The sequence below is a fragment of the Gossypium hirsutum genome, chromosome A13 (assembly GCF_007990345.1).
Source record: "Gossypium hirsutum isolate 1008001.06 chromosome A13, Gossypium_hirsutum_v2.1, whole genome shotgun sequence".
Taxonomy (NCBI): Eukaryota; Viridiplantae; Streptophyta; class Magnoliopsida; order Malvales; family Malvaceae; genus Gossypium; species Gossypium hirsutum.
In genome coordinates, this window is record NC_053436.1 from 108981848 (window position 1) to 109052076 (window position 70229).

At 32.3% G+C, this 70229-nt stretch overlaps 8 protein-coding genes across 12 annotated transcripts; 5 read left to right on the forward strand and 3 right to left on the reverse strand.

The window, feature by feature from the left end:
- Positions 1–249: 249 nt before the first annotated feature.
- On the forward strand, positions 250–5069 carry LOC107938613 (PH and SEC7 domain-containing protein). 2 transcript variants are annotated; one of them, XM_016871842.2, is made up of 4 exons: positions 250–1396; positions 2975–3124; positions 3757–3942; positions 4738–5069. In XM_016871842.2, exons 1-4 carry the CDS (start codon positions 344–346, stop codon positions 4816–4818), a joined length of 1470 nt encoding a protein of 489 aa, XP_016727331.1. In that variant the 5' UTR covers positions 250–343; the 3' UTR covers positions 4819–5069. The 2 variants fall into 2 exon arrangements, with proteins under 2 accessions (XP_016727331.1, XP_016727333.1); XM_016871844.2 differs by lacking the exon at positions 4738–5069 and adding an exon at positions 4116–4712.
- Positions 5070–5319: 250 nt separating this feature from the next.
- LOC107938604 (U-box domain-containing protein 35) lies at positions 5320–11216 on the reverse strand. Its single transcript, XM_016871825.2, has 7 exons — positions 10687–11216; positions 8884–8972; positions 7780–7901; positions 7514–7675; positions 7081–7375; positions 6231–6332; positions 5320–5790 (listed from the first exon to the last, which is right to left on the reverse strand). Exons 1-7 carry the CDS (start codon positions 10862–10864, stop codon positions 5458–5460), a joined length of 1281 nt encoding a protein of 426 aa, XP_016727314.1. The 5' UTR covers positions 10865–11216; the 3' UTR covers positions 5320–5457.
- Positions 11217–12516: 1300 nt separating this feature from the next.
- LOC107938607 (cycloartenol synthase) lies at positions 12517–25780 on the reverse strand. Its single transcript, XM_041085732.1, has 16 exons — positions 25535–25780; positions 25260–25451; positions 23538–23627; positions 23258–23452; positions 21035–21289; positions 20501–20689; positions 20280–20393; positions 17260–17382; positions 17022–17144; positions 16340–16441; positions 15335–15391; positions 15181–15227; positions 14688–14831; positions 13932–14109; positions 13137–13301; positions 12517–12752 (listed from the first exon to the last, which is right to left on the reverse strand). Exons 1-16 carry the CDS (start codon positions 25733–25735, stop codon positions 12633–12635), a joined length of 2295 nt encoding a protein of 764 aa, XP_040941666.1. The 5' UTR covers positions 25736–25780; the 3' UTR covers positions 12517–12632.
- Positions 25781–26792: 1012 nt separating this feature from the next.
- Positions 26793–32515, reverse strand: LOC107938618 (probable serine/threonine-protein kinase PBL17). Its single transcript, XM_016871848.2, has 6 exons — positions 32103–32515; positions 30464–30792; positions 29424–29559; positions 29095–29231; positions 28431–28554; positions 26793–27561 (listed from the first exon to the last, which is right to left on the reverse strand). The coding sequence occupies exons 1-6, from the start codon at positions 32158–32160 to the stop codon at positions 27023–27025; spliced, it is 1323 nt and encodes a 440-aa protein (XP_016727337.1). The 5' UTR covers positions 32161–32515; the 3' UTR covers positions 26793–27022.
- Positions 32516–40017: 7502 nt separating this feature from the next.
- On the forward strand, positions 40018–42741 carry LOC121212614 (tetraspanin-8). The gene is made up of 2 exons (XM_041085733.1): positions 40018–40589; positions 42322–42741. Exons 1-2 carry the CDS (start codon positions 40311–40313, stop codon positions 42604–42606), a joined length of 564 nt encoding a protein of 187 aa, XP_040941667.1. The 5' UTR covers positions 40018–40310; the 3' UTR covers positions 42607–42741.
- A 2553-nt stretch (positions 42742–45294) lies between these two features.
- LOC121212615 (very-long-chain aldehyde decarbonylase CER3) lies at positions 45295–52580 on the forward strand. The gene is made up of 10 exons (XM_041085734.1): positions 45295–45623; positions 45720–45943; positions 46551–47003; positions 47953–48080; positions 48206–48462; positions 48632–48739; positions 50132–50338; positions 50657–50767; positions 51210–51383; positions 52189–52580. Exons 1-10 carry the CDS (start codon positions 45573–45575, stop codon positions 52357–52359), a joined length of 1884 nt encoding a protein of 627 aa, XP_040941668.1. The 5' UTR covers positions 45295–45572; the 3' UTR covers positions 52360–52580.
- A 1478-nt stretch (positions 52581–54058) lies between these two features.
- Positions 54059–55880, forward strand: LOC121202898 (uncharacterized). 3 transcript variants are annotated; one of them, XM_041085736.1, is made up of 4 exons: positions 54082–54268; positions 54356–54487; positions 55408–55605; positions 55680–55880. In XM_041085736.1, the coding sequence occupies exons 1-4, from the start codon at positions 54124–54126 to the stop codon at positions 55727–55729; spliced, it is 525 nt and encodes a 174-aa protein (XP_040941670.1). In that variant the 5' UTR covers positions 54082–54123; the 3' UTR covers positions 55730–55880. The 3 variants fall into 3 exon arrangements, with proteins under 3 accessions (XP_040941669.1, XP_040941671.1, XP_040941670.1); XM_041085735.1 differs by having other exon boundaries at positions 54059–54268; positions 55408–55880; XM_041085737.1 differs by lacking the exon at positions 54356–54487 and having other exon boundaries at positions 54073–54268; positions 55408–55880.
- Positions 55881–61199: 5319 nt separating this feature from the next.
- LOC107937196 (ethanolamine-phosphate cytidylyltransferase) lies at positions 61200–68147 on the forward strand. 2 transcript variants are annotated; one of them, XM_016870052.2, is made up of 10 exons: positions 61200–61357; positions 61723–62138; positions 62772–63007; positions 63124–63281; positions 64264–64335; positions 65937–66004; positions 66205–66325; positions 66942–67007; positions 67093–67215; positions 67670–68147. In XM_016870052.2, exons 2-10 carry the CDS (start codon positions 61780–61782, stop codon positions 67739–67741), a joined length of 1275 nt encoding a protein of 424 aa, XP_016725541.2. In that variant the 5' UTR covers positions 61200–61357; positions 61723–61779; the 3' UTR covers positions 67742–68147. The 2 variants fall into 2 exon arrangements, with proteins under 2 accessions (XP_016725541.2, XP_040941672.1); XM_041085738.1 differs by lacking the exon at positions 61200–61357 and adding an exon at positions 61420–61471.
- Positions 68148–70229: the final 2082 nt, after the last annotated feature.

The following is a 70229-nucleotide window of genomic DNA, read 5'->3' on the forward strand; positions in this document are numbered from 1 at the left end:
ATTATTATTTGATCTGTTTGATTTGTTTAAGCCCGGTCAAATTTGGGCTATTACAATGATTTATATGTGACATGCCATATATAACTATTTAGTTATTTTGTTAGCCACACCCGTTTATAACAATACAAATGAATGAAAATTCTAATCAAAAGGACTAATTTGCTATTCTAATTAATGTATAAACTAATTTGTTGGGGGCAAAATATAATTTGATTACTAGTAGAGGTGCCTGGATGGTATTTTTAACGCTAAAATTCATATTTTAATTTAGCTCTAACCTAATGTAGCCCATGGTTTCGTTTTAGCAGTAGTGGAAGTTTAATCTTCAGTCGACCGATCCCAAATGAGAGGAACCATTGGCAGGACCTTCTCTAACCCTACCAATCACTACCTTACATCTCTTACCAAACGCACCTCTTTTCTCTTCCAATCCTCCTCCCCTTTCTCCGCTTCCTCCAGCTCCGGTGACGGCCGAGGCCGTGGCCGCGGCCGTGAGGGCGCCTCCCCTTCTGGTGCGTTCGGTGGTTTCACTCCAGCCCTTGGAAAACCTGATTCAGAGGACACGAAGCGTGACTCGGCTGAATCACAAGCTGTTGGATCAGGCCATGGCCGTGGAAGAGGAATACCCTTATCGTCTGAACCAATTATCCCTTCTTTCTCTTCTTTTGTTTCCCAAAATGGGTCTGGTCGAGGCCGAGTCACCAATGAGTCAGTTCGGCCGATACCTCCGCCTCCGCCTCCGCCGCCTCCGAGGGAAGCAAAGCAGCCGATCTTTGTTATGAAGCAGGATGAGATTGAAACTGATTTGTCTGCCAAGCTACCTGCTGAGTCGGTTCAGTCGAGTGAGCGAACTTTTTCACCTAGGACACCCTCAGTCGCGTCATTATCGGGTGCTGGGCGGGGCAAGCCCGTGAAACAACCAGGGCCTGTCTTGCAGACGAAGGAAGAAAATAGGCATATCAGGCTGAAGCAGCAGCAGCAGCAGCAGCAGCAACAACAACAACAACAACAACAGCCTCCTTCGCCCCGGTTGAGTAAGGAAGAAGCAGTAAAGAAAGCAATGGGCATTCTTTCAAGGAAAAGTGAAAGTGATGAAAGGGAGGATATGGGAAGGAGTGGAGGTAGAGGAAGAGGTAGGGGTAGAGGTAGAGGTGCGCAAATGGGTAGGGGAAGAGGAAGAAGGGAGCGAGAAGACACAGGGGAAGAGGAGGAAGCTGATAAAGAGCTTAGAGATGAACTTTACTTAGGGAACAATGCGGATGGGGAGAGGTTGGCCGAAACTATTGGAGCTGACAGTATGAATAAGTTGGTTGAAGGGTTTGAAGAGATTAGCAGTAGAGTTTTGCCTTCTCCTATGGATGATGCTTACTTGGAAGCTTTGCATACCAACTTTATGGTGAGTAGTTCACCTTTTAAAATTTTGTTCCATGATTATTATCATTATTATTTTCAATCATTAGGATTAGATATTAAATTGTTTTCTTTTTTCTATGTATGCTATCAGCTGAAAGAGAATTGGCCTGGTGACACATATATTATAGACTAAATTTTCTTGTAAGTTGTGTAGAATTGGACTCAGGGAATATTTTAAGTATATTTTATTTTAGATAAATTGCAGAGAATTCCTATCTGAAAATAGAGTCACTGTGTAGCAGAATAATATTAAGGGTGGAGAATCTGATTTCCTGTATGGTAAAGGAGGGGGTTGGCTAGTGTGGGCAAATCTTTCCCTAACTCGTTGTTATGGGAAGGGATGGGATTAACAATTTAATATGGGGGTGGGGACTAGGGATGGGAGTGCTTTTCTTGCTTCATAGTCTGCTTTAATGGCATACTTAGTCAAAGCTGGTGATTGCTAGATTAGAATTAGAGTTAGTCCTATGTTCACAGTTATCAACATGTCTAATACCTTGTATAAGGTCTCAATGTTAATTTGGAAGTTCATTTACTCGTGTTTGTGCTTTTATTTTAAATACGAAGGTAACTTTAGTTTGCAACCGAGAGTATGATAAATGATGTAAAGTATAACTTGATTGAAAAACGAGGATTAATTTGTATGTATGATGTTAAGGATTCGAATTCTGTCCCATGAATCTTAATTGTTTTACGATAGAAAATGTATAAATGAAAAACCTGGGTTGGGACAGAGTTCTAACTGCTGTTAATCGTCATTATGTTGTTTGAGGCTTATCTAGAATAAGATAGTAGATGGGCTTTAGGGGTGACAAGTACAGTAATAAGTTTTAATCTGAAAGATATGCCTCAGTAATTTATTTATTTTATAATCTATGAGGCTGGTAATACTCTATAGCTATGTTGGGCTCTAATTGGTTGGTGTGAAATTATATTCACATTGCTGCCCTTGCATTCTGTAATTTGTTCAGAATAATTTAATATATTCTTGTTGATTTTCAATGATTCACTTGTTCTGATGATAATGTACGGCAAATTGTTTGATATTCCTGAAGTTGTTCAAGGAGTGTATTTTTGGTTTGTTCTTGAAAATTCTTGTATTAGATGGCTATTATGAGCTCATTGTCAATTACTTTGATTAATCAAGAAAATTGAAATTTGTGTTTACTTGCATGCTACATAACAGTTTGGGCTGGTAAGTCATCTGATTCTTTTTCTTAGTAATTACTGTTTATAAAGGCGTTTTTGGTATGTAATTAAATGATTACCAGATTGCTCAGTTCATTAGGATTGTTTAGAAGGTATATACTTGGTTGCTATAAGTTTTCCTTGGACTAGAATTTTAGGTAATGCGAAGCATTGCTAACAAATAGGTTTATGTGTTGTAGATACAATTGATAATGCACATTTAAAAGAAGAACAATTGAAACAAGATCAAACTAATTCAACCATATCCTTAATTGAACATTGCAACAAGATTATGCATGGACTGTATTGTCAAACATTGATATTTTTGTGTGAATCTTGATTCAAAGCTTTTATGTACTTATTTGGGTTGCAGATAGAGTTCGAACCTGAATATCTGATGGAAGAGTTTGGGACTAACCCAGATATTGATGAGAAACCACCTATGTCTCTTAGAGATGCACTTGAGAAGGTGAAGCCTTTCCTCATGTCATATGAAGGAATTGAAAATCAAGAGGAGTGGGAGGTATATTCTATTTCTTTGGCCTTGACTCGTTGTTAACAGGATGTATTTCTTCTACATGATTGACATGGAGAACTAGAAATATTTCTTATTTACTGATATAGTAAGTTTTTTAATCAAATTCTTTTTGGAGGACATGCTGCTTTAAGTTAATCCTATAGTTGAAATTGGACTAGTTTATGTCCTTAATTTCTAAGCCAGTAAGTCACCGTAAGGAATTAAGGATGTCATGGTAAAAAAATTTTAGCACACAATTTTTCTTAAAGAAATTGGATGGTTAACCTGTGAAATCGACACAACTTTATCAATTCTGATAAACCTTGTATCTTTTTGTCAGCTGTCAAACATATTGCTTTGTTGTATAACGTGATGTTCTCAAAGAACTAATATCTCTCTGCTTCTGTTGGTTTTCCACATCAAAAGAATCACAGTGGAACTCCATATTGGAAGAAATATTCATTATGCTTAATGGAGAAAAAATCAGCACTTCATTTCTGAATGGAGGCATTCTTTTTGGACCTGTTGCATTTTCTGGACAAGGACAACGATAATTCTTTTTTCTTGATAGTCTCTTGTAGATGACTTCTTCGTGTGAATAGCTGTATACTATCTTTTCCACATTCTTAACATTTCAGGAAGCCATCAAGGAAACAATGGATAAGGTGCCTCTACTGCAAGAGATCATTGATTACTACAGTGGACCTGATAGAGTAACTGCAAAGAAACAGCAAGAGGAGTTAGAAAGAGTTGCAAAAACTATTCCCAAAAGTGCACCTGCTTCTGTGAAGCAGTTTGCAAATCGTGCAGTTCTTACTCTTCAGGTTACCATTTATTCTCAACTAATGTTTACTTCCATGCACAATTGCATTTGTGGAACATGTTCTCCGGTGATGTACAATTGTGAGATAACAGGATTTGAACTTTAGCTTCCTTACATTCTTTTTGGACTTGCGTAATAGATTTGACACATTTGGAAAGAACTTGTCTGCCATAGGTATGAGATCCCTGCACATCAAGAAGGCTAAAGACACTAGCAGGCACGAGCTTTATGGTTGAGTTTTGTTATTAGAAGTAACCCTAAAGGTGCTATTTGCATGAGGCATAAGAAGACAGGAACTATAGTAAAGTGGAAGTTTTAATTTTGTTTTGTTTGTCCTTTTTATTTTTTTGTATAAATTCTCTTTAATAAAGGTAGAAATGAGTCACCTTCCTGGCTTCCCCTGAGCCATGGGTGATGATTTTAGTTAGCTGGATTGAGCATAAGAGAAAGCACAATGTAGATTGAAAATTCCAGAATTTAGTATTTTAGCTGCTAGAACCATGTATGAATGAGTTAGTTGCATAACGCTTTCATGGATTTACTTTGCTGATATCTCTTGTAAAATGGAAGGGTTGGAATCACCTTTCTCATAGATTCTGATGCAGGGATGTTAGATTCTGCGCTATATCCAATATATCAATTTTGATACGTTAATAGTTCTATTTATGTATATTTTGACATGTTGGTATATTTGTATCATGTTTGTTCCTTTTTTTCGGTGTCATGCCATGTTCCATGTTTGATCAATCATGACTGTCCAAAATTTCCGGATCTAACTTGGACTTGTCTAATGCAGAGCAACCCTGGTTGGGGATTTGACAAAAAATGCCAGTTCATGGATAAGCTGGTATGGGAAGTCTCTCAACAATACAAATAAAGGTAGAAGGCTTTGGTTTATTTAGTGAAGATGATACGAAGTAATTATTGCCTCATGCCATTGGAATAAGTTGACTAAATTTTTTTTTTGAGGGAGGAGGGGGTGGGGGATGTATGAACATAATTTTGGTGAAGAGAGATTTTGCTTATATATTTGATCCTGCTGGAAAATGAACTATTGTAATAGATTTATATGCTAGTTAAATTTTAAGCATTGGTCAATAAGCATTACTTTGGGAGCAAATTGCTGAAGTTTTTGTTGTGTTTAACTGGAAATTGCAATATTTGCTACTTGTGTTGTGATGAATTGCTGCTATTTCTGTCCTGATGTTGCTATGCTATATGATTGTTATTGACAGCCAACTTAATTTTAATCAGCCTTACCTGTTCAAGGTTTACGTTAAAATATCCCATAAGTCCCTGTACTCTTAGAGAATTTAAAATTTAATTCCTTTATTTTTTAGATTTCAAAATTCAAGTTTAACTGTTAATGGCATGTAAAATTTGATCAAAGTCGAAGTTACATGTAAACAATTGAATGAAATCAAAGTGTTTGTATCACATTACACATTATATCAAAATTTATGTGTAATTTTGGGACTTAGTCCCTTTTACAGATTATATTTTTTTTGGTACTAAACTATATAGTAAAATAGACATATATAGTAAAATAGAAGTAGAATAGAAAAATGACAACTAAAATATGAAATAAGCTTTGGTATTTGACAACTAAATGGGAATGGCCTAAATCATCTACAACCATCAACTTTCTTCTTTCCTCTGCTTCACAAAGTGCTTTCTGAAGTTCTTCTTCCACCCTCTTTTGCACCTCTAGCTCCACCAGTTCCTGAGTTGACTCATCATCAACATCAACTCTTGTTCTTGTTATTCTTGTTTTTCTTGTTGATGATAATGTTCCTCCTTTTTTTCTTTTCTCCTCTACTCTTCTCTTCCATTCTTTGAGTTGGATCACCTATATTTATACATATGATATACTTTTATGTTATACATTTATGCATGTATATATACCCTAAACTATTAATATTATTTACGGATAAAAGTTTCATTTAGTTTTGAACTTGACAAGTTTTCTTAACTTGATTTTGAACCTTTTTTTGTCCATATTAGTCTTTGAACTTGATAAGTTTTCTCAATTTTAGTCCTTATGATGATGTGAGAATATGAAATTGGGACACATCATCACCTAAACAACATGGCACAATATTAATGTGTCATGTTAGATCAAAGCCGGAAAATATTGTCAAGTTCCAAAATTAATGTGGGTAAAAAAAAATTAAAAAATTAAATTGTAAAAAGTTGCCACATTAAAAACATTAAATGTTACTTTATCTCTATTATTTATTATACATAAAGAGATTCCCTAAACCCTTAACCATTAATATAATATATTACCTGCTGTTTGGCTGCCAATGCTTCTTTGCAAGCTGCATGGTACATATCCATTGTTTGTTTCAGCTCTATCCTTAACCTTCTTGTTTCATCATTGTCTTCCGGCTATATATAAAAAGAAGAAAAACGAACAATGTAAAGCTAGAATTGAACTTAGTTATCAAAATTCTCTTCAAAGAACATAAATAAATGTCTGTATATACGAGCATATATACATGTTGAGGGGCTGACTCCTTCTGAAAAAGATTTTTGAAGTGTCATTCGTCACGCAATCGACCAATCCTCTAATAATCGAAGGTATTGTCCTCTAGAGAATTCGTCTCGTATACTTTGTTGAGAGTTAGTGTGTTGTGAGTAGTTACTCTAAGTGACTGGTTCATAGAGCCAGGAGCAACTTAATTGTATGAGGGCGTACGACCACTCATCAAGGAGACATGAGCATCTCCCCCTTAGTGGGGCTCGAACCTCTAACCTATAGTATATAAGTCACTTGTTGGGAAATGTGGTACTATTGGTATATAGTCCTAGTGGTACTATGGTTGCAAGTAAGGGCCTTAAGCTTCAAGCCTGTGGTTCCACCTCCCCCTCCTCTCCTTCCCACAACGCATAAGTGAGCTCCATAATTATTACACGCCTTATATTGACACTTCTCTCTTAGCTCTTATACTAATCGGGGCTCTCATGGTACACTGGTTTTTGATTAAGTACAAGAGACAATCTGGACACAAAAACAATATCTTTGATTGATGGGGATTTGATCGATTACCTAGCGGACGACACTTCGAAGATATATATGACCCATTGTAAAAAGTTGATAAAGTGTTGAAGGCATTGAAATTAGAGTAGGACTTACTGCAGATTCCGGAGAAGATGGTGATTCATACTCCAACAAAGACGAATACTCAGAGAGAGTGGTGGGAATGGAATGATGCTTCTGGCCAGTCCGAAAAGCAGGCAGGTCCAGGGCGGGTGACGAGGTCACCGGCACCGCAAAAGACCGTCGGAAGGGGTCCATAACAGGGGGTGATCTCAAGGAAGTACCAAGGTTTTGATATAAAGACGAATTCAAGCCATCACTGCCTGCCCCTGAGGATGAGTTCATGTCAAGTGCTGAAACTTCATCATCATAGAATAACCCATCGTTTTCTCTGGACATTTCATATTTTTTAATTACATTTACATCCCAATATTCAAAATAATAAATAAATAACACTTGATGAATTCACGTAACATGTAAAAATTGTTCAATCGATGGGGTTACTAAGCAGTGGATGGTAAAAGCTTACATGATTGAGTCATCCTCACTGTTCAAGCTTTGAGCTCTACCGGGGGCCGGTCGACTAGCAAGTCGTGCCGCAGCAACCTTTCGTTTCGCAATAACATAAACATTGCAAAAATCTGGTGCCAGTTTTAGTATGCTAGATGGGGTATCTGTACCCTTGAATAATCTGTACGTGCATAACACCGAACTCAGACCATAAACATACTTACATCCATGCATGCATGCATGCATTTAGCAGTTGACAGGTAGAAGTAAAGATGCAGGCATTACCTGGAAATTCCAGTCTTTGAGACAGCACCAACAAACAGAGTCTCAATTCCATATTGGTTAACGTATCCAACAAGTGCTTTTGCAACATCTGTGTCCTCTAGCACCACTGTTTCACATTGTATCTGACATACACACATAAAAAAAACACACTAGAATTGATCAAATTTTGTTATGGTCCCTCTACTATGTTCATAATTTAGATCAAGTACTGTATTTTAAATTGGTGCATCTGCTTTTCTTGGTACATTACATATTGGGGGGAAGGGGATGTTATTGGTAGGATTTCAACCCTAAAGCTCATAACTACTTGCATCTTTGAGTAGTTGGCATATTGTGATCTCTATTTGTATAATCTCATTAATTAATTTAAAGCATCATATCAAATTTAGTCCCATATTTACATCTTTTTATAAGTGTGACCCTTATTCTTTTTTTGAGCTACATTTGATCATTTCAAAAAGAGTCAAAAAAAATAGAAATGCTGATTAAAATATTAAATTTTTTAATGTCGTCCTAGTAACCCACATGGCAATCCATGCGACTTTATGTTGACATGATCCTATTTGTCTTATATGACACATCGAAAAATAATTTAAAAATTATAAAAAAATTAAATAAATAAAAATAAAATCAAAATTAAAAAATATATAAAAAGTTCATAAAAAGCAGCATGACATACTCGTGGATTATTATGGGAGATATGTTTAAAAAGTTCAATGTTTGTCAATATTTCCATTAAAAAAAAATTCTACTCTTTTTTAAAGATTGATAGTTAAATTCGACTTTTTTTTAAAGCCAGAGCACCAAATTTAGCTAAGAAAACAAAATTGAAAAAATATAAATGTTGAGGGCTAAATTTAACATTATACTAATAATTAATAATTCCCTTGACTATTTCAATAGACACCATTCCAATACAAAATAGAATTTCTCATGCATTGAATTGAAATACTTAACAAATTAATTACTTGTACTAACTAATGACAAGTAGTGGCATCAAATCATACCAAGTTAAATATAAAGATTAAATCTCAATTTCTAACATAATTGAAGGACCAAAATTAGAATTTGACCTTAATATTTTCCGAGTATTAATTAACTAACCTGTTTACGAGCACATAAGCTTCGAAGAGGAAGGAAAAGGTCCAAGTTCTGATTATCAACTTGTCGTTCTCCTCCGACATTACTTTCGTCTGATTTCAATCCATACAAAACAACCAAACATGTTGCCAACATAATCACCTAAGATTAAATTATTACAAATATATAGTCCGAGTAACTATAAATATTAAACTATTACATCACAAAGAGAATAAAAATTTATACAATCCAAATTACCGACTAGACTAACTTGACTAAAACTCACCCATGACAACCATACATGATGGGACTTGAAAACTTACACATTATTATGAAATACCAGATTGGCCTATTCTGCCATAAATATCCCCATATTTCGTTGAGTGGACTTCGCCAATGAATTTGAGTCCATAATTTCCTAAAGTTAGGTTAAGAATTGAGGGGTTCTAGTTGAATTGGAGAGACCCAAATTCAGACTGGTGTCATTACACATGGTAGGTCTAAAACCTAGGTACTCAAGACCCAAGGCTCTATCTTTGCCATTTGAACTACGGTCTCATTGGCAATTAAACTATTTATATTTAAGTGAGTGAGATTATAATATTCAACCAAAGGGCCAAGACCCCACAGAAAGGGTAGGCAGTAACTTACCTTCCAACGTAGTAAAATTCTCTTTTTAGTTCCCTTAAAATTTATACAATTACATATGAATATAACGATATTTGAACGAGTGAAATTATACCATTGAATCAAGGACCAAGACCTCACTTGTCCCAAGCTACGCCCAAAGGCGGAGGGGGAGACAACGAGGAAAGCAGTAGCTTTGGTCCTCCAATTTGGGAAAATAATCATTTTAATCCTTTTAAAATTTATGCAATTATAAATTAATATAATGATATTTGAATGAGTGAAATTATACTATTCAACTAAGGGTTCAAAGCCCCACTTGCTCCTAACTATGCCCAAAGGCGAAGACAAAGAGCGTAAGTAGTTACTTTGGCCCCAAAGTCGTAAAATTATCCTGTTAATTCCTTTAAAATTGATATAATTATAAATTAATATAATGATAAATTTATAATTTAACCAATAAAAAAAATCTTATTCATCTTTGACCCCTTAAACAACATTATGGTTATCCCATAGATTTAAATATAAAGGCATTGTTAGGCAGGGGCGAAGCTAGGGGCTGGCATAGGCCCCGACCCCCTAAAATATAAAATTACATTTTAGGCCCTTAAAATTTTTTAAAAATTTTAAATTAATAAAGGTAAAATTATACTTTAGCCCCCTTAAAATTATAAAAATTTGATTTAATCATTTACAAATTATAAAGATATAAACTATAAAAAATTAAAATTTCATTCGGTCCTTCTAAAAAATTTTTCTAGCTCCGCCCCTGTTGTTAAGGGCAAGCATGGTCCTTTTATCCAAAATGGTAAACTTTCAGTTTTAATCTATTTATAACTAATTAAAATGTAAATTAATATAATAATAAAATTACACTTTAACTCTTCAAAATTTATATTTTAATTCTAATTCTCCTAAAAAATGTTTTATGGCTTTGCGGGGCCAAGAACGACAACAAGGGAACAGTTGGGAGTTCAGATCTTGTCCCTCCAAAAATGATAAAGTTTCATTTTAATCCCTCTAAAGCTTTGAAATTACAAATATAGTAATAAAATTGCACTCCAACCCCTCTTAAGATGATAAAATTTCAATTTAATCCCTTCAAAATTCCAAAATAATAAATTAATACAATTATAAATTATACTTCAATTTTAACTCCCTTTAAAAAAACATAAAATTTGTAGCTTGAGCATTGATTACCTTGAAGGGGGTTGATCGGTTTTTGAAGAACATGAACAAGCCTCAAAGTTTGACCTCTGGTGAGGAAATTATCAACAGCCCAATGAAGAGCTTGAAGACTATATTTATCCTTATCGACACCAACAGCTACTAATCTATCCTTTCTTTCCGGATTCTCCCCTCGCACATATTGAGACATTTCTTCATTTAATTTCGATCCGATTTGGTTTCTACGTTCCTCTCATCGGCGAGGAGACTATGAGGTCGTAAAAGGGATGGAAGAAACAAAAGAAAGAAAACTGGGGTTGTGATTAAACCCTCCCAAATGAATCAAACCATGGCTAATGATGAAGAAGATGAAATTGGAATTGCAAAAACCCATTCCACGTACGTATATTTTTGGTTATTTCTCCCTCTTGCATAAACGGAGGCAACTAATTTAAGCCCCCTTCAAAATAGCATCAAACTATCTTTTGTTGGATATACCCTCCTTTGATTTCGTACATTTTTATGAATCAAATTAGAACATATCAACTCTAGTTCTATACTCGGACTCAATCATTGTAGAGTAAAATCAAACCAATGTAAAATAATTGGGATGAAGAATTGAAAATAACAGGATAAAACGCGTTAGTAGTAGAGGTATATGTTAAACATCGTAATTATGCATGGTAAAACTTGAACCTTAGTACTCAAGGACTTAGGGTCTCGACAAAACTCAACCATTATTCTATAAAGGAAATATTTAGGTAAAAGTGCCATAGAGGCCCCTGTTTTAGGACTTAAATTGCTTTTTGTTCCCTTACTCAAAAAATGGATAAACTAGTCTCTGTATATTATATTAAAAAGTAAACTAGTCATTTTTATTAAAAATTTCATCTATTTCTATTGTTAAAAACTGGTGACAGAATAACCAGATAGTTACATGTGGTGTATATCGAGTAGTTTTTAATAGTAGAAATGGATGAAATTTTTAATAGAGGGACCAATTTGGCTCTTTAATCTAACATGTAGGGACTAAATTGTTTATTTTTTGAGTAAAGGGGGCAAAATGCATCTGACTCCTAATACAAAAGCCTCCATATTTTACCATAATATTTATTATTATCAGTCAAATTCCATGTATTATGTGTTTTGGTAGGATTTAATCCCTAGAACTTGTTAATTTTGAAATTGAGTAATTTAACCCCTATCAATTAAGGACAATTAATCACAACATTAATATTTTCAGTCAATTTTACACAAATTGATCAGTATAACAATAAATTTAGCTCTCAATGTTTATATGTTTTGTCAATTTTATCTAGATTCTAAAAAAAATTAGCCTTAACATTTACATAAATGTTGCAAGCTAAATTTGTTATCATACCAATAAAAAATATGTACAATTGACATAAAACACTAATGTCATGATTAATTGTTGTTAAATGCTCACTTCAGAATTGACATTTAATTTTTTAAGAAAACAAAAAATATCAAAGACTATTATACCGCATCATCATCCGCTTTAAAACATAAATCACGTCAAATGATTTGATGAACTTAATGGAAAAAAGTCGGTCTCAAGATTAATAATACACATTTTTGAAAGTAATGGGACTAGAAACGGTCGAAGGACTAAATCCTCCAATAACACAGTATTTGATTCTCCCTTTTTTTTATATTAATTTTAATTTTTGGGTTTTTGAACTTTATGCGACATTTTATATCATAAAGTTTCAAAGTCTTTTTAATAAACCTCTCTTTTTAAAAATAAAAATTTGTTAGATTTGAAATAAAAATCATCCGTTCGAATCACTTTTCGATTTTTTTCTCAGCCCTAATATATAAACCTTAGATCAATTCTCTTGGTTTGGAATTTAATCAATATTTTTTAATTTATGAAATCTGCGTGTTAATTTCATCACACGAGTCCATCTTTTTATTTCTTTACATTCTTTGAAAAGTCAAGTACAGGATTTCTTCAGTTACTTGGATTTGGCAAGTAATACACAGTTGAGGTACTCTCCCAGGGCCCATATGGGAAATATATTTCTGTAGGATGAATAACTTATCATGCAATTCTTATTGAACACTCCAATTATCTCCTGTAAAATTATAAACAAACAAACATATGATTAAATTAATCTCTAAAAAGTAAATTGGTCTTTTCGGCTAAAAATTTCATCAATCTATACTATTAAAAACTAGTGTGGCTGACAAAATAACTAGATAGTGACACATGACGTACCATGTGCACCTCATACTAACATATATGAACCAATTTTAAACAGTAAAAATAGATAGAATTTTTAACAGAAAAATTAGTTTACTCTTTGATCTAATGTATATGGACTAGTTTCTCAATTTTTCAATAGAAGGAAAAAATACAATTTAACTCTTAATGTAAGAACCTCCACAATAGCTTAATTTCATAGATTTTAATGCATTATATAAATATAAACATGTTACTTAATATCATAACATTTTACCTGTTGTGGGAAATCTCCATTATCCAACTGAGAATTGAGCAAAACCTTGGCAGCACTGTGCAATGGCGTGGGATCTCTATCAGCTTGTCCACTTTCAATCAAAGCTAACATTGCCCATGCAGTTGTCACTAGATGACACTTGTTTCCTTCTAAATTTGTGTACACCTATTCATCAGCTCAGCCCGATTCAAAACATGAAATTCAAGTTTTACTATCTTTATTTATAAATGAATAATCAAAATCTAAATTCATTTTTCAAATATAACATTTTTGTTCAAACCCTTCCAAAATATAAGCTAAACTTTTAGACTTGAGAAGATGAAAACCCTTGAGCAAAATTATTTATGAATGGTGATTGAACTCTATAAAAGTATTATGAAGACTCAAGTACTAGGAGTCAGATTACACTTTACGTCTTTTACTAAAAAATAAGCAAAATAGTCCCTTAATATTAAATCAAAGAGTGAATTGACCTTTTCTATTAAAATTTTCATCTATTTTTATTATTAAAAATTGGTGTAGTTAATAGAATAACTAGGCAATTACATCTAGCCTGCCACGTGTACCTCATGCTGACATACAAAAACTTGTTTTTAATAATAAAAATGGATGAAAATTTTAGCATAAGGACCATTTTTTTCTTTGATCTAATATATAATGACTAATTTACCCATTTTTTAATAGATGAAACTAAATACAATTTAATTCCTAATACAAAGGCCTCCACGATACTTTCATCTATTAAACTCATATAATATAAAAAATATTAAAAAAATATGATGTGATGTGTCTCACCTTATTTTGACTAGAAAGGTAGCTTTCTCCCCAACCCCCAGAAGGTATTTGCTTGGACAACAAGAAATCGCATGCTTTTCTTATACTCTCACAATTGTGATAGTTCCTTCCACCAGCCACCAATCCCTTTATCCCAAACCATGTTCCATACACAAAGCACACTCCCCATGACCCATACCTTAACATCACAAGTGTTAATTTCGGGCATTTTAAGTACTAGAGCCGTTATATCGCTTCAGGTGCAAGGAATTAAAGAAACATATATATTGGTAAAGTATCATGAATGTCTCGTATTAAGAGTCATATTGCATTTTATTCCTTTTTACTAAAAAATAAGCAAATTAGTCTCTATACATTAGATTAAGGGGTAAATCGGTCATTTCTATTAAAAATTCATCCATTTCTATTATTAAAAATTAGTGTAGCTAACTGAATAACCAGACAGTTATGCGTGATGTGCCACGTGTACTTCATACTAACATATGGAGATTTTTTTTAATATTAGAAATGGATGTAATTTTTAATAGAGGGACCAATTTACTTTTTGATCTAGTATACATGGACTAGTATACTTATTTTTTTAATATGGGAAGCAAAATACAATCTGACTTCTAGTACAATAACTTTTATAGTACTTTTACCTATATATATTGATTCGAGTGAAATATGAATATCTTGTTTGTTCTATATGTTTAATTTTATAGAACAAATCTCTAGATATGATAATGAAATAAGTAATGTGTGAAGAAAAGATACCATGACCCATCAGGTAATTGTATGCTCTCAATGAAATTGATTGCTTTGCTAATACAAGCTTGTATTTCTTTGTTTTTGTAATTTGGATGCAGCTTTTGAAATAATTTGAGGCCTTGAATTGCTGCTGAAGTGCATTCCACATACCTAAAATCATCAAATTTCATTGATTTTAGAGTTAAACCATAATAGCAATCAGAATCATAAATTTGGCCTCTCACGTTAGTCAAATTATATTTTGTTGGACAAAAAACTAATTGAAATAATATAATTTTTTATGAATTACATGCAAACCGTCACGCATGCTACTGTGTCATTACTGTTAAATTTAACAGTTTAGAAAATTTTTCTATCCAAAGAAAAGTAAATTAACCAAATTTTGAATATTTTGAGTCAAAGTGATCGAAATAAAGGATTAAAATCAAGATGACAAACGAGGTAAATGTTATATGCTAAATGGAAACTTGGAAAAAAGAGACATATTTTTGGATCATACTGATAATCAATGATTATATCTCCAAACAATTCAGCTGGATTTAACATCTGCAATATAAATATAGGAGAAAAAAAGTTAAGAAATCTCAAATAAAATAAACCATCCTTCATATACACACATATAAATGGATGAAAAATTATGAATTAAGGCTTACTTCCAACCATGCATAAGATCTGGTGAGCTCATAGGATGCAAAACCACCACTGTTGTTCTGTGAATTAAGAACAAGCAAAAATGGTAAATAAATATGTTTATATGGTTGAATTTTTAATTGAGCTTTAATTTAATTGGTATTGTTGCTGTTGTAGCAATCAAGAGAAAGTGGTATGAGCTTGTTTAAATGCGTATTATCCTTTGATCTAAAGGTTTACAAGTATAGGTAGTAGTAGGAATTGGATGTCAGTAGTATATACAAATATTCGATTTGAATAAGAAAACTTGAGTTAAAACCCAATCCAACTCGATTGATCATAAAAAAGTCGACAACCTAAATCCAAAAATGATATAAACAAAAAATGACTTAAACTTGAAGTAATCTAAACCCAAAATGGCTTGAACCTAGGATGACCCAAAAACTTGACTAAAAAAACTAAACCCAGAATAACTTGAGCCTGAAATTATCTAAATTTGAAACAGTCTGAATTCAAAATTATTTGGACTGAAAATGATCCAACAAATTTAAATTCGATTGCATATTGATCTGAACTAAAACCAACACGACTCACCTATTTGACAAGTATAATTCAAATTTGGGTGTAAATGAGATACTAGTGCTTACAAGCTAATCGAGTTTGACTAAAAAAAACTTGAACTTGATTCGATAATTATTGAGCCGAGTCGAATTCAAGCTTAGTTATACTTTGCTCGAACGGCTCGCGAGTCTTATCGAGCTTTTCATTTTTAATATATTTTTTAAATATGTTTTATATTATTAAATTACGTTTATTAACCTTAAGCTTAATTATCAAGTCGAGCTCGAATTTGAATATATACAAGCTTAGTTGAGCTCAAGTTTGAGTTGAGTATCAAAATTGATAAAGAAATTTAATTAAGTTTGAATTTAAATTATAGCTCAATTTTATTTTAAGTCGAGCTTGAATTTAAAAATAGATAATCAATTGAACTCAAGCTTTCCAATATTTGGGCTTATATCGATTACCTGTAAAGATAAAATGACATTAACAGCCTCATATAATCGATCTGGTGTTATGACCTCTTCACCTACTATGTAGGATGGCATTGTTGATAATAAAAGTGCCGCCTGCACCAAATAAATCACCCAATATCATATAAGTAATATCTACTTAATTCTATCAACAATGGCAGAATTTGACATTAAGTCTTCCATCTGATTAAAATTTTCAAAAAATTTTGAGTTCAAATTAATTTTTTTAAATTAGATTTAAAACTTTTGAAGCAGCCAAAGCCTCTTACATTTTTCCTCTATATATCAATTCGGTTGATTTGGGTTTTAGCTTGATTGTAGTTGTCAATGTTTTTAAAATCAGATGGTGGTTGTATTAGTTAGGTTGTCTATTCATGGATCGATTTGATTAAAACAATCATTAAAAATTCAAATAAAATGTTTAAAAAATTTTAAAAAACCCCGATTTAACTGGTTCAACCAGGTTTTTAGTTGGTCCAACTGGCCCATACCAGTTTCCAATCTAATCTGTTCAAAGCTATTTTCTAGATCGATACTCCGACCAATTCTTGATCCAACCAGTCTGATCGGTCAATCCAATTTGATTCAAATATTATTGATTGTTGCAACAATTTAAAAACCATAAATTCAAATACGCTTAAGCATGTAATATCTTTCTCACCGATAAAATATTTACCTTCAACCCTTCCGCAGTACAATCGGAGACGATCCAACCATTATCCGGGGTTGAAAAAGGCCATCCTCCTTTAGAAATGTGACGATACCATAGATTAAGGCCATTTCCACTGTTTTCTTTTACCTTTTAATTAATCCAACACTAACACAATTACTATAATTATAATTCTCCAATTTAGACAATGTTATAGCGAAAAAAAAAATCGATTTTAGATTTTAATCATGGTGTATATATATACTTGTGTGTTTTTGATGAAGCTGTGAGCTTTCTTAAGCATTGAACCATACTCCTCCACTAGGTTAGTTGCCATGATTGCTTGTACTGAAAAAGCAACGTCCCATAATTGAGATCCATTGTATCCCTGCATCGTACATAAATTTCTTCATCTATACATACATACATGGATATTGTAAGAGTTTATTATTACAAGACAATTGGGTATCAACTCAGTTGAGTAATAACAAATATATTTTACTTTACAAAACAAATTATCTTTACTAAATTGAATTTGATGTCACGAGTCCATTAAATATCATCTCAATTTGGTAATGACAAAATTACAAAGGAAATTATCACTATTAATATCAAACTCATTATTAAATTTGGTGTCGTGTAATAAAAAATATGTTAGAATTGTGTGACCCAAATTCTAAGAGATTGCTTGCAAGTCAAGTTAAACAAAAATATATTTTCTTTCTAGAAGATTTAGTATTTATTAGTATAATATATTTAGCATTTATTAGTATAGTTTATTTGACTTACTAATTTAGCCTATAAATAGGCTCCTTTACAATCTTAGAATTAAGAGACACCCATTAGATTAGAACTCATAACATATTCAGAGAATTTTGTGTTTACGTTTGAGGGTTTTTGTTTTTCGGGTTTTCGGGGTTTAGTTTTTATCTCCATCTTTTGTACTCTTCATTCTTTTGCCATTATAGTAAAATTATCTTTGCCCGTGGTTTTTTATCCTCTTTTGAGGGGTTTTTCCACGTTAAATTTGTGTGTTCATCTTCTCAATTTCTTGTACTATTTTTACTTGTTCGTTGCTTAATCGGGACGATCCTAACAAGTGGTATCAGAGCTAGTTTAACTTTCATAGATCAGCCCGGTCAGGGATGGCAGCAACAAGGTTTGAAATTGAGAAGTTCGATGGTGAGACAAATTTCAATCTGTGGCAAGTTCGGATGATGACAATTCTAGTTCAAAATGGCTTGAAAAAGGTTGTTACAGGGAAAAAGCCTGAGAATCTAAATCAAACAGAATGGGAAGAGCTTGATGAAAAGGCCTTGTCTGCAATCCAGTTGTGCCTCGCGAATACAGTATTGCAGGAGGTATTGATGGAGAAGACCTCATTCGCCTTGTGGAAAAGGTTAGAAACTCTTTATGCGACTAAGTCTCTGGCTAACCGTTTAGTGTTGAAACAACGTCTATTTACGTTTCGCATGAACGAAGGTGAGCTTCTTAAAGATCACATCAGTCAATTCATTACTCTTTTAAATGATTTAAAGAACGTTGAGGTTCATATTGACGATGAAGATCAAGCTATGCTATTATTGTGCTCTTTACCCTCTTCATACAAGTCTTTCAGGGAGACCCTGATTTATGGCAGAGACAAACTCTCGTTCGAAGATGTGAAGGGTCATTTGTTGAGTAGAGACAAACTCGACAATGAGTTTGATTTGAATAGCAAAGCAGATAGACAAGCTTCCGTTTTGGTAGCATCAAAGAAACGAGACAAAAGGTGTCGCTATTGTAAAAAGTTAGGTCACGTCAAAGCAGATTGTTATAAACTGCGAAATAAAAGAGCTGCTGAGAGTAACGAGGAAGATGTAGCTGGTGCTAATTTGGTCGATGAAGGCGGTGATGATTTCTTGTTAGTGTCAACGAGCGATAACTCCAAGCTTACGTCTGAGTGGATCCTAGATTCAGGATGTTCTTTCCACATGTGTCCCAATAGAGAATGGTTCTCCACATACAGTTCAGTTGAAGGTGGAGTTGTGCACATGGGAAACGATTCATCTAGTAAAATAATCGGAATTGGTACTGTTAAAATTAGGATACACGATGGGACGATTAGGACACTCTCAGATGTCAGGTATGTACCTGATTTACGAAAGAATCTCATCTCCTTGAGTATTTTAGACTTGAAAGAATGCAGAATCAACATCGAGTCGAGCGACATTAAAGTATCTCGTGGAGCTCTCATTTTGTTATAAGGTAAAAGAATCGGCAGTCTTTATATTCTGGAAGGTTCTACAGTGACCGGTGAAATCGGACGTCCCTCGTCCGTTACGGAGTCAAAGTCAACTCATTTGAAGCGGAGGCAACTTGGTCATAGGAGGGAAAAAGGTATGACTGTTTCGTTGAAGAGAGGTTCTCTTTTGGATGCAGGTTTTGAAAAGTTAGGGCACTGTATTCGTGAAAATCAGACCCGGGTTAGTTTTGATTTGGCAGTGCACAAGTCGAAGGCTAGAAGTCTTCTAGCTTCTAAGCATAGATTCGACTCAGTTAATTCCCTGCATAGTTCAAGATAGGCCCGTGGCGGGTTTTGGCAAAGATGGCATTGAAAGAATTTGTGTCAAGGTGGAGATTGTTAGAATTGTGTGACCCAAATTCTAAGAGATTGCTTGCAAGTCAAGTTAAACAAAAATATATTTTCTTTCTAGAAGATTTAGTATTTATTAGTATAATATATTTAGCATTTATTAGTATAGTTTATTTGACTTACTAATTTAGCATATAAATAGGCTCCTTTACAATATTAGAATTAAGAGACACCCATTAGATTAGAACTCATAACACATTCAGAGAATTTTGTGTTTACGTTTGAGGGTTCTTTGTTTTTCGGGTTTTCGGGGTTTAGTTTTTATCTCCATCTTTTGTACTCTTCATTCTTTTGCCATTATAGTAAAATTATCTTTGCCCGTGGTTTTTTATCCTCCTTTGAGGGGTTTTTCCACGTTAAATTTGTGTGTTCATCTTCTCAATTTCTTCTACTATTTTTACTTGTTCGTTGCTTAATCGGGACGATCCTAACAAAATAGAAATATAAATGCATCGTAATAGTATTTGAATCTAAGCTTTTATAGTTTTCAACATTTTTATTTTACCATTCAATTAAAATTTTATTAATAAACTATATTAATTTCTTTATAAATATATTTATTAAATTGAATATAATTTTAAACATGAATACTTTAGGAAAAAAATAGTGGGAAAAAGCATAGGGTAATGTAATTGAGTATATGTATAAACCTGCATTTTCATGCCATCTTCAGCAACCCAAAGGTAATCTTTAATTCTTGAAAGGTGACACTTGAATGCCTCTGACTTTGGGTCCTCTACCCAACAACATACCATGTTCAGGATCTGCAATGCACAACACACACACACACAGACATACATATATATATATTTTTTATATATATGACTAATGTACAAGTAATTAAATTAAATTGGAGCAAATAGCTGCTAACCTTGCTGACAGGGCCAATACAAATATAATTAGTACTTTCATCCTCATAGTGGATGTGTTGCATCACAGTGTGAAGAGCCTTTTTCCTTAGCTTAGACAATGGCCATTTCTTTAAAGCAGGCTCTACTACTTTTTCAAGGCATTCCCATAATACATCTTGTATAATGGGATGTGGATAATATAGGTCTTCCTGCCAAAACATTGTTTAATGTTAATAATAGAAACAAAAATAGAACTTATGGTAACACGGTGAAGTCAAAAAATTGTTTTAGGAAACTCAGAGATGAATCATAATTTTTGGAGATCAAAGTGCAATTTTATCATTATACTAATATGTAATCTCATAAAATTTTAAGAGATTAAATGACAAATTTACCATTTGAGGGGCAAGGCTATTGCCTGCCCCCATTTGTCTTTTCCCTTGTATAATGAGATTCGAATTTAAGATCTTAAAGTCCCCAGAATCTCAACCTTATCATTGAGCTAAGACCTTGTGATAGCATTGTAATGAAATGGAAATGAAAAAGTAGGGTACCTTGGCACAAAGATAACGAGCACAATCCCAATCAACGAGATGATAAGGAAGAGGATAGAGTTCACGACGGAGCGACAAAATAAGGGAAGTGATAGGGCCTACGAACTTGGTGGCATATAAATAGGACATCGGCAGATACACCATTCGACTGTGGCACCACATCCGCCCTGGGTGTATGGGGTTCAAACGATAGGGCAGTAGCCATAGTTCTGGTAGTAATGGATTGTTCCCACTCCACTCGTATATTCCCAGCACCTCAATCGGTCAAATTCAACTCACATCATCACCATCAGCTAGCTACCTTATTACATATACAAATATGTGTATATATTTGAAGTGTTATCCTTTAAGTAGCCGATTGGACCCCCAAACAGTGAAAGTATTGTACTCAAAGTGTCTATACTCAATTTTAGTCTCGGGTTTTGTCTCCTTACTCCAAGGAGAGCCCAAACAAGTTCACAGAATTTGGCATGCAGGAGCTACAAATTAGAGGTGTGCATGGGTCGGGCCGGGCCGGGTCCATAAAAAAAATTTTGGCCCGTTTTCAAGGCCCGGGCCCAGCCCGGCCCGAAATATGGGCCTGAAAATTTGTCCAAACCCGGCCCGAGAAAAAAAGGTAGGCCCGAGCCCGGCCCGGTCATATTAAACTTTTTTTTTACTTTTTTTATTAAATAAAAAACTTTAAAATATAATAAATCAAATACATTTAAAACATAAAAATAAATATTAAAACAAAAAATAAATAAATAATGGGACTAAAATAATTATTAAAATAATACATAAATTAAAAATATAATAAAAAGTAGTTATATTAAAATTGAAAAATTGAAACAAATTAAAACTAAATTAAGAATTAAATTATATTAATAACAAAAGTTTTACAATATCAAAATAACATCAAAACAACAAAAAAAGTAAAGTAAAAGTACTAAAGTTATTTAAAATTAAAAATAATTTTTTTTAAAATAATTTAATATTAAAATCGGGCAGGGCCCGGGCCAAAAAAATCTTACTCGAGGCCCGGCCTGTTTTCTAAACGGGCCTCGTTTTTTATCCAAGCCCATTTTTCGGGCCTATATTTTTACCCAAACCCTCCAATTTTTCGGGCGGGCCCGGCCCGGCCCATGCACACCTCTACTACAAATCCACTAAAGAAATTGTTAGCATTTGGCCTTGGTAAGGTTTGAACCCATGTCTTTAAAGTGTCTTAATGGATAAGATAAAACCTAAGGCTAAAACAAAGTATAGACACCTCGGGCACAATACCTCTACTCTTTGAGGGTCCGATCAACAACTCAAAGGACAGTAGTACTTCTCCCAATAAGAGAACCAACCCCCCTCAACAATATGCATAATATTTCTGATTGAGTTTATCTTTCAAGTTAATCAAATACTAACTCAATTGGGAAATAATTAGAAGTCATTCTATTTACTGTTAATATAAGTTTTAGTCCATAAACTTGGCAATTAAGTCCACTTTGGTATCTAAATTTGACAACTAGGTCCTTTTTTATACTTGAACTTGGATTTCATCAAGATTTGATAATGTGGCACTCTAAGATTTTATCACATCATCACCTGAAAATTTTAATAAATATATATATTTAAAATTTTAGGTGATGACATGGCAAAATATAAAAGTGTTGCGTCATCAAAGTTTTACATTTGCCAAGTTCAGTGACCAAAATGAATTTAGCTGTCAAGATCAAGTACCAAAGTGGACAAAAAAATTTAGGTACCAAAGTGAACTTAATTGTCAAATTTAGGGACTAAAAGTTATATTAACCCTTCTATTTATAAAGTAAATTATTACTAAGTTTTTTATTTAAAAATAAATAAATTTTCATAAAAAAACCAATAAAATCTATACGTGGTAGGACGTGAACTAAACACTATTATTTTTAAATCTTCAACTCTATCATTTCAACTAAAGTTTTATTTCATTATTATATAAATGCTTAATAAATACATTTTTTAACCCACTCGTGAGTATATCATAATCTTTATATATATAACCAATAAATTGTTAATTGAGGTGGTAACAACATCTCCCCCATATGGATAATAGCATAAATTTAAATTCCTAAGAAATGCACATGTTAGGAAGGTTATGTCACTAGCACTCCCGATTCAATAGAGATTAATCTCAAATCCAACATGACTTTGGAACGGAAAATATATAGGTGTATATATATATATATAAAGAGAGAAAGAGAGAGTTACAGAAAACCACATCTTGCCCCAAGAAGGAATGAAGGTGAGACCACCATGGTTGAGGATCCAATTCCTTGCATTCTCAATAGCACCATTCCCACCATCCTTTGTCTCTCCCAACAACCTTAAGGTGACATATGAGAGTGCTGTTCCAAACATTGTGCTGTCCCCTTCTATGTGTATGCCCCATCCTCCATCTTCATTCTGTTCCCACACCCATTAAACTTTTCATTTCCCTCAAATTTTATATCTCAACTAAACAAATGCCAATAATGTTTATCAACAAAACCTGATGATTGTATAGATAGCGACGTATCTCTTGTCGATGCTGGGATGGCAAGATGATGTCTAAAGCTCCGGTTACAAACAACCCAATCACCTACCAAGTAATTCAACATTATATATTTAAAAATAAATTTGAAAACCTTTTGTGATATTAAGTATATAGCTATTGATTATTATTTAGTACACTATTAGGGCAAAAGTGATTATATGCACTAGACGTCAAGCTAGATCTGTACATGGGTCGGACTACTCAGCTCGAAGGCCCGTTTAAAAAGTAAGAGGGTTTGGACAAAAATAATGCATGTTTAGAAAATGGGTCAAGCCTCGGGTAAAATTTTTTTGGGTTGGGCCTAGTTCGACCCATATTTGCAAAAAGAAAAGAAAAATATGCTATTTTCTTATTGATTTTTGATTGTTTTGCTTTCATTTCACTATTACTTTGATTTTATTTATTGTTTAATTGATTTTATTGTTATTGTTTGGATATTGTATAACTCTTATTTTATTGTTTAATTTGCTACTATTTTACAGGCATTTGCCTATTAAGTTGCGCTTATGTTAGTGTTATTTACGTATAAAGATTTTTTTAATTTATTTACAATTTGTTGAGAAACATTTATTTTTAATACTTTTAGTAATTTTGATGTATTATATATTTTTTTTAAAATTATATAAAAGAATTTTAATAGGACGGGCTAGGCTCAAGTTTTAGTATTTTTATTCGGACTTGACTTGAATAAAATTTTAAACCCATTTTTCGGGCTGGGCCAGAGTCGAGCCTATCAAATAGGCCTAATTTTTTGTCAATGCCCGGTGGTCTGTCTAAGCACAGTTAATATTTTTTGGGATCTTAAATTATAGACTTAAAATGCTAACTTTATTATTATACTGACTTATAACTTTACATTTATTAAAAGATTACATCAAAATTTTATAATTTTAGGTGGTCAAAATATAATTTTACCATATATTGATATATAAAATTATAGATTTCAAAGGTACCAATGCATATAATATATATATATAAAGGCATAATGAGAGGGGGACCGTTTAAGTTTATTTGAAAGGTAATGTTGATTGATGGAACCTCGTTTTCAATAAAGTTATTTAAATCCTTAGGGTACAGATAAGTTAAATGATGATTGCAATATCCATCTTAATTTATCCAAATTAATGTACCAACAACCAAACACCATAACCACTTCTACATATTTAAAATATAGAGATTAAATTATAAATATACCTACGATAATTCATAAATAGTTTAGGTAATTCATAAATCGTTTAAAGTATGTTCTAGTTATAACATCTTTAATATGTTAAGTCCAAAGTTATTAATAATGGTAAATACACAGGTTAATAATCGTAAAATATACCATCTTTAATATGTTAGGTCCAAAGTTATTAATAATGGTAAATACACACAGGTTTATAATTTATTTATATATCAGTTATATTTGATTTAATATTTTCTATCTGGTTATTTTGAGGATTCGATTAAAATATTTTAAAATTTAGAGATCAATTTAAAATTTTTTAACCAAATTTTGTTTAAAAGGAAATGAAGGGAAAAAGTTAAAATATGCTACAATCTCCTATCCTTTTCATATATTTAAATTCAAAAGTTAAGAAATTAAATTCTAAATGTAGGATGTATAATGACTTTGGAGCATATTTACCAAAAAAAGAAGGCTAGCATGCATAAATGTAATTGAAAATGAGGTACCAATCCTGGTAGAAGGAACAAAGGGCCGCCATAGTCGGCCGGCCAGAACCCATCATGCGATTGTAAAGTCGAATAGAATCCGAGAGCCTTTCGTAATGCCATCTTCACCGTTTCTTCAGTTCCAGAAGAGTTGTTGACTTTAGCAAGAGGCACCTTCGTTTCATAGCCTATTGATGAATTCTCCCTCGCAAACTACCACAAAAACAACCTATACATGCATATTAACGATGACGACGACGAAGAAGAAGAATTAATGTGCAATCGATGTAAGGCACCTGAAACCTCATTAGAAGATCAGAGCTTTGCTTGGCTCGAAACCGGTTACTGGTGAAGTGGTTTCTAGCCAATTCGACTCGAGCCCGGTCTTGTGGCGTGCCGAGATTGGGATCGAACTCCCAATACTGTCGGCCGATATGTTGGTTGGAGGATTTGAGTCCATGTTCATCGTCCCCTTGAGAAACCTTGAGCTTCCACATTTTCTTTTTTTCTTAGCAGCAATGCACTTAATTAGCTAGTTTAATATATGCTTGAAAAAAACAAAGAAGAATAAAATGATGATTTTGGGTGGTAATGTATGGAACAACACATTAAAATACTTACTTATTTGGCATCAAACAAAAATTAGTGTTGATTTTGATAGGAATTTATTTAATAATATACACACAATTTTATATTCTAAGAGACTTCAATTATTAAGACAACTAAATGAAAAAAAAGAGAGGCAAAACTATCTTTAGAGCTCTGATTACGAATAATACAATCACCTACCAACTAATTCAACATTATATATATATATTGATGTGTTTTGGGTCTATCGAGAAACGATAAAAGTATCATAACAGTTTCTGTATTAGGTTATGCATTTGGCTTCGAGTTAAAATTGTTCCGTTAAAGATTTATTTTGATATTTTTTATATTAAGTATAATAACAAATTTAATTATCAATCTTTATATCTTTATTCAATTTGATCCATTTTCTTGACATGACATTATTTTATTGTATATTTCAAGTCGAAAAATAATTTAAGTATTATAGAAATTTAAAAAATAAAAAAAAATCATAATAAAAAGTATAATTCTAAAATTTATGAAATAATTTTGAAATTTGTGATTTTTATTTATGTTTTTTTCTTTGAAATTTAAAAAAAAAATAGTATCACGTTAACAATTAAAGGTTGAGGCTCAATTGGCTCAAAATAAACGAGTAGAAACCAAATTGAATAAAAATGTAAAAGTTAAGTTACCAAAATGCAATCTAAAATATAATACATGGACCGTTTTACTCTTCCATCTAACATTCAAAATCTAATTTGATCATTTTTCCAGCAAAGGGATATATAGTATAGCGACTAATTCATATCATCTTTGATCTGAGTTTTATCTTCTAACTCTATCGAGAATGTCAGCGAGTTCATAAAGTAGAAACACCTTAACTGGTTTAAACAGGCATAACCATGCAAAAATAAGCTGGAAACAGTCAAGAGATTTGTACTGTACATATAAACCATGAATTTGATGGATAGCAGAGGAAAATGAATATTAAATTAAAATTTTCATATTGAAGGTGAAAAAAACAAAAACTACAACTTGCAGCTTCTTCTTCAAACACAAAAGTTTGAAAGAAAAACCCTACTGTTAATTTAAAAGAAAAAGAAAAACAGATAATAGAATACAACAAACCTTCCTTCCATTGGAGAGTTGACACAACTTTACTTGCACTGCAAGTTTTAGGTTTCCAACCTTTTTTTTTTCCTTCTACATGTTCAACCTTTGGTGGGTTCTTCGGCTTCAAAACTCGGAGGATCGTAAAGATCAACCTCTTTCGGAAGTTCACTCTTGCTTCTTTCGTTTTCCAGTTTGCTTCCTTGTGCTGCACTTGTTTCTCTATGACTTTCGCTTCTCGCGGGGTTCCCGGAGTGAGGGGATGACTTACTGGGAGCTTCATATAGGGTTATGCCACTGCCCCCGCTGTTAATCATTGTCTCTTCATCTCTCGCTTTTGTCTGGAAAGTCTCAAGTAGTTCGACCACTTGGTTCATTACAGGCCTCCCTTTTGGGTTTGGGCTAAGGCATTGGTATGCTAAATTGGCTACCTTCATTGCAGTTCTAGCTGAGTACTGGCCTTCCATTCTAGGGTCTAAGATCCTCATAAGCTTCTTGTTACGGATTAAGAGAGGACGAGCCCACTCGACTAGGTTATGTTCTCGACTAGGCCTGCTCTTGTCCATTGCTCTCCTTCCAAGGAGCATTTCGAGTAACACTACTCCGAATCCGTAAACATCACTTCTGGCCGTTAAATGGCCTGGTCATATCAATTACTGCAACTTGGTTAGCCTTTATCGGTTTTAGGACCGACATAACTTAAACATTAAGAGTAAGTTTATGAAAGGATTTAACAAAAGAAGAGCACCACAGAAGATAAAAAGTACTATAGAGGCCCTTGAATTAGGAGTCAAATTGTATTTTGCCTATTTTACTCGAAAAATAGGTATATTAGTCCCTATATGTTAGATCAAAAAGCAAATAGATCCATTTTGTTAAAAATTTCATCCATTTCTGCTGTTAAAAACAAGTGTGACTAATAAAATAACCAAACAATTACGCATGGCGTGCTACATGTACCTCACGCCAACATATAGTGAGACCAGTGTTTAACTATAGAAATTGATTAAATTTTTAACAAAAAGATCAGTTTACTCTTTGATTTAATGTACAATAATTAATTTGCCCATTTTTTTGAGTAAAAGAAAACAAAATACAATCCAACTCCTATTACAAGGGTCTTTATGGTACTTTTACCCATCACAGAACTGCTCTATAACACAAACATTTGACCGTGAAAATAAAGTTGAAATCGTTCGAAAATTAGTAGACTTTTGTCATATGATTTCACATAGTGTAAATTGCATTTTCGGGAATATCAAGATGTATGCTACCACAACACCAGGTATATGTTCTATGAAAACAAGAGAAAGGAAACTCGGAATTTGCTACTTTCCAGCTTCCACTCAATCAAACATAATGTTAATTACCACGAAACCCCAGTCGAGTTTTTAAGCTCTTGTCTAAGAGAAAAACTACTATTAATTGACTAAGAATGTACCTAATTTATTTTGCAATGATGAAGATTTTCAGTTGCCTTGGAACAGAACAATTAATTAAATTACTAACCGGTCATCACATATTCGGGAGCAGCATATCCATATGTGCCCATCACTCGTGTTGACACATGAGTTTTGTCTCCCATCGGTCCCTCCTTTGCGAGTCCAAAGTCCGAGAGCTTTGCATTGAAGTCCTACATGTTACAATGCATATTTAGAAATAAAAACTAAAACTTCCAAAGATCTAGTCATATGTGATCATATACCAGTTTATTATTCTTCCTCGGTAAAAGTAACATAGAGGCCCCTGTACTAGGAGTTGGATTGCATTTTACTCCCTTTACTAAAAAAATTGGTAATTTAGTCTCTGTACGTTAAAACAAGGAGCACATTGATCCTTTCTATTAAAAATTGTATCCATTTGTATGGCTAAAACCTGGAATGGTTGATGGAATAACTGAACAGTAACATGCACATCATGTTAATATACAAGGACCAATTTTTAACAAAAGAAATTGATAGAATTTTTAAGAAAATGACTAGTTTGCTCCTTGATCTAGCTTATAAGAACTAATTTGCCACTTTTCTAGTAGAGGAAGCAAAATACAATCCAACTCCTAGTACAAGAGCCTCTATGGTACTTTTACCGTCTTCCTATTCATAAAGATTCCATAAATAGCATGCACTTGATAATTTACAGCCAACCGATGAATAACAGAGAAATGATGACTAACCTCATCTAGCAAGATGTTTGATGTCTTGAAATCACGGTATATGATGGGTCGTTCTGCATCATGGAGAAAAGCAAGACCTTTTGCAGCATCTAAAGCAATCTTCATTCTTTTTGACCATGTCAAACTACAACCAACCCCTAACAACCAATAATAAATACAGTAAATAAAAAATGCTTCCATTTTTTGTATAGCGGAAAGTGTACACGGTACTTGCATCATCTCAATCCGCTTGCAGACGTGTTAATGCATATGTTGTTATATAAAAGCTTCATAGTGTAATTTATATCGTAAACGTAGACTTCAAATAACTTTTTTTCCCTTCTACTTACTCCGGAAAAGATGTTTTTCGAGGCTTCCACTTGCCATGTATTCATAGACAAGCAGCCGATGTTCATCCTCACAGCAATATCCAATTAGCTTCACGAGATTTGGATGGCTAAGTTGCCCTAAATAGTTGACTTCAGCCTGCAAAAACAAAGATTGAGGTACAAACTACAAAAAGATCTTGAACATTTATTCTAAATGATGAAAGAAAGGAAGGTACATAATAATCTAACATATCAACTTGATAAAAGTTCTTTTTCAGGTCCCCATTTACTGCTTGACTAATTGTTGTTGAATCATGTATGTATCCATAAAATGAGAAATAGTAACATAAACAGCTGTTTCTAGATGAAATATTTCTCAAATATAAAATAATATGAAAAACCAGATCAATCTTTTAAAATTTTGTATATGCCTAACGGGTTAAAGTACATGGGAGGTCCCTGTACTATAAGGACTAGATCAAATTAGTCACTTTATTATTAAATGGATCAATTTAGTGCTTATACTATTAAAAAGAATCAAAGAAATCCAAATTGTAAAAGAGTTAACATCTACTGTATAACAAAATGTCTTGAAAATTATTTTTCTCAATTGCAATTTAATTCCAGACAAAAGATTTCATCTACAAAACCATAAAAACTTCAAAGATATTAACTCTGTTAAACAATAAATGATATTTTTAAATAGTAAATACTATTAAATGATATTTTTAAATGATATTTGATTCTTTTTAAAATAGTACAGAAATCAAATTGATCCATTTAATAGTAGAGGTACTAATTTGATCAGGTCCATATAATAGAGGGACCTCTCAAGTACATTCACCAGCCTAAAAATATATACATACCTATATAACACATTAATTTAATGCTTAAACAATACTTCTTTTTTTATCTAACCCAAGGCAGCTATCCTAAGTCAACAAAAACAAAAATTAACAGACTTGAAAGACTATGTATGCATACATGTAGATATGAAACAACACCACTTCAAATTAAAAGAACTACATGAAGAAGCCGATTAAACTATACAAGGAGATTACCAGCCATTCTCTGTCACCTTGGAATCCGTCGGGATTAAGCTCCTTCACAGCAACAGCTGTAGATTTGTAAGCAGGTCTCACATTCTCATCTATTACTCCTTTGTAAACAACCCCAAAGCCACCATCACCGAGAATATAGTCTGGCCGAAATTGCTTTGTAGCTAACCTCATCTCTTGATATGAGAATATATCAACATTGCTATATCCGGGATTCTGCCGTAGATCTTTGACATCCTTAGCCGTCAAAGCAATGAAGCTTGGGGTTTTGGTTATAGGTGAGTTCGCCATTTCCTGGTTTCTTGAGGATGCAGAAGTTTTATGTCCTCCGTCTGAAGTTGTTCATAATAAAGAAATATTGCAAGCATGGAACATCAACATCCATCTTATTCAATAATTCCATAATGCGGATTAGAAAAGATTGGTCACACATGACATAAATGAAAACAACTTTGAGTTCAACCTTCTACAGGTTGTTCAAATTCTACCTAAACAATTAGGCTTTGCTTGATAAGATGAAAAGAAAATAAAAAAAGATCGTAAATGGAAAAACTAGAAAAGTAGAATGATAGAAAATATACTTTTTATTTCTATTCATTACTTGATAGAATTGAAAAATGAGATGGAAAGAATATAAATTTTAAAAAATTAATACATTTAAATAACATCTCTCTCATGTTCTCTCCTATTAACATTTTAATTTGAAACAATTTACTTTTTTGCATTAAAATTGTTGAATGGAGGCCGACTCTTTATGGGAAAATCTTCAAAGTATAATCTGTCGGGAGCCAACGAATCCCTCAATAGATCGAACTGTCCCTAGACAAGTTTTTCTCTCCTGATTCTACAAAGAGCCTGAATGCTTAAGGCAGCAAGTTAATAGGGCAAGAGCACCTCATAAGATTGGACCATACATGGTGTACAACCACCTACCAAGGGGACATGAGCATCCGTGCTTAGTAGTTTTTGAACCCATGCACCTTAAATGGCAACAATGGGCAAGTATGTTACCACTTGATCCTGCCTGACGCAGTCGGGCTCTCCGCAGAATTAGGAGACAAAACTTTGACCGAGAATAATCCTGACTTGTTGAGGAATTTGTCGGCCTCCCCTCAACAATAATAAAAGAGGATCATGATTCTCTCACTTTTCCACTCAAAAGTTCATTTTCTTTTCTTTTCTCCATTCTCCTTTTCCGTCCTTCTCTCTTTCCCACTCAACCAAACACACCCGTACCGTCATGATTCTCTAGTTCTCTGCAATAGATTTTAGTTTTTTTTTTTTTCAAATGTACGGCGTATAACAAGTTGTGAACTAAATTATGAAAAACAAACCCGCAATCATCTTGATTAAAATCTTCCACACTACAACTCTCCAATTTAACACCATTTCACAAAATTTCAACCTCAAATGAATCACAATCACAAATCAAAACCAGAAAACGCCATCTGTGAACATTGAACAATGTAAAAAGCCTAATAAACTTCTACCAATCAACACACAAAGTTCCAAATAGAATAACAACACCGAGAGCAGGGAAACAAAGTAAAAAGAAAACACAAAGAAAACCAAACCACCATAAAAGCATAAAAACATAAGCATAATACTTAAAACAAGAGTTGAAAATCACAAGAAGTGTAACCTGGAGGGTTGCTGAGAGATCGGTCCGGCTCTTCTTCAATGCTAAAACAAGTCCCCATTAATCCGACCCAAACTTTAAAAATTAATCTAAATTCGGATTTTTACCCAACCCATTGCTCAATATCACATTATAGTTTATAGGGGCATCTTATCTCGTTCTAAAAGAAGTAAAATCTTAGCCAATGGGATCAGATCTAAGACCGAATCTCAGCCAGAAAATGCAGCGATCCAATTTTACCAAAAAGGGAAACCAACACAAAGCGAATGGGGAATCAATAATACCCCAAAAACTATGATTAAAAAAAAAGGAGGAGGAATTGTGAGATTAAGGTTTACTCTGAAGAGTTACCAGTATTATTCTTTGGGGGCGGTTGGATTGGGTAAATATCATACAAGGGACACGTAATCACATGGGTTCCTATTCATGTCTGAATTTAAAATATTCTTTTTAAAAAATGTTAGTGGAAAACTGTTTTAAAAGTTAGATTTAGCGTGATAATGCCCTCCTGATAATAATCAATCGACATTTTTATTTTTATATAAAACATAAATTTTAAATATTTTTAAATAATTAACATAAAGTATTTGTAAATTTTAATTTAAATATGTATAAATTATATTTTAGATATTAAAATAAAATAAATTTCAATATAAAAATAATAGTATATTCAATATAAATATTATACATTAGATATTTAAGTGTTAAAAAATGTTATTTATTCCAATAAAAAAAAGTTATTCCTCTCAAATGTGTTTTTTTTAAATGCAAAAGTTAAAAAAAGAAAAACTACAAATTTTAGATTGCTTAATAACTTATTTGTCATCCGAGTTTGACATTATTTTTTTTAATATGATATTTGTATTATTTTTATCTAATTTAATACTATTTTTAATAAAAAAAATTATATATTTTAATATTTAAAGATAATAATATTAATTTTTTTAATATTCAGTCCGATATTAAAGTTGAATTGATAAATTATTCACTTAATTCCAGAAAATATAACAATAGCCTTTAAGTATGTATAAATTTATTTGTTAGATTAATTGGTCAACGATAGATTTATTCTTTTGTTAGATACATTGCCATAAATACTAATATTAAAATATTATTGAAAATAGACCAACCAAAAAAAAGATAGTATCCAGGCACAGGGAGGCTGGCAGATATGGTACCCAAATTTTTAATTATTATTTTACAATAAATTTTAATTTCTTCTTTAGAATATGTTTGGAATTTTAAATTGTATGTTTGAATTTTAACGTTGCTTTTCTAGTCCAATGGGTTTGGAGGTTATTTTCTAATTCAGATACTTTTTGGGCTCATCTACTTTCCCTCATCTTCGTGCTTAGAGTTTGCAATGCTAAATTCTTAAACTCGAATTTGGAGAAGCATTCAAGAGGGGTATCAACTTGCTCAAAAAAGGTCTTCAATGAAACATAGGTAGTGGTCTTGACATTATGATTTGGCACAATCAATGGGTCCTTGTCTCCTTGATTTGTTATCTTTATGATTATCCACTTTCTTTTGAGATAAACTTTGTTATGGTTAAAGGTTTGATTGATTCTGTATGAGAGATCTTGAAAGCATGATGTTCTTCAATCTTGTTTTAGCCAAAAGAAATGAGAGGCTATTAAGAAAAACCTTATTCAATCTTCAATCGTTAAAGATAAACTTATGTGACATTTTTCGAAAAATGATTCTTACAATGCACTTTTTTTAGTACCACTGGCTCATCTCTCGACCTCTCTTATATTGCCTTGGACCATCTAATGTGGCATCAAAGATTGAAAAAAAAATCATTTAAAGAGCTCGCCATAATGCAATTGCTACCAAAGAAAATTTTGAGTTTGCAAAATCTGGGGTTTTACTTAAAAATAGAGAGCCGTCGCGATTTTTTTTAGTTAAGTGTGATCAGACACCTTAAAAAGATAATTTAGGTCTACGTTGAATTTAAAAAAAAAAAGAAAGTAAATTCAGAAGTCAGTTACACGTAGGGAAAATTATAACACTGACTACAACTCCCAAAATTGGTACCATGTTAATTTACACCATTTTCAAAAGAAATTCAAATTTTAAAAATGAGAAATATAATGTTTAATTGTAATCCCTTGAAACAAAACGCATAATTTTCGAGGGAATTAAAATTTCATAATAAAATAATTTTATGTATCTTATTATTAACAAGTATCAATTGAATTTCACCCACACAATAAAAAAATCATTTATCAAATTAATTCGAAAATATTATCTTATTATTTTAAAAAAATTAACGTTTATTAATCTCGAATAATCACATACATAAATACACGTAAAAAATCATATGCACAATAAAATAAAAATTTACATCACGATGCTACTAGAAATATAACAAAATTTCTAACTATCCTTAGGCAAATATGTCGATTTATGACTATAATACACAAACATAACATCGACTTGACACACACATAAATATAATTACAAATAAGTACAACAAAACAATGTACACTCACATATATAGCATACATCACCATCCCATAAACGAACATGCAAACCCAAAACACATGACCATGTTAGAGTAGTTGAAAGGAAGTTATTCAGTTGCTAGTAGCAGTTAGCTAGCAGTTAGTTTGTTAAGATTGTAAAGCTACTATATAAATACATGCGTTAGTATTATGAATGGAGAACTTGGTTTTACTATCATTCTATTTTCTATATCTCTAGTATTGTGTATACTTCAATATGGTATCAGTTGTTCAGGTTCATCTGGGGTGATCGTTGATTCATGAGTCTCTCGTCGAGTCCGTCTATAGTCCAGTCTGCTGATCCCATAATGATGACCGGTCCTGCCGACGGTGTTGTTGACAGTCGATTCTTCTCCACCAAACGAATCAGTGTTCTTCTCGATGACTCCAACTACCTTTTATGGCGGCAGCAAGTTCTTTTGGCTGTTAAAACTTACAAGCTTCAACAGTTTCTTGATCTCAATACTGTTCTACCACCTCAAGTGATTCTAGGCGAGGATGGTGTGTCTCAAGAAAATGTTGAGTTCTCCAAGTTTGAACAGCAAGATGGTGCCATTGCTTCTTGGCTTTTGTCTTCGGTGAGTCAATCTATTTTACCTCATCTTATTGGCTTGGATACAAGTGCTCAAATCTGGAATGCTATTGTGTCCCTCTATGGAAGTAAAACTACATCACGACTGATGTTTTATCGTCGAGCACTACACTCACAACGCAAGGGGGACCTTACCATGAAAGAGTTCTTGATGAAAATTAAGTCCTACTGTGACAATCTTGCCAGCTGTGGAGAGATTATTAGTGGGCGTGAGCATGTCACCGCAATCCTCAATGGGCTACCTTCAGAATATGAGTCTGTCATCTCGATTATTGTGGCTAGCCAACTTCCTTACAGTCTTCAAAATGTCACCACCATGTTAATAGATACTGAAGCTCGACAACAAGTTATGGTAACGGAGGTCCCTGCCTCTACAAACTTGGTCTCTCAGCAAGCGTCAGATTCAGACAGCAACAGTCGATCTTTATCGTATCGACCTTCAACTACTCGAGGTCGTGGGCGTGGTCGTTCTTCTGAAGGCCGTGTTCAGTGCCAATTATGTGGAAAGATGGGGCATCTCGTTGATCGGTGTTATCATCGGTTTGATGCCTCCTACAAAAGCACGGGCTACAGGCCTTCGCCGCAAGCAAATATGTGTGTTTATGGTCCTGGTTCATCTCCCTGGATGCAGCCCTCTGTCCCTATGGTGCCATCTATGATGTCCTTGCCGACTGCACCCTGGTCACTTTCACCAGGCTGGCCTTATCAAGCAGCACTCACACCCTCTTAGACGAATCCATTTATAAGCAACACCTTACAATTAGCTAATGCATCTACTCCTGCTGCCCCATCGACTAATGCTTATCTTGCTACAGCAGAGACAGTCGGTGACAACGCTTGGTATCCTAACTCTGGGGCCACTCATCACCTTACTCACTCGGCTTCTAATCTTGGTGAGAGTCCTTCTCAAAATGGACCAGGTAAAGTCTATGTTGGAAATGGTAATGCCCCGCCTATGTTATGTTCTGGTCAGTCGTCCCTGCTTACTAGATCGGACCATTGTATATGAAATCTTTATTGGTTGCACCTGGAATAACCAAAAATCTGCTCTCTGTGTCAAATTTACACTAGATAATCAGGTCATGTTCGAGTTCCTGCTTACACAATGTCAAGTATGGGACCTGAAAACTAAGGAGGTGCTCCTTCATGGCTCGGTGCATCATGGGCTTTACAAGTTACATTTACGAGCTGCTGCAGAACAAGGGCAAGATACATCCACTGCATTCAATGCTCGTTGCTTCGCTGCTACTACTCGTGTCCCTCTAAGTGTGTAGCACTCTAGGCTAGGACATCCTTGTAAAAGTGTTCTACTCAAAGCTTTACAAAGCTGTAATATGCTCTTTGATGACAATAAAGAAAATTTTGCATGTGTTGCATGTCATCTTGGTAAGGAACATAAGCTTCCATTCTCCAAGTCAGTGACTGTTTATTCTGCCCCTTTACAGTTGGTAGCAGCAGATGTCTGGGGACCAGCACCGATAACCTCAAATGGGTTTCGGTATTATGTAGCTTTCACAGATGCTTACACTCGGTACACGTGGGTTTATTTTTTACATAAGAAGTTGAGGTTCTTCATATTTTCCCTCACTTTCATAAACAGGCTGAAAGGGTGCTTGGGGTTCCTCTTCGAACATTACAGACAGATGGAGGCGGCGAGTTTCAGGTGTTGAAGCAGTATCTTACTCAGCACGGGATTGCACACTGTTTTACATGTCCCTACACCTCATCTCAAAATGGATTGGTTGAACGCAAGCATCGTCAGATCGTTGAAACAGGTCTTTCCATGCTGGCACATGCATCCATGCCAATTGCCTACTGGAATGATGCCTTCAGTTGTGCTGTTTACCTTCTTAACCGGTTACCTACAGCTCCTTTAGCTTTTGTATCACCCTATGAAAAACTATTTCAAACTAAACCCAACTATTCATTTCTTCGATCTTTTGGCTGTCTTTGTTTTCCAAACCTCAGACCCTATAACAGCAATAAGCTTCTGTTTCGTTTTACCCCTTGTACTTTCTTAGGTTACTCACCTTGTCATAAAGGGTATAGATGTCAAGCTAGCAATGGCCGAATCTATATTTCTCGTCACGTCACTTTTCACGAGTCTGTGTTTCCCTATGCCAGTATTCCCACTCGTCATCCCACATCTCAGTCATACCCCCAATACAGCTCAAAGTTGCTTGTTTTATCACCTGCCATATCTAACAACCCTCCCTCATCTTGTGTCACCCTGCCCGTCTCTAGCTTACACAACTCCCCTACATCAACGTCCAATACCTCTACCAGCCAGACATTACACTTATCTCCTTCTAGCTCTGCTGACCAGGTGCACTCTTTATCTACTGCATCCAGCTCTCCAGTTCTCCCTCTCATGCAATGGTTACTCGCAGCAAAGCAGGCTTCTTTAAGCCAAAGGTCTTTCTGAGTACCGTGACTTGTTTTGAGGTTCCTGTTGATATACATGCAGCTATGTAGCATAAATGCTGGGTTGATGCTGTTCATGCTGAACTTCAGGCGCTTGAACGCAATAACACTTGGACTTTGTGTCCCTTACCATCTCATCGTCGAACCATTGGCTGTAAATGGTTATTTAAAGTTAAAAAGAAAGTAGATGGTACACTTGATCGCTACAAAGCACGACTGGTTGCCAAGGGATATTCCCAGCATGCAGGCATTGATTTCCGAGATACGTTCAGTTCGGTGGTTCGAGCTGTTACCATCAGAACAGTTCTTGCTGTTGCAGTAATGAAGAAATGGCAGCTGCGACAAGTCGATGTCAATAACGCATTTCTCAATGGGGAGCTGACTGAAGAAATTTTTATGGATCAACCTCCTGGCTTTGAGGTGTTTGATTCATCGGGTCAGAAGCTGGTCTGTCGTCTAAACAAAGCGCTATATGGACTCAAACGGTTTTTGACTGACGTGCTTGGGTTTCATGCATCACACGTTGATCCCTCCCTTTTTATACGAGACTCGTCTGATGGTCAGCTGTTGCTTATGGCTTATGTAGACGATATAGTCATCACTGGCAGCTCCGATGCAGCTATAGATTCGGTGGTTCGACAGCTTCATAGTAAGTTTGCATTTAAAGATATGGGCAGACTCAATTTCTTTCTTGGCATAGAAGTCCACACAACATCTCAATGGCTATATCTCAGCCAAAGGAAGTATGTTCAGGAGATTTTGGCTAAGGCTGGTATGACAAGTGCTGCTGCAACACCGACACCCATGGTGTGTATGCCCAAACTGGTGGCCTCTGATGAGAGTCAGGCTTGTCTCGATGGACATCTGTACAGAAGTCTTGTGGGAATGCTGCAATATTTGTGCATTACTAGGCCAGACTTATCGTTTGGTGTAAATAAGCTCAGCCAGTAGATGAACTCTCCTAGTGACCGTCAATGGAGAGCAGTTAAACGTGTCTTGCGCTACTTAATTGGGACGTTAGAGTATGGTTTGTGTTATTCACATGGGCAGTGCAAGCTTGTTGGTTACTCAGATGCAGACTGGGCATCTTCGGTTGAAGACAGAAGGTCCACTACAGGTTATGTTCTTTACCTTGGGAAGAATCCAATAGCCTGGTGCTCCAAGAAGCAGGCTGTGGTGTTCAGGTCTTCCTCGGAGGCAGAATATCGCAGTCTTGCCAACTGTGTGTCCGAAGTTCTATGGGTTAAACATCTACTGGCAGAAATTGGGGTTGGCCTCGAACAGCCACCAGTTGTCTGGTGTGATAACACTTCTACTATATCCATGTCAGCAAATCCGACTCATCATGCAAGAGTCAAGCATGTTGAAATTGATCACCACTTTGTGCGAGAGAAAGTCCTTGATGGCACTCTTCAGGTGAACTATGTTCCATCCGCTCATCAAGTTGCTGATATCCTTACAAAGCCTATCTCCCCTAAACAGTTTGCTGAGTTTCGACAAGCACTACAAGTTACATTGATCAATACTGGTGTTAGCAATAAACTTCAGAAGAGGAAAGTACCAGGAGAATGTTAGAGTAGTTGAAAGGAAGTTATTCAGTTACTAGTAGCAGTTAGCTAGCAGTTAGCTAGTAGTTGAATGCGTTAGTATTATGAATGGAGAACTTGGTTTTACTATCATTCTATTTTCTATATCTCTAGTATTGTGTATACTTCAATAGACCATAATATGCATATATTGATACACGTGTTAAGCTTATAATAGTCATGGATGTCTATTCAAATTAGCTCTAAACTAACCATGTGTTTACCTTCAAACCAATCCAGCATGCATGCATATGCTTTCATAAATACCAACTTACAAACCAAAGGATTATATACATGACAAGTCCATGTGTGAGCATGATTTCATATGAAACAAAAACAAGGTTCTAACCTATCTTAAGTCAACATTATTAAGGAGTACTCCTAATTTTTATTGACTACTTTCAGTATGTTACTAAAGCTTTTAAGTAGATAATTTGTCATAAATTTTACAAATTGAATCAAATTAAATAAATTAAGTAATCTTATTTAATCAATTAATTTCTATTAAATACTCTTTGTATTTTAGTCACATATTTTAATCCGCGACCCGTTTATCGAAATAAATTCATCGCAATCACTTAAAAGCGGACAATGAAATAATTGCAATTTTTACCAATGAATCCGACTGATATCACACACAACACCGCATATCCCATGCATGTAAAAGACGTGTACAGCGTTGTATACAATAATTTCGCAGTAACCTTCGATAATCCACACAAAAAAACAATTTCCCATCTTTTTCAATCAATTTTCCTTCAAATTTCTTCCTATTTTAATCCCTTTTGACCTCTCCCAAATTTTCTTTCATTTCCAATCAATAATTTTTCCTCCCTTTTCACCGGAGGAAAAAAAGAAAAGACACGATGCCGCAGACAAGCAATAACATCGTCGGCTTCGTCAACCTCCTTTCATTCCTTATCTCGATCCCGATGGTCATCGTCGGCGTGTCAATGAGCCAAGGGAGTGCAGAGGAATGTTATCAAGTGATGGCTAAGCCAATGATCATAATCGGAGGTTTCTTCATGTTTTTTCTCTGGTGGGTATAATCGGCGCGTGTTGCAACGTGACGTTCTTGCTTATTGTTTACCTTGTCCTCATGATGTTCGCTATCATCGTCGGCATCATCTTTTCTATGATTACGATGATAGCGACGAGTAAAGGGGCGGAGAAAGTGAAAACCAGAGAGGGTTATAAGGAATATCGACTTCCCGATGACCCTAGTTGGTTGGCTATGGCAATTTTAAAAGAAAATAGCTGGGAAAGTATTAAGAGTTGTTTAACTGTGCCTGAACATAATGTTTGCACTGATTTAAAAGAAAGACAAATTAATAGTACTGCCACGGAATTAGACCAGAATGAGTTAACTCCTATTCAGGTATTTTTCTCTCTGATCCCTCTACAATAATTTTTATCATTTCTAGTCATTCTGCATTTTGATTTCGATTTTGTTGATGGGAGGTCGCTCTCTGAGCCGATGTTTATATTTAGATTTAACCTAGGTTTTTGTCTCTCAATTTCGCAGAGAGCCCTGTTCATGGAGTTTAATTAGTGGGAGCGTTTGATCCATCAAGAAAATATTTTAGCATTTGTCTTTGGTAGGGGCTCAAACCTATGCCCTTATATGGCATTAGTGGCTGTTGAGAGGAGATTTCTCTCAGGCCAGTCTAGGACCCTGGATGTAGTATTATTCCCGGGATACATATACTCAATTTTAGTTTGAGTTTTTGTCTCTTGACTCTGCGAAAAGCCCTTAACGAGTTCATAGAGTTTAGTAAGAGTGTCTAGTCCACTAAAGAAATGTTTTAGCATTTGGTGTTGATAAGGTTCGAATCAATGCTCTTATATGACATTAGCAAGTAAAGATACCATCACTTGACTAGAGTCTCAAAGACAAAAACCCTTAACTAAAAACAAGTCCAGACAAGAGAATTGGTCAAATTATTACTATTTTTCTAATTAGTTAATTTTAGTTTCTATATTTTTTGAATTGGTCAATTTTACTCTTTCTACTTTTTAAAATTTGAAATTCCAATAATGACCGAACACTAGCTATAAAGTTCATTTGGTTAAATCCTGGTATTAACCATGCACTATACATAAAGTTGTAGATTAAGTCCATATTCTCCATTTAGATCATTTTCAAAATTCATTTGGATAAACGGTAAATTTAACTCTGCTGAGGTTGAAAACAATAGTGGCGATGTGATTAATTTCTGTAGCGGTCAAATTTAAAAAAAATTGTTTGATATGTGTTTGAATTCAAACGTAACAATTATGATAAAGTGAGAATAGAAAATGATCATCAAGTACATTAAATTAAAATGTATATACAATAAATCATTAAAATTTATATTCAAATTAAATAAAAATAATTAAAATTACCTGAACTAATTATAATTAACAATTATTAAATTTACATTAAATTTAATAATATATATTAAAAATATGTTATATTAAATAATATTTAAAATTATATTTCAACTAAAAATAAAAATAACAACAACACATAGTCTAACTTCCGATTATATTTTTTATTAATGAAATGTTTTTAATATATTTTATATAAAATTTAAATATTTTATAAAAATAATAATTTAACATTTTTTATTTTACGCAGGAATAGAATTAATTTTACTAAAATTTGAGATAAAAAATTCTTATAGAAAATTAATTTAGTAAAAAATGTACTCAATACTTCATTAAAAATTATTATAGAGAACCCAAGTTGTGACCTATATTTGCAGAGGTGAAGTCAAAGGGAGGCAGGCAGGGTCCTTGACCCCCTTAGATCAATGGAAAATTTATTTTATAGCTCCCTTTTCAAAATTAAAATATTTAATTTAGTTTATTTTAACTTTTGATTAAAAGGAAAAATTATAATTTTAACTCTTTTAAAATATTAATAATTTAAATTAAATATTTTTTCAAATTTTATAATTTTATCTGGACTCCCTAAATAAAATTTTTAACTTCGCCCTGCTATTGGACATATGTTAATTATAGCAATGAAATTGTTATAAAAAGTAAAAATAAAATATAAAACATCGGTTTTATAATAAACTTAAAATGTTATTATAGAAATGGCTGATTGAATATATAAATTGCAGTCAGGTTGTTGTAAGCCACCGAGCGAATGTGGGTTCGTATATGGAGGAATGACAACGTGGACCAAAAACAACGGTGGATCATCGAAGAACAATGATTGTAATCTATGGAATAACGACGACAAGACACTGTGCTTCGAATGCCAGTCATGCAAGGCCGGCTTCATATACGGCGTCAAAGATGCTCGGAGGAAATCGTCGGTCGTTAACATCGTGTTCTGCATCTTCATCATCATTTTCTATTTTATTAGTATTTGTGCTTTAGGGAATTCTGCCAAACATGGTTGAGGTTGAATATTTCACTCTTTGTTTCCATTATTTATTTAATTTTTTAATTGGATTTTAACAAATATTTTCAAAAAAAAAATTGTTGATTGATTTATTTATAGGATAAATATTAAATTTATACAGATTCAATGTCCAAATTTGATTCGGTGCAATTATACATATTCATATGTGTACATAAACTTTAATCTAATGTGTAATTTGATACAAGGGCGAAATCAAAATATTTTTTTTTGGAGGGGCCGAATTAGAATTATAAAATTTTAAGAGAGCCAAAAATTGTAATTTGTTACTGAATGTAAAATTTTACAATTTTCAAGGAATTAAACTATAAACTTTTTTGCTTTAGGAGAGCATAATTGAATTTTAAATTTTAGGAAGGATTGAAATACAATTTTTACCATTAATTTAACTTAAAACTTTTAAAATTCTCAAACGACTAAAGCGGCAATTTTCCATTTTAGGGTATTGGCTTCACCGTTGATTTGATACATAAATATTGATTTAGTGCAACTATACAAATGAAACTTGAATTATGGTTTATATGTATAAATGAAACTTTAACTTTAATTCAATTGTATATATTTAAATAAACAAATATATACGTTTATTTTCATATGGAATTAATATAATTATTAATACATGTGATATATTAACGTAAAATGGTGTTAATTCAATAACGTTGTTAGTGATTTGTGAAAATCGAATCAAAACAAAGTTTCACGTATAAAATCGCACAAAATCAAAATTCATATATGACATTAGACATTAGATCAAATTTATGTATAATTTTAATATTTATTCAAAAAAAAAAACAAAGAAGAAATTGGAAATCTTGAGCTACTACTCAAACTAGCATCTCGATCATTACTATCAAGTTTAGCATCAAAGTTTTGAGAATCAAATCGATTGATCGAATGCACCATTGCCCTTTATTATTTTACGAATCAGATCGATTGATCGAATCGAATAAATTAAAATATCAATTTAAAATAAAAGATTAGACGGATTAATTTATGAATCAATTGAAATAATTAATCAATCTAATTAAATCGGACGGTTGGGGATATATTACCATTTAATAATAATAATTGCTATCTGGTAACTTGAAAAACACAATCTAACAAAAAAACGGAAAGCTGTTGAAAATCTTATTTTATATTAATTTCTTACATTTAATGCACAGAAGGGTTTGCTTAAAAACTCCTCTATAAAAAACAAAAAGAGACGGTGGAAATTACAAGTTCATCCCTAACAAAATTTTAAGTTTATTTGATAGGTTTTAAATCGGCCTGAAAAACAAGCATAATGTTTTGCCTAAGCTCGACTCAGATTATAGATATTAAATTCGAGTTAAGTCCGACTCGTATTAAAATTATTTTATTTGTATAAAAAAATTTAAAAAAATATAATACATCAAAAATATTAAAATAAATGTTTTCTAACAAATTGAAAATAAATTTAAAAAAGTCTTTAATACTTAAATAACACTAAAATATGTGCAACTTAACAAGCAAATATCTCTAAAATAGTAGTAAAATTAACAATAAAACAAGAGTTATACAATATCCAAACAATAACAATAAAATAGTAGCAACATAATAGTGAAATGGAAGAAAAACAATGGGAAAACAACAGCAAAATAGTAGTTTTTTTTTTGCAAATTCGAGTCGGGTTGGGCCCAGGCCAAAAAACCTTACTCGAGGCCTGACCTATTTTCTAAACGAGACAAATTGAAAATTCTTGAGTATTTCAGAGTGTTTATCCCTTTAGATGGTTAAGCCATGTATTTATATGATATGGTTACTGTTCATAGATGTGATATCATAAGTAGGTTCCCATGTATACTGACACATACCATATTCTAGAGTTAACACGTGTTTTCAAGATGTGGGTTTGCCTATATGGCTTTGCGAACCCACATCTTGTGGTCCATAGAAGTGTACGAGCACCTTACATGCGAACCCAAAGTGTAAACCGCATAAAATGCGGATTAAGACCCGATTGAGTCTGGGCCCAAACCCAATCGGGTGATGTAGTAGGTATCATAACAAAAATAAATTTTTAAAAAATCGTTATACTTAAATAACACTAAGATATATACAACTTAACAAGCAAATACATCTAAAATAGTAACAAAATTAACAATAAAATAAGAGTTATACAATATCTAAACAATAACAACAAAATAGTGAAATGACAACAAAACATTGATATAACAACATTTTTTTTTTGCAAATTTAGGTCGAGCTGGGCCCGAGTCAAAAAACCTATCTCGAGGCTTGACCTATTTTCTAAAACAGGCCTTATTTTTTATCTCAAACCCATTTTTCGAGTCTATACTTTTACCTGAACCCTCCTACTTTTTGAATGGGCTTTTGAATCAAACTATCCGACATGACCATGGACAAGCCTATCACCATCCCATGAATAAACCAATGTTTTTAATAATAGAATTGATAATCAAATTGATCAAGTTATCAATTCATTAATCCGTTTGATTTGATTAAAAATTCAAAAAAAAATTAAAAATTTAAAAAATTAGCTAGTACCAACTTCCAATCAAATTGATTCAAAATCATTATCAGAACCGTTACTCGATCAATTTCTGATCCAAACTTATTCAAACATCCAACCCTTCTCTCTCCTCTCTCCATATATATATCTCTCTCCCACACCCTCTTCCAGACCCAACCACTAGAGCCATTAATTCCTTAAAAGCTATTTACACCTATCACAACAGCTGTGCCCAGTTAGAAGCTAAGAACTGCGGGTCATCATCATTGAGCCCCCTTCCCTCATTTCTTTTCTTTTTTTGCTTCTTCCATAACTGTTCCCAAAAAGCTCTGATTAAAAATTTAAGACACTTAGCTGTAACCTTATCTTTTTTTCCTTATTGCCAGCCACATTTTTTGTTTCCTTTTTTCTAGGAACCCCTTCTTTTTGGAACTCTATTCTCTGCCGCGAGCATGGTTGCACCACTGTCAGCTTGGCCTTGGGAGCACTTGGGAATTTTCAAGGTACCTATATCTCTAAATCTATATATATGCATATATGTATGTATGTTGCTGATATTAGTTTGTCTTTGAATTGTTTTGTGTGTGTGGCGACCAAAGTATATACTTTACGGTCCTTTAGCTGCAAAAGCATGGTATTCATGGATGTATGAGGATAATATACTTAAGGATCTATGGTGTATTCATATACTCCTTATATGCACACTGAGAGGGTTCATTCATCAACTATGGAGCTCTTACAACAACATGTTTTTCTTAACTCGCAACCGTTGGATCAAGCAACAAGGTGTTGATTTCAAGCAAATCGACGATGAATGGGACTGGTATGTATATATATATAACATACATGAAATATTATTTCCAATGTAAATTCCAATAAAATCATTAGTTACTACATTATCGGTAAATTTTTGTTTTGGTCAATAAACAAATTACAATTTGATCATTAAACTTTTCAAAAGTTTTCATTTAAGTTATTAGACTGTTAAAATTGATATTATATAGCTTTCTTTGTTTGCATTGCTTATACAAATCGAAAGTTTTTTTTTTGCTTCTCTTTTACAATTCAATTTTTTTTATAAAACAAATTTGGACATCATGATTCTACGAACCAAAATTCAACCGGTCTCCGGCACTAACCGTTAAATTAACTTGGATCTAAGGTATGTTCTTCTACTCGTTAATGAGTACTGATCTACTGTTTAGATTGTCTAATCGTCACTTGGAGCTCACAGACAGAACTTCAAAAAAAAAAAACTTAAGAGTCCAATAATTTAAATGAAAAGTTTTGAATAATTAAATGACTAAATTGTAACTTTTTTTTAATTAAGTGACCAAAACAAAAATTTACCTATAATTTAGTAACTAACGGTGCAGCTTACACTAAAATAAAAAATATATAATCTGAATTATATTATTGTTATGTTGCAGGGATAATTTCATAATCCTTCAAGCTATGTTAGCTTCAATGGCCTGTTTGATATTCCCATCTTTAAATACACTTCCTTTATGGAACCTAAAGGGGTTTATTGCTTCATTGTTACTACATGTTACCATTTCAGAACCTTTGTATTATTGGGCACATAGACTTTTTCATAAACCCTACCTTTTCATCCATTATCATTCACTTCACCATTCATCACCAGTACCCCATCCTTTTACAGCTGGACATGCAACACCATTAGAGCACCTAGTGTTATGTACAGTGATCGGGATTCCGATAACGGGATCGATTCTGATGGGTTATGGATCGACGGCGATGATCTATGGCCATGTTTTGGTTTTTGATTTTTTCAGGTGCCTTGGACACTCCAATGCTGAAGTTGTTCCACATGAAGTTTTCAATAAGTTACCTTTACTTAGATATTTCATCTATACCCCCACGTAAGTAAATAACTATAAACTTTTTTTTTTGATTGATTGTTCTTTTTTTTGTTCGTTTACACAGTTTATAAAGACTAATCCTTTCAGGGCTCATGATTATCTCTCTCAAAAATATTGTTTCTAGCTAAGGACAACCAAAAAATTATTTTAGACGGGCCAAAAAAAATAATAAATAGCGGCAGAATGCAATTTTAAAATTATACTAGCTTATAACTTCGTAAAAGACACTATATAAATAATTTTTTATATTGGGGGACAAGGTCATTGCCAACTTTGTTTTTTGTCTTTAATTCTCGGATTTGAACATTTGAACATTTTAATTATGTAAATACACTTAATATTTATTGATATTTTCGTAATTTTTTTAAGAAACTAATTTCTACCCAAATTTATAACTTGGTTATTTTAGGCAATGGTAGGAAAAAGAAAAAGTTGCAAGTTGCAATTAATTGAGAAGGAAAGTTCATTTAAAGTTTTCCCAAGGAAAGTAGGTTAAGTTAATGAAGTTTTTTGGATCGTTCATAGATTTGTATGTATAAATGCTAAAAGTTATTGCTACTTAATAAACATTAATTATTCTTGAGCAATATTTTTTTTATATCCGAGTTGAATATTAATTTAGTTGATATTATTGTTATTATTATAGCTTCATGTCGGTTATGGCTTTAACTAAAATAATTTGTCCTTTACAAGAAAAATGAAATTATTCTTTGTTTTCTTTAGATACATTAATTATAATATGATAAAATTTTTTATTTCATAATTATAGTAATTTATTTTACCGTGATTTAAAGAACCAAATCAAATCTTAATCAAGTCACTATTACAACTGGATGGTGGTTGACCTCAATTATATGTCTTTAATTAAAACAATAGCTTGTCTTTGTCAAAAACAAACAAGGACCGGTTTCTTAGTTGGCACCATTAATGAGCAATGTTGTTATGTCAGGTATCATAGTCTCCACCACACAGAGATGGAGACCAATTTTTGTCTGTTCATGCCGCTGTTTGATGCATTGGGGAATACACTTAACACCAAATCATTCGAGCTACATAAGAGAATCACCTCAAATTCAGGTAGATTGAATTGTATTAATTGAGTTGGTGTTATTAATCAATTGAATATTTACTTAATTAAGAAATTATTAGAATATCTTTTCATATATAAAATGAATTATATTATTATGAGGATATTTTTATAGGAAAAAACGGGAGGGTACCGGATTTTGTGTTCCTAGCACATGTGGTGGATATAATGTCGGCAATGCATACACCATTTGCGTTAAGATCATTTGCGTCGACGCCATTTTGCATGAGGATGTTTCTGCTACCGTTTTGGCCACTTACATTTATGATAATGCTGGTGATGTGGGGTTGGTCTAAGACCTTTCTCGTCTCTTTCTACAATCTTCGCGGCCGTTTGCACCAAACATGGGTCGTTCCTAGATTCGGCTTTCAGGTTAATCCGCTACTAATCTATTAACTAAGTTTATAAGTATAATTACAAGTAAAATTAGAACAATTTTGAAAAAGATTCACACGTTCTGAGAGTTAAATATAGAACATAAAAATCAATGCCGTCAAAGCCTCATTAGCTAATTAAATTATTAATTAAGTAATTATTGCAGTATTTCTTACCATTTGCAACGAAGGGCATCAACAAGCACATAGAGGAAGCCATATTAAGGGCGGACAGATTGGGGGTCAAGGTTATTAGCCTCGCCGCTTTAAATAAGGTCAGTCTTTGAAATGGTAAAATTAAGATATTAAATTTTTTAATTTTTTTAAATTTCATTTTTCTAAATTTTACATAATAAATAAATAAAAATATCATCATATTTATTATTTTATGAAAAAGGGTGAATTTCTTTTATAAATTTTTAACTAAATAAAGATAAAAACATAATATAGTATATGTTTTAAATGGGCCGTACAGCTGAGATGGTGGTTGGTAGTTGGGAGGAATAATGTACTTTATGTATTATATTTATTACACTATTTACGCTATAAATGTGTTCTGTCCAAAATGTTTAGCATGTTCTAGCACTTTGTACTCGGAAAAGTATTAAATTATATATTTTTATGATAATAAAAATATAATTTTATTATTTTAATTATTTGTATTTTTATAATTTTTAAAAAATTAAATTAAATTTTTATCATTTTTAATGTGTTAAAGTATAATTTTATTATTACTAATTAAAATTTTATAAATTATAAAAAGTTTAAATGAAAATTTTTTCATTTTAAGAGAGCCGAACTCTGCTAAACTCTTAGATCTGGCCCTATTATCACATGAAAAACTTTTATAGCAAAAGATTATGAATAAAACTATAAAAGTAGGGTTATGTATTATGATTTATTATAATGTAATTATGATCACAATTAACTTGTGACTTCAAAAAAATTATGTGCGTACCACCTCTAAACACCGTAAATGGGAAATGAATGAATGCATGCATGCAATTTTACTATTAGTTTTTATATTTTATGAAAATTATGAATTTAGTATATGCAATTTAATTTGATTAATTTTAGTTCATGTACTTTTCGAATTGGTCAATTTTAGTTTCAATACTTTTCAAAATTTGAAATTCTAGTCTTGAACCAAACAATAGCAGTTGGATCCGTTTATTTAAATTCAATTATTAGTCTTGTATTATGCACACAGTTATAGATTTAGTCTATATTCTCCAATTGAATCATTTTAAGTCCCTATGCCTCTTGATTTTTAAATTTTTTATCTTGGCATAAGAACTGTCGCTAATCCATTAATTGAATTTTTAGTGAATAATATGTGGAAATAACAAGCTGGAATGACATTTACATATGATAATATGTTTACAACGTCAAACTTTGAAAATAGAAAAAACTTAATAAATTTAAGTTATCGTTGGTGAGGACTAGAATTTTAAGATTTGAAAAGTATAAGGATAGAAAATGACCAAATTAAGTACATGGACTAAATCCAAAACTTTTTCAAAGTACAGGGATTAAGAGTAGAATTTAACCCACCACCTTTTTTTCTGTACAAACCATGCACGCATCCATGCAAGGCTTTAATATCTGTGAAATAAAATAAAGCAATGTAATGACTACATTTAGTGGGTTTCAACTGAATCGTGTAGAACGAGGCTCTGAACGGAGGAGGGACACTGTTTGTTAACAAGCATCCAGAGCTTAAAGTGAGAGTGGTTCATGGCAATACCTTGACGGCTGCGGTTATCCTTAATGAATTTTCCAAGGATGTTAAAGAAGTGTTTCTAACAGGAGCCACCTCAAAGCTCGGTAGAGCAACCGCTCTCTACCTCTGTAGGAAAAGAGTTCGTGTTCTTGTAAGTCTTTTAACTCGAAATTTACTTTTTACCAGATTGTTTAGTTCAATTAGTTCATACAATGTCAACGTCTATATAGTTAGTTCTTTCTAGTGTTAGCCCACTCATAGCATTATTGCACATGTCATGAATTGACCTCAATGTCGATAAGTACATGTTTAGTTGGTTGAGAATTTATTAGTGCTTTTAGTGTGACTTAGCCTTAAATTAAGATGATTACTCTTCACCCAATTTTTCATATTCTAAAAAAATATAATCATTTCAAACGTACTAATAAATTAATTAGTTATGACTTAAACATGTACATATAATGTGCAGATGTTGACTTCATCGACCGAAAGGTTTCAAAAAATACTAAAGGAAGCCCCCGTGGATTGCCAAAACTATTTAGTGCAAGTGACCAAGTACCAAGCTGCTCAAAATTGTAAGGTATGAGAATACATATATGCATGATCACTATATATCGTTGAGGGTTGCCTCTTGACCCTATTAAAAACTCAAATAGGTTCACAGAATGAGTCAACTGAGTATTTAAGGATACGATAGGTTTATAGAGCATGAACATCTTATGGGGTGTGTAAAAAGACAAATTACATGCGATATATGATTAACCTAAGTAGTAGCTTCACCCAGAAAAGCTCTATATACTATAAGGCATGAATTTGAATCTGACTATATACAATTACGCATGATTATCTTCTCGAACATTAAGACCACTTCAAGTACTTACCTTTCTATGGAAATAAGAGACAAAAACTCAAAAAAAAAAAATTACAAAACATGTTGATGGTTTGGTCTTGTCTGGCTCTGTAAGTATGTAATATTATATACTAATGATGATTGAAATGGTTGTAATGGAAATTATAAACAGACATGGATAGTGGGGAAGTGGATAACACCATGGGAGCAAAGCTGGGCTCCATCAGGAACCCATTTCCATCAATTTGTTGTACCGCCCATTTTGCCTATCAGAAGAGACTGCACTTACGGTGATCTAGCTGCCATGAGGTTGCCACCTGATGTTGAAGGCCTTGGTTCTTGTGAGGTACTCTCTCTCCCCCCCCCCCAAAAAAAAAAAATCCCCCTACGTGATTATTATTAATGCAATGAATGAAACATCAGAATCAATATAATAATACCTTGAGTTCCATAATAAGATTGAGACTTTAAAGTTGTGAGGTTTCAACTTTGAGTCTCATCTAAATACAATGTCAAAAGGGTAGACACAAGTTTTGTCCTCCTTTAAAATGAAAAAATTTCAATTTTTACTCTCTAAGATGTATAAATTTTAAGTTTGTACACATGATAAAATTACACTTTAACTTATAAAAATGATAAATTTTGATCTACTACTCTTTTAAAAAATTATAAAGACATTAACTAATACAATGGTGAAGTGCATTTTAGTCCTTATAAAAATATATAATTTAATTCCAGCTCCTCCAAAAAATTTGGGTAAACTATAGTAGAGGTCACCTAACTATGATTTTTCTTTTTTAGTCACCAAACTATGAAAACTTATGAAATTGTCACCCAACTATTTAATTTTGTCTTTTTTAGTCACCAATTAACTAACATAAAAATAGAAACATAGAAGAATCCAAGATAGTTAAGTGGCCAAAAAACACAAAATTGAATAATTAAGTGATGATTTTTAACTTTACATAGATAACAAAAAAGAAACATAGTTAAATAGCTACTAATATAATTTACCCAAAAAAATTTCTGGTTTTATCTAAATGCGTATGTTCTCCACTAAAGTTTTTTGTTTCAGCTCCGATTCTCGTTTTATATAAAATTATTTTAATTGTTCAGTTTCATATTGGTAATGTTTGATTCTATCGAAACAGTATACAATGGAGCGAGGAGTGGTGCATGCATGCCATGCAGGAGGTGTAGTTCATCAGCTAGAAGGTTGGAGTCACCATGAAGTTGGAGCAATTGATGTGGATAGGATTGATCTTGTATGGGAAGCTGCTCTCAAACTTGGTTTAAAGCCAGTCTCGAGTGTAAACAATTGAAAAAAAAATTCTTTGTCATCAATAAAAAACCATCAAACAGTGAAGGAGAAAATTTAAATATATATATAAATATTTTTTTTAATTTTGAAAATTGAAACATATTTGGTTTGTGGTTTTATTCTCTTTATTAAAATATACTGTGTTTGGAGGAAAACAAATATGATACACTTTAAATTGATAGCGTGCAATGCAAGTAATATAGGAAGGTTATTCTTCTTTTCTATTATTTTTTTTTATAACTACTCATTATTAACTCAATATTAATTGATAAATAGGTTTTAGAAATTATGCTTTTATGTGGATAAGTTGAATGCTTAAATATTAACCCTTTAATTGTACAAGTAAAACGAGAACAAAATTCTCATATAAACAAAGGCCAACAAAACAACATACCCAACTATAAAGATAAAAAAAAAACAGTTGAGGACCTCAATCTAGTACTAGACAAAGCCTCTAAAGGCTAATAAACCGTACAATCCTATCGGTTAGATTAAGAACCATTTGATTATCGGTTCGAAAAAATTGAATTGATTTTTGATTGAACCACTTTGAATCGGTTTAATTTAGAGGTGAATTTAGAAATTTTTTTAAGTGGCTGAAATTGAATTATAAGTTTTTTATAAGTCAAAATAAAATTTTATCATGTATTAATTTATGATTATATTATTTTTAAAGGGACTTTAACAGATTTTTTTTTCATTTTGAAGGAGGTTAAAATGCAATTTAATCATATATTAATTTATAATTTGCTCCAAGTCAAATAAAGTTACAAAACCGAATGAATTGATAGTGAATTTATTTTTTTTTATTTTTGATAATTTATTTAATTAAAATTAAACCGATCTATTGTATTAAAAAGTGTAAACTACACAGACAATCACTAGACTATTAATAAATTTTATTTTAAGTACTTAAAATAAAAAATTTGTAATTTAAGCACCCACATTATATAATTCGGTCATTTTGGTCACTCTCATTAAAATCACAAACGGCAAATTAACGAGACAATTAAAAAATCGATATAACAACAAATTTTATCCTTAACTCTTATATATTATATCAGTTTAATCAAAATTTTATAAAATTAACTCTCAAATTTTATAAATATTCTCATTTTGATGTTTAAAATCTTTACAAATATTTTCAATTTATTCATAATTTGATAGTGGTAGAAGACATGAAACTTGTTGGATGTTGTTCAGGTTTTAACAGATATGAATCATTCAATTAAAAAGGCTTATATTTCATCTGATGGATAGTGGTTCATCGATGGTAGGATAAAGATTTTTAGCATAAATTTGAGATTATTTGTAAATTTTGAAAGTTAATTTTTTAAAATTATGATAAATCGATATAATATATAAAAATTAAGAGCTAAATATATTATTATATTAATTTTTTTAACAGCCACATCAGCTTTTCGTTTGTGATTTTAATGCAAATGACCAAAATAACCTAATTATATAATGTGAATACTTTAACTGTAACTTTTTTAAATTTTGGGTGCCTAAAATAAAAATTATTTACTGAATGAAGGACTACCTATGGAATTTACCCTATTAAAAATCAATTTAACCTTGGATAAAGGGAAAAGGAACAGCAAGACTTTAGTTGTTCCTACGTGGTGGAAAAAGAACAAAACTGGAGGACACGTGGCACCTTCATAAAACACCGACACTGTCCAAAATCCAACCGCCATTAAAACCTCTGTTCATCATTTTATCTCCCCTTTCATCTGCTAAATCCAACTTCTTTTAAAACACAATGGAGAAATCAAAGAGAGTTTCATTGGGTGTTCAAAAGAACACTAAACAATCCAAGAAAAAGAAACTCTTGACCAATGTTTTTAATTACTTGAAATCCGATAATTACATGTTTGCTCCTCTCATTTCTCCTTCAATCTCAGCAGGTACTTGTTTTTTTAATGAAGCTTTTTTCTAGTTTCTTTTTATATTTTGCATCAATGGGGGTATACCCATTTTTATTTTTTTTGAAGGACCGAAATTGAAAGAACCCATTAAAGGAAACAAGAAGAAGGTGTTAAAGATGGTTGACAAGTATATGAAATATGATACTTATATGTATGCACCATTGCTTTCTTCTCAACTATTGGGTTCCCTTTCATCAGGTACTAGTTTTTAATTTATTATCTTTTTTTGTTAATTAAATGGTTATTATTATTGCTTTGAAATAAAATGTAATTTGATTTTGTTAAGGGGTGGAAATAAAATTATAGATTTTTCGGTGCTTAATTTAATGTTTTACTTATTAGAGGGCTTTATATTGGAATTCTACCATTTGACCAAACCAACCTTTGCCACGCTTTCGGATTAAATTAAAATTTTATCCTTTTTAGGCTAAATTGTAATTTTATAGATTTTGAAGAGATTGAAACATAAAATTTTCATTTTAAGGGGACCGAGGCCCTGCCTAACCCCTACCTTCGTCCCTGAGCTCGACAGGATCTAAACATGGCGCCACCGTACCTACACTTTGGTACGACTTACCAGCTTAACGCCGGGCATCTTGGGATTAGAGGAGCCCCTAATGAGAGAGAAAAGCAACCCTATACCAAGCACTTTCCTGCTAACATTCAAAGACCTCCGACCCCAAAACCCAGTTCCTCCATTCGTCATCTTGACCAAGTGAACCGTCTTGAACCACCATAACTTACTCGGTTGTATTAAGGGAATGTAAAATTTTCTCAGTAAATGCCCATCCTGTTTGTGCAAGTACAGTGAAGTATGGTGTTAAAATTTATAAAAATGGTAGTTGAATCGTCTCCTCGAGTTTAATGCGTGCATATTACAACTGGCCTCGTCTAAGTTTTGCCCGAACCATGGTGGCTCCGATAGCCTTTCCATGCTATACTTCTAATGTTAGAATACAAAAATAAATCGTGATCTTTAGATATTCCAATGAGATAGATTCGGGATTCCGTCGATGGAGTATAGAAGCCGGTGTTGGCCGCGGCCGCCATGAAATTCTTGTAACATTATACAAATATGTGATATTCCCTAAATATTTTGTTTGTATCTTTTTATTCAGAACAAATCCAATGCATTAGCAAGGTCACCGTGGAAGTCGCCACAACAAAAACAAAATTGAACACTGAGTCAGCTAACGCTCTAGCAGAGGAGGAACAACCACACGAAGACACTCGTCCCACCGACAATCAAACAATAGCACAAGGAGAAACGGTGAAGCACATGGTTTACCACCACCGTTGCTCGACGCCCATGTCAGGTGTCACATTCTTAAAACCACTTCCAACGCTTTTTTTTTTCGCTTCCATTTGTTATATTATCATTTGTTTACAGGAAAAGCAATGGCAGATCATATGAAGGTGAGGAAGCTTGCTGTTGAGTAAAAATCTAGCAAATTATAGATCGTTGTAAAAAAATATTAGGTAAATGAACAAGATGAATTCATGCTCATACTATAGTGACATTTGCATACTATGTAGAACACTTCGTGTTTAACATATATATATATAATGAAATAAACGCCATTGATGTCCACTTGGAACAACCGAAAGCCGCCCATATGAAGGTGGCTAGATTTGTGGATACTATAAACCTGCTTTAAATGTATATGAATTGAAGATAGTGCCAAATGGTAACGTCTTGATGAAGACAGTGAGTAAATTAATATCTCCACAGATTCCAACTTCCAAGAGTTTTGGACTGTACTAGAACTCATCTCTCGCTCGAGCCGAGCGCGGCTCAAGTTCAAGCTTATTTATTAGTCCGATTATAATAAATTTCGTGTTTGTATGGATGATCTGATTTAAATTTTAAACATTATAATTATTATAATTTTGATTTTATATTTATTTTAATTAAAATCATATATACAGATTTGTGCAAGTTAATATAATTTATATGTTTGACGTTTTAAGTAGGTTGGTCGCATGGGATTCATGTGGAATTTAAAAATGCCACGTTGAAAAAAATATGTGGTAGGTGAAGTGTATGATGATTTTCTTTTGTTCACATTGTATTAAAACGACATATGTTATTATTGTGACCTCATCATTTTATGGTTTCATCCATATTCGATTCTCATGAGAGAGAATATAAATAATACTAGAAAATACTAGAATTTCTTAGACTCATTATGTGGGAATTAAACAAATTTAGGCTATTTTACCATTTGATCCAAAAATAATAATATTTACTAAAATAATTCTAGTTTAAAAATATTTATCTAAATAACCTGAAATAAATAAAAAATTTGGGTTAAGGAGATTAGATAATCGGCATCACTATTTTAATTAAAAAATCATTTTTGAAATTTTCAAAAAAAATAATACTATTTTTAATTAAAAATAATTTTTTGAGTTTTTCAAAGAAAATAATAAATATATTACTTTTTCTTTTTTAAAATAAAAAAGAACAATAATTTAGCAATGTTTGAAGATAAAAAATTATTAAAGTAGATTTTAATTTTATTTAAAGAAATTAATTAAATTGTGCATATTAAATTTAAATTAATTTTTTAATTAATAATAATGTGAGCGATGCAATAATAATTAACAATATGATAAGTAATTTAATATTATTTTAAAATATAAAAATATGTAATTAAACCTGAAAAAAGATGAGAAAATAATGAGGGGTTAATGTTGCAGTATTTTTATCTTTTTTGTTGGGTGACTTTGGCCATTTGTTAGCCGGCACCTCACACCCCAAAAAAATAATTTTTTGAATTAGATAAAGGGGCCTCGACCATCAATGTGTCAGCATCCAAAAAAAGTTTTGAAAAAAATACATGTGTGCAGGCTATCTAGTGTTTAAAACCCCAAAAAAATATTTTTAACAGAAAAATAATGGTGCCAGCCATCTATTCCCTATAACCCAAATTTACTATTCATTTCAGGTCATTTAAGTGAACGTTTTTGAATTTGAGTTATTTTTGTAAATATAAATTTTTTGAGTCAGATGGGTAAAATAACCATAATTTTATTTTAAAAATAAATTAAATTATTTATATAATCTTTCTAATATATGATTTTTTTTACAATTTGACAATTTTTCAATTTAATTAATTTATAAATTAATTGTCAATTAAAATTACCATGTATTTGACGGAAGAATTTTATTTAGATGGATAAATTATTAAAATAGTTATTTTTGTTTGCCTCGGGTTACACTTGATCATTTATGTTTGAAATGTTACGTTTTAGTCACTTACGTTATCGTTCTGTTACAAAATGGTCGCGCTGTCATTAAGATTTGTTACCTCCTAAATGACGGTCTAACGTGACAGTTAAAATAGATTTTAAATACTAACGTGGATATTCAACTAGGATGAGAACAATTTAAGAAAATTAACGAAATAGTGTACAAATTTTTGCCCTAAAACTCAATTTTCCCTAATTTAAAAAGAAGTTTCAGTTTGGGTTCTTTTATTAACATCAAAGAAGAGAAGAGAAGAGAATAGAAAAAAAAATAGACACACCAACATTTATTCCCACTTGCTATTGTGGTTGCCTACAATACATAAATAAAGAAAGAAAGATGAAACATGCCCTTTTTGTTTGTCACATATAATATGAAAATATGGATCACCTTTTTTGCAAAAGAAACTCATAATATCTTAACCTAAAACCCAAGTAAAGAACAAGAAAACCTCATTTACTTACTGTAATTCATGACCGGAACCTCTTGAAATGATCCTTTGTTCTTCCATTTTGAATAAAAAATCTATTCAATTGATGGAACACTCTGTTTGATTTCTAATGTTTCGATTCAACAAAGATGACCATGAAAATGGATGATTTTTTCAATTAAAATAGAAACAAAAACTAAAAGAAAAAGGATACCAATGGTTTTTTTTCCAATTCTATGATTATTTTGATGCATTGGTTTTGATTATTTTGGGAAACTAAATTAACAATTTCTTTAATTAATTTAGAAATTTTAATTAATTAAATTTATTTAATTCAAAAATCAATTAATTTTATTTAGTTGGACATCTACATTGGCATTAAAAACTCATTTTAATTGCCACGTCAGATTGTCGTTTGGGAAGTAACATATCTTAATGGTAGAGCAACCATTTCGTAACAAAACGATAACGTAAGTGACTAAAACATAACATTTCAAACATAAATTACTATAATATAACCTGAGGTAAATAAAAGTGACTATTTAGATTAGAGTCTGTCACAATATATAACTATGGTATAAAATAGTTTTTTTTTAATGAAAAACTCAACTTTTATTACAAGTAAATGAAAATCGATTTTTAAATATTCTAAAAAACACTTTATTTCTTGGTATCAAAATTAAAGTAGGATATGTGATATAAAAATGGGGAATATATTCTCTCCTAAAAGCTCTTGAAGATTATATAATGCTTACTTTTAAACTCGTTGTTTACACCATAGTAATATTATTTTTCTCTTTTTTTTTTTAATATATGATTTTTGTTGAAATGAAATTTCTGCGAATATCTTTTTATTTATAATATCAACACCCGTTCCTCGATGTTAAATTATAGTTTAGTTTTTTTTTTTTAAATTGTAAAATTTTAAATTAATATAGTAATAAAATTGCATTGATCTTCAAATTTTTGTAAGTCAAATATAACCTCAGAAAGTGGTAGATTTATAGTTTAACCTCTTTAGAAATTGTAATTTTTTTGTATTATGTAATTTCATTTATTGTTCAAGAGTTGATGGCTAAAAATGTGAGCATTTTTTCGTAATTGTTAGAGTCTTACATATAGGGATATAATCGAGTTAAGTTAAATTCAAATAGAAGCAATATTGATTTTAATTTGAGATTTAATGTTTTACTCGAGTTAAATTAAGTTTATTTATTGATTTTTATAATTAATATTAAATTTGAGCTCAATTATGTTTTTTAGTATATACAAAAAGTGAAAAGTTTAATTAAGTGAATAAATCGTTCGAATCAAATATTATAATATTCAAATTCAATTAAATCAATAACACGAGATACTCAAATTCGAGCTCAACTTAATTTACATAGTAGATGCTAAACGATGTGACCTCAATGAAAAAAAACGATGTGACATTTGAAAAAGAAATCTTATAGGTTAAAATATACTATAAGTCTCTTTATCTTTCAAAAAATTAAAATTTAAGTCTAATTATTAAAATTATTAAAATTTGTCAATTGGTCATTTTAAAATAGAAAAAACTCTCTTGGTATGATAGCCATATGATTCAAAAAAATGACGTAATAGGAGCGAATATAAGGGACAAGTAAGGGCCTTGGCCCTCAAAAATAAATTTTAGCCCCTTATTAATGATCAAATTATAAATTAATATATGATAAAATTACGCTTCGTCCTCTTAAAAAAGGAAAATTTTTTAATTAAGTTCTTTCAAAAATGATGAAAACATAAATTAATACATAATAAAACATTTATAATTCAATTTTGGTACTTTTTTTTTGAAGTTTTCCCGTGATTGTACTTAATCTAAATTTAACCAAAAAATTAACAGTGATAATATTTAAACCTGAATTTTAAAACTTGAAAAGCAAAGACTAAATTCCACATTTTTGAAAAGTACAAGGACTTCTGACGCATTTTAACCATGAAAATATATGTGAAATAAATTAATTTTTACAAGGAAGAAACTTCTACTAATTTCATGTAAGGCTTATAATTTAAATCGTAAAAATATATTTTGACTTTTTTTATTTTGAACTTTCCAATTTAGTTGGCCAAAAGGATTTTTTTAATTCAACCCTATTTTGTCATTTTGTTTTTGTTTTTTAATTTTTGTTCACGCGACAGAAAAAGAAAAGGAAAACTCATATAAATCAAAATAACATCTAATATTTACTTATGGTGAGATTCGAATATAATATTATAAAATTTCAAAATTTTAACTTTGTCATCAAGGCCATGTTGATAAAGGCTAAGACTACGAGATCTTGATACTTAGGTTCACCTCTAAAATCTTACTTAATTCATGTTAGGTTATTTTAGAGACATGTATAAATTCTCTTTAAAGCTTTTTCGATTTTACTTCAAATATATTATAGTTATTAGTCTAATTGCATTCCATAATACACGATTCTTTTGTATCTTGCATGTTTGTTTTATTCGAGGTTTGTGTCTGCCTTTCTTAATAATATTAAGGGTTGAACTTATATTCTCTCATTGTGAGTGTTTCACCTAAAACTTTTAGTTACGATACATGATTCTGATTATAATTAACTTCAATATATCTATTATCTAATACTATATTTAAGTATTATCAAAAGCAATAGATATTATTTTGAGCAAAAATAAAGTAAAAAAAAATTGCTTTAGGTGTGCCATACATGAATAGTATATTACTGAGAATCAAAGTATAATTTTATTATTAGCTTAAGCTAAAGTCATCGCCTACCATTTTTATCTTCTTCAGGTAGTTTGGTTTTTTCGTATAAAATTTAGAAAAATATTTATATATAATCGGATTTGACTCTAAAATATTGTAATGTCGAGTGTTTAAATTTATTATTTCAGTTAAAATTGTTTTAAAATTTATTACATATATTTTTAATCGTATTATGATTGATGTGATAAAATCTAATATTATTTGTATTTGAAATCAAAAGAAAAGAATGGTAAAAGAATGACGTTTGGTCAAAGCCAGCCCTTCGTTAAGACTTAAGATTGAAGCAACGGATTTCATAGAAATAGACATGCTAATAAATAAAATAACATAAAATAAAGTAAATTTATTTAATAATTAAAAAAAGGAAGGATCTAATTACTTCAGCCAAAAAAAAGAAAAAGGAGGATCTTTACTTTTTCAAATTGAAAATTCTTTTTCATTAATATTTATTTAATTTAATATCAGAAATTTATATATATATATATTGGGACAGCTCCATGTCAGAAATCCGTGGTAGAGAAGAAAAAAGAAAAAGAAGAAAAAGAAGAGAAAGAACAAAGGAGAAGGAGAAAGAAAAGTAGGAGACACGAACACAAAAACGGAGGAAAAGAAAATAAAGTGAAAAAAAGGGTAAAAGATTCGATCTAAGCTTTTGCTCATATTCTAATACCTGTTTCTTTGCGTTGTAAAGATTATTGTTTGTTTTAATTTCTAAATGATGTTTTGGTTTCTTAGTTTTTCTGGGTAAGATTTAGATTTGAAGGAATGTTGTAAATCAAATCTAGCTTTGTGATCTTTCGTTTCTGCATTTATTTGTGGTTTAAATGTGTTTTAGGACCGGTAATGCATTTTTTTTTGTATAAATATCGTGTTATTTTCCATGTTTCGGGTGGAAAAGTGGGGGGGAAAATGTGTATTAATTGTTTTTTTAGGTATATGAGCTTTGGTGTAAAGTTAGATTGAAGGGTTTATTTGGTGGTGGTGTTGTTTTGCAGGTTTTGTGTCTCCTCGAATTGAGCTTTGAAGAAAGAGAGAGAGGGAGAGAGAGAGAAATGGCAATGGAATATGAAAGTAACAATTGGATTTGGGAATGGATGTATAACACACCGCATCTGTTTGGCGGATTAATGCTAACGGCAGCTTTGCTTGGGTTTTCAACTTCTTATTTTGGTGGGATTGGGAATTTCCCAGTGTCTTATGCTTGGTCAAATTTAGGGTTCTTACTCAAGAAGAAGAGGGACAAGAGGCGCGTACGGGTTTACATGGATGGATGCTTTGATCTCATGCATTATGGTCATGCCAATGCTTTGAGGCAAGCTAAAGCTTTAGGAGATGAATTAGTGGTGGGTGTTGTGAGTGATGAGGAGATTATCGCTAATAAAGGACCTCCTATTCTATCCATGGAAGAGAGGTATTAACAAAGCCTTTTTTTGGGTTTTTGGGGGGAGGCATTTTTAGTGTGGTATCTTGATTTCATTATCCCTATTTCATTTTGTGTTTTAATCACATAGAAAGCATTCTTGATATATTTATTTGGTGATTGATGTTTTGAAGATCAAGTATAGGGAAGAGGCTATGACATCCTCAACATGTGAAAGAAAAATAATTGAATGGAAAACAGTACGGAAAGAACATATAATTTATACAGAGCTGAAGTGACAAACCCAACTCAATAAATATCGACAGATTATATCTTTGTAACTAGAATCAAACTGTAACAACTTCAGTTATGCTTGTTTCCATAGTTAATGAATAAGATGGATTGTAGAGGCTAGTTAGCTGGTGGAACAATTTTCGTTACAATAGTGTGTATGTTAGAAGGCTTTATACCTTAGATGTGTTCTTTGCATCTAACTTATTGGGCTGCCCTGAAATTGATATATATATATATGCACACGCATATACACATTATGCAATTACATACTGAACTCTCAAGTATAAATCATCCCTGTGCTGCTTTGTTTGTCATACTGGCTCCTCTGGTGAATTTTTGTAATTAATTTAGTGTAATGGTTCCATGGATCTTATTTGAAGTTTTCTCCAGGCTGGCACTTGTTAGTGGATTAAAGTGGGTGGATCAAGTAATAGCAAATGCTCCTTATGCAATTACTGAGGAATTCATGAACAGTCTGTTCAATGAGCATAAGATTGACTACGTAATACATGGTGATGATCCATGCCTTCTCCCTGATGGAAGTGATGCTTATGCCTTGGCAAAGATAGCTGGCCGCTACAAGCAGATTAAGCGCACTGAAGGTGTTTCTAGCACGGATATTGTAGGTACTAAAATTTCCTTGAGACATGCTTGATATTCCTTTGGTTGTAGCCTAGCTCCTGTAAATTGTGTGCTAAGGGTAACAGTGTTTTTAATTATTTCACAACTTATATGCACATAGGAAGGATACTTTCATCTGTAAATGATAATAAAGGTGTTGGAGATAATAATAGCACACTTTCGAGGGTAGATTCTGGCAGAAGGCGTCAATTACAAAGGGGTCAGCTTTCTCAATTTCTACCAACATCTCGGAGGATTGTACAATTCTCAAATGGCAAGGTAAGGAATGAAAAGTGACTACCACTTGAAAAAGCTTGGGTGGCGTATGTTTCCAGTACATGCCTTTTTTTGCATCTTTAGACACTACTCACTAGGCACTAGGTGGAAGAAAAGGTAATTTATTTCTATAAGACTTAAAAATTGAATAAGGTGATCTACTCTGATTTCTGAATTTCCTATGTGTATAGTCGTTCACAAAAGGTTATAAGAGATACTGCCACAGGAAGTATTTGTCCCAAGTGGTACCTGGTCTTCTGTTTACTAGAAGCCTGACCGGATCTTCCAATCCTAGGTGAAACAATTAATTAAATATCATTTGGACATCTGTTGTAGATAGAAAGAAGAGAAACTAAGCTTTGTATTAAGAATCTTCCACAAGTTCCTTCAAGAGTTGCTCCCAATAGCAGATTATAATTTTAGGCGATACAAAGATGGAATAAAGTGTGAAATCTTTGAAAGTCTGTCAACAAATAGAGTGAGTCTCAGAACATCCATATTTGCTTGGAATCCTATTATAAAAGATACACTAGTCTTGCCAAGTTTGCCTGGTAAAGGCATACAAACGCCCTATATTCCTTTTGCCTGGTAAAGGCATACTTTTCGCCTTGATAACTACAAAAGATGATTTTATGGCATCTTTCTCAAATTAGGCTGACAAAATTCATAATTTGCCATAGCAATTGTCTTGTTATGCTGTGTAGCATAAATACAAACAAAAATTTCTATCGAAAGGTAACCATCTGAACATAAAAGTCTGGATAAGCTTGTCAGATGATTAACATATTAATACATGCATGTATATAATATATAAATCATTTGCTTGAATGGTAATTTTTTGAGAGCTGGTCTAAAACAATTTGTTGGCGATCTTGAAAGTATGAATGTGGATCAACAGTTGCATCCACTGGCATGCAAACATTTCTTGCAAAAGGGTTAAGAGCTATGTTCTTATTTACATGAGTCTCATTCAGTTTTTCCTCAGGGACCTGGACCAAATGCTCGCATTGTCTACATTGATGGGGCATTCGATCTCTTTCATGCTGGGCATGTGGAGGTATTACTCACTCGTTAATACAACTGATTTTCTTATTAATTATATTATTATGATGGCATGAAAATGGGACATATTGACAATTTGGTGATTGCTCTTCATCTTACCAAGTTTTGTTACTTTAGTTTTGCTGTAAGATATGCATTCATTAGTTACTGTCTTGTTATGGTTTCATTTAATGTACATATTGTTGTAATTGTTGAGCATAGCACATATGAACAGGGTAGCTGGCTGATATTGTTGATCTATGTTAGTGATTTAGTAGCTCTTCTTAAATTTGAATCTCGATGATAATTAGACTGGAGGATGCCATTCCTGTAGTGAGAATCCTTTAAATATTTACCTTTTTTAATAAATTTTGAACTAGAGTGAACTGGCAAAAGTGTTGTTAAGAAGCTGAGGGTGTTACCGTAGCTCAACCAATTTAATAATTTAGGTTGATGCTATAATGTTATTGAAAGGCATATTTGAGTCAGATGCAGAGGGTATTATCAGAGGGGGGATGACTTACTAAGTTAAATGCCAGAAGTTTTAAAAATACATTTGTTAAATTTACAATTTTACTCCAGATACAGAAACAGATCTCCCTGCTGCTAAATTCTGTACATTTTGATTTAGGGATCCCCCAACGATGGAGTGAAGTAGCATGGTGGATAATAGGTCTGTATAAGATTTAACTTGGTAAATATTAGAAAGTGATGATACCCCTATATCTTTTAAATGACAGATTACTATTAGAAGCTCATTTACTTTGTCGAAGTGCATCTGTGTTCTACATATTTATCGGCCAACTAATTCATCCCAATATGACACCAATTTGATATCTTTTGTTGTAATATTGAAGTACAGCATATAATTGTGTGCCATTTGCTCATTCAATAACATGCCTATCTGGATGGTGGCATCCTCTGATTGATCCTTCTAGGAAAAGAGTAAAATATATCCTTTTTTATAAATGCTGTTACCCTCAATCTGAAAGTGGTGTGATGTCTCTCACCAATTAGGTGATGTTTATTTCATAATCAAAACAATAATAATAAAGAAGAGCTCTTACACCCATTGGTTGATTAGCAATAACAACATTCGTGCTGGAACTTTTAGTTACCATTCTTGCCGAATCCTAAGTAGGTTAAAGACCATATTTCTTGGGAAATTCTATGAATTCTTTTTCTGATCCTCCTGAGGATCAAGAAAGAAAACAGAAACTGGAATAAGAAGTTGGGGGTTAGGATTTTTTCTGAAAGAGATAGGGTATGCATCATAAATTTAAAGAGCTAAAATTAACTAAGGATAGAGTAAAACCTCGATAAATTAATAATCTTGGTTGATTAATATAAAGTATAATAACCTTTTGAATGCATAAGATAATAAATATTAATGTATTGATAAATGAATGGTCTATTCGTTTATTGATAACTTAATGACCTCTTTAGAAATATATATTCTTTTCTCTAGTCTCAATCATATTGTTTTAGAGGTTTTACTGTAATTTGTGACCTATGTATATATGGTAAATGGCACTTGCTTTTTTGTAGAGTAAGAGAACTTTTTCTACTTATTCCATTTTGCCCATGTCCCTAAGCCATCTTTTATATTTTACTCAGATCCTCAAGAAGGCAAGGCAGCTTGGAGACTTTTTGTTAGTTGGTATCTACCCTGACTATATTGTGAGGTACTTTATTAATGTCATGCTTGTTTTTTCTTCTGTCTGGTTTATTACCATTTAAATTTTGTTAGGACAACCGAATTTGGAAGGATGAAAGTTAACATTAGAGATCTGCCTCTACACCTTATTACAATGCATGTGGGGCAAAATCTACCATCAATATAGGATTTCTGTGCAAGGAATAACTTTAGTCTCCTTTCTTGCAGTGAGCAGAGGGGAATGCCGTACCCAGTTATGCATTTACTTGAGCGCACTCTTAGTGTGTTAGCTTGCCGTTATGTTGATGAAGTTATCATCGGTGCACCTTGGGAAGTTACAAAGGACATGGTATGTAATTTTCTTAATATTGGTGTGCCTATGCAAATGATTTTTTCCCTTTAACTAGGTATTAGTTTCTTCGAAATAACATTCTGTGTTGCATAATTAGTTACCTTGGTGGAAGAACAAATGTTTGCAACAAGCATCTGATCTATTTGCAGTGAGTTTTAATATGACTTCATGGTGATGTTATCAGCTTGAAACTTGCATGAGGACTCTTTGTCGGTTTTGGCTGAAGTGAGGAAAGGGAAACCATGATCGATTCTATTCCTAATTATCATGGCCCAATTTATCAATTTCTTTACAAAAGACTGCATCTAATCTTTTAGAAACCAAAACTAAAATTGCGATAACTCTTTTGGTTTAGTAGTAAATGCATGATACCCTTTTTGCCAAACCCACAACTTATATGCCTAAGCTCGTCCATTCTTTGAATTCTACCATACCACTTTATGATTTGGATTTTGATAGTTTCTTTAGCCAGGTGATGGTATATTAAATTGCATCCTGCTCACTACAGCTATGCTATTGCAATTTGTATTATTTGCTAGAACCACTGCTTTATGTTTCTCTATCTTTTAAAATAAGGAAGGTGTTCTGAGGCTATTATCTTTATTTTGAACAGATTACAACTTTCAACATTTCTTTGGTTGTGCACGGGACAGTTGCGGAGAGCAACTCTTCATTGCCTGTAGGTTTTTCAGACTTCCCTCGGATTTGTTTCACTTTTATGACCCCTTGTGTCTATCGATTTAAAATGACTTTGCTCCCTACAGGGTGAAACTGATCCATATGCAATTCCTAAGAGCATGGGAATTTTCCGGTTGCTTGAAAGCCCTAAAAGTATAACCACAAGCTCTGTAGCCCAAAGGATAGTCACCAATCATGAGGTTTACATGGTATTTTTACTAACACTATATGATTTTCGAGGTTGGCATTTATTGTTATTCTATGTTTTGGTATAAATCAAAGTACAAACTAGTCATTTTGGTTAAAATTTTCATCCATTTCTACTGATAAAAACTGGTGTAATTGACTGAATAACCAGACAATTACATCTGGCATGCCACTTGTACCTCATGTCAAGAATCTGGGATCAGTTTTTAACCATCAAAATGGATAAAATTTTTAATAGAATGATCGGTTTGCTTTTTTATCTAACGTACAGGAACTAATTTGCTCAATTTTTAGTAAAAAAGGCAAAATGTAATCTGATTCTTAGAACAATGACCACCATAATACTTTTAGGCGTGCATCCTATTTCTTTGTGTTTAACTACTCCGTGAACATATGATATTTTAACGCACAATCCGTGTTAACATATTCTAACTTCGGTGCTTGCTATTGATGTAGAAACGCAACGCCAAGAAGTTGCAAAGCGAAAAGAAATACTACGAAGAGAAGGCATATGTTGCAGGGGACTAGCATATATATATACATATATATAACAGGTATCATTGTTAGATGATAGCAAATTTGGTAAAAAGCTCTTCATGCAGCCTTTTGACCATTCATGTAGATGCTTTGCTGAAGACATTTATTTCAAAGATAGGACGATAAGAAGACATGACATTGGAAGACATCAATACTCAGAAACTTCCAAATGAACAGTTTTTTTTTTAATCTTTTATTATTGTTATTATCATTATTATTATTCATCCTTTTTTTTTTTTGGAGAGATGTAGAGGAATCTTTATAATAATTTGTTTACTACTAATATGCTTGTTAGCAATGTAATCACTGATTAATTTAAAAGCCTTGTAATTTAGAGAGCTACATATATTTTACATGCTTTGACGGTGGTCATGTAAATTAAGAATTGATTTTTTTTTTAATTTATTACTTCTGTTTCAGTGTAAGAAAGAATTGTTAGAGCTTGGTTTTGACAAAGAAATTAAACAACAAGAAGTTTCAGTCATAAAATATAATGTTAGAAGCTTCAAGTAAGCATGCATGTGTTTATTTCTCTCCCCCAACCCTTTCAAGTGTTTGATGTGAAATTGAGCAATCTAAATTAGTTTTAATTTGGTTGGCAACAGGAGGAGGGATCGAGTGCATTAAAGTATTTTTTTTATTGCATTTAAAGTATTTTTTTTATTGTGTTTTATTTTTTTATTTAAGAGTGAGAGGATATTATGTGAAAAAACAAAAATCAGAAATTATGAATGGAAAAAGAAAAAATATTCTTTAGAGGGGTAAGATGTGCAGTGCATTTGTTTATATATGTCAGGACTCTTGTTTTCCTTTTCAATGTGAAGATTAATAGATGTTTACTTCCTTACAACACTTGATATGACATGTGTATATAGTAATATTTTTAGACACGTAACTTAAAATATGGAATAAACAAAATAATCTCAAAATTCTAAATCGGAAATGAAATATGAAAATCACAATAAACAACTTAATTTACTTGGAACCAGCTCAACTATTTTATTAGATATGACTTATGCGTAACTTCATTCAATTGTTCTCCAACAGCTATACTTTTTTTTCTTTAAGGTAGAAAGTAAAAAAAAAAAAACATGTTTTAGCTTATTATTTAATTTTTTTCATCTCTTTTAGTTTATAAATTTATATTATTCATCAAATAATTTCAAAATTAATGTTTGTTTACTTTGTTGATGTAGCATCCACGTGACAATCAATGTGTATGCCACAATAACAGTTAATTAGTTTATAAATTTAAAAATATATTTTTATGTAAAAGAGGTAAAAAAAATTAAATGAAAGATTAAAATGATTTTCTTTTTTATAAAGTTGGTGGGCCATATGAGTCATTATGCCTTTTTAAGGTAATGCCTAAAATTACTCATAATCTCTCATAATAAAATAGAAGAATAATCGGACCCATGTCCTCCTGCACTAGCAACAATGTCGATGTCAATTAAGTAAAGACATAGTTAGCAAAGCTATATACACTTAAAACAACAAATTAAAAACATAATAAAATTTATTGTTTTAATTTTGTTTTGTTTCTTGAAAAGTAATTTTTTGAAATCACTTTTCAACAGAGGCGAAGCTAGAAAATTTTTTTGAAGTGGTAGAATTGAATTATAAAATTTTTAAGAGATCCAAATGTCATTTTACCATGAATCAATTTATAATTCCATTATTTTTTAAGGAACTAAATAGACTTTTTTTTTCATATTTAGGGAGGGCCAAAGTGCAATACGGTACAATTCATTATTTGTAAGGGACTAAATTGAATTTTTTTTTCATATTTAAGAGGGAAAACTGGAATTGTACCATATATTAATTTACAATTTTATTATTTTTAAAGGGACTAAACTAAAATTTTACATTTTTAGGGGGAACCAAGGCCTCTGCCACCCCCTAGCTATGCCTCTACTTTTCACTTCAATTGTAAATTAACCTTAAGGCTTATTTCAAGGGATTTAAGTTTGAAAGGCGACAACTTACCATAATTAGCGCTTATGATTAAAGTGTAATGCTCTTAATTTAGTTTGATGTCATGAGTCAAGTGACACTAACTCTTTGCATCAAAATTCTTTTGCTAATTTTGATGGTAAGTGCCAAGTATTGACTTGAATCCTCATTTGCTCCTTTATCAATGGTGGTGTACTAACGCAAGAATGAAAAGTGATTGTCTATGCTTCTCAACAACTTAAGTCACACGAGAAGAATTATCCTACTCATGATCTGGAACTTGCAACGGCGGTTTTCACTCTCAAGATTTGAAGACACTATTTATACGGAGAAAAATGTCACATTTTCACAGATCACAAAACTCATAAATATTTTATGACGTACAAAGAATTGAATTTGAGATAACGTAGGTGGCTTGAGTTACTTAAAGGCTATGATTTGATTATTGACTATCATCCGGGTAAAGTAAATGTTGTGGCGGATGCTTTGAGTTGAAAATCACTGTTTGCATTAAAGGCGATGG

Coding starts and splice junctions, on each gene's coding strand:
- LOC107937196 (XM_016870052.2), top strand. CDS start 61,780: ATGGCAATGGAATATGAAAGTAACAATTGGATTTGGGAATGGATGTAT. Junction 63,282..64,263: donor TACAATTCTCAAATGGCAAG/GTAAGGAATGAA, acceptor GTTTTTCCTCAG/GGACCTGGACCAAATGCTCG. Junction 66,005..66,204: donor TACCCTGACTATATTGTGAG/GTACTTTATTAA, acceptor CCTTTCTTGCAG/TGAGCAGAGGGGAATGCCGT.
- LOC107938613 (XM_016871842.2), top strand. CDS start 344: ATGAGAGGAACCATTGGCAGGACCTTCTCTAACCCTACCAATCACTAC. Junction 1,397..2,974: donor CTTTGCATACCAACTTTATG/GTGAGTAGTTCA, acceptor TTTGGGTTGCAG/ATAGAGTTCGAACCTGAATA. Junction 3,125..3,756: donor AAAATCAAGAGGAGTGGGAG/GTATATTCTATT, acceptor TTAACATTTCAG/GAAGCCATCAAGGAAACAAT.
- LOC121212614 (XM_041085733.1), top strand. CDS start 40,311: ATGATGTTCGCTATCATCGTCGGCATCATCTTTTCTATGATTACGATG. Junction 40,590..42,321: donor ATGAGTTAACTCCTATTCAG/GTATTTTTCTCT, acceptor TATAAATTGCAG/TCAGGTTGTTGTAAGCCACC.
- LOC107938604 (XM_016871825.2), bottom strand. CDS start 10,864: ATGTCTCAATATGTGCGAGGGGAGAATCCGGAAAGAAAGGATAGATTA. Junction 8,973..10,686: donor ACCGATCAACCCCCTTCAAG/GTAATCAATGCT, acceptor GATTGAAATCAG/ACGAAAGTAATGTCGGAGGA. Junction 6,333..7,080: donor CATCTTCTCCGGAATCTGCA/GTAAGTCCTACT, acceptor TTTTATATATAG/CCGGAAGACAATGATGAAAC.
- LOC107938607 (XM_041085732.1), bottom strand. CDS start 25,735: ATGTGGAAGCTCAAGGTTTCTCAAGGGGACGATGAACATGGACTCAAA. Junction 13,302..13,931: donor ACCTTTCTAGTCAAAATAAG/GTGAGACACATC, acceptor GCTGATGAATAG/GTGTACACAAATTTAGAAGG. Junction 12,753..13,136: donor ATGGAGATTTCCCACAACAG/GTAAAATGTTAT, acceptor ATAATTTTACAG/GAGATAATTGGAGTGTTCAA.
- LOC121212615 (XM_041085734.1), top strand. CDS start 45,573: ATGGTTGCACCACTGTCAGCTTGGCCTTGGGAGCACTTGGGAATTTTC. Junction 45,944..46,550: donor ATCGACGATGAATGGGACTG/GTATGTATATAT, acceptor GTTATGTTGCAG/GGATAATTTCATAATCCTTC. Junction 50,339..50,656: donor GGAAAAGAGTTCGTGTTCTT/GTAAGTCTTTTA, acceptor TATAATGTGCAG/ATGTTGACTTCATCGACCGA.
- LOC107938618 (XM_016871848.2), bottom strand. CDS start 32,160: ATGGGGACTTGTTTTAGCATTGAAGAAGAGCCGGACCGATCTCTCAGC. Junction 29,232..29,423: donor CGAAAAACATCTTTTCCGGA/GTAAGTAGAAGG, acceptor ATTGGTTGTTAG/GGGTTGGTTGTAGTTTGACA. Junction 27,562..28,430: donor TCCCGAATATGTGATGACCG/GTTAGTAATTTA, acceptor TGATATGACCAG/GCCATTTAACGGCCAGAAGT.
- LOC121202898 (XM_041085735.1), top strand. CDS start 54,124: ATGGAGAAATCAAAGAGAGTTTCATTGGGTGTTCAAAAGAACACTAAA. Junction 54,269..54,355: donor TTCTCCTTCAATCTCAGCAG/GTACTTGTTTTT, acceptor TTTTTTTTGAAG/GACCGAAATTGAAAGAACCC. Junction 54,488..55,407: donor ATTGGGTTCCCTTTCATCAG/GTACTAGTTTTT, acceptor CTTTTTATTCAG/AACAAATCCAATGCATTAGC.